At 41.0% G+C, this 72089-nt stretch overlaps 1 protein-coding gene and 1 non-coding gene across 2 annotated transcripts; both read right to left on the bottom strand.

Annotated features, from left to right (window-relative positions):
• Positions 1-337: 337 nt before the first annotated feature.
• Positions 338-36154, bottom strand: Tnfaip8l3 (TNF alpha induced protein 8 like 3). The gene is made up of 2 exons (XM_046460657.2): positions 35846-36154; positions 338-1842 (listed from the first exon to the last, which is right to left on the bottom strand). The coding sequence occupies exons 1-2, from the start codon at positions 35895-35897 to the stop codon at positions 1280-1282; spliced, it is 615 nt and encodes a 204-aa protein (XP_046316613.1). The 5' UTR covers positions 35898-36154; the 3' UTR covers positions 338-1279.
• On the bottom strand, positions 18422-18523 carry LOC124104836 (small nucleolar RNA U13). The gene has a single exon (XR_006855527.1). It is a non-coding gene; the product is annotated as a small nucleolar RNA U13 (small nucleolar RNA).
• Positions 36155-72089: the final 35935 nt, after the last annotated feature.

The raw sequence follows: 72089 nt of genomic DNA on the forward strand, positions 1-72089 counted from the left end.
GCCTCAGGAGCAGCTGGAATTACAAGTGTGTGCTACCACGTACAGCTTAGTGTGGTTTACATGATCATAAGATGTAAGCATCGTGCCCTAATGTTGATTAAGACTATGATGGCAAGATGCCCAAGGTCTCAGTGTGAAAGTGAGGCTGAGAAATTTAAGTGCCTGTGTGTTAGCTTCCACTGATCCCCTCCAAGACACACCCACATGTGCTCCCTGGGGCTACTTCCCCTTGGGGTGTGAGTGTTGACCTCTTGCTCTTCATTTTCTTCTTTCTTCCAATACTTTTACTCTAACTCCAGGGAATTTTCTTTTTGAATCACAACTCCAAGACTTGTTTGAAGGGTAAATTGAATTTATTAATGAATCAGAGAAAACAGCACAAAATGACCATGAAAAGCCAAGAAAGATGAATAGGGTTTCACTCTGCCTGACTCTCCTGTGCTTATTGGAATAAAGCCTCCCTGGGTCAAAAGGATGGAGCCCCTTCATGAGGGAAGGCTGGTCCTGCAGGGGGAGCATAGTGTTCCTCTGCTTCTGTGTTATGACTCAAAAACTCTCTCTCCATACCCTGTGGAAACTTTCTTTCCACTGGGTTATAAGTCTGCTCATCTAAGACCTAAACAACTTAGAAAGAATGTTTTTAAAGACATTTTTTTTTTATTTTTAAGCATACTTTTTCACACCTTTGGATTTAATTTTATTTTGTTTGAAGCAGCATATTTAGAGAGAGATTCAAGCCTGACCCATTTTTAATGCTGCTAAACGATCTAGACCTAGGTTTATCCCTTTCACACTCAGAGAGAAAATATTAAAATCTTACATTAGACTTTTCAACATTAGCATGACCATACATCATCTCATTTGATCCTCACAAGAGCCCTGTGAGGTAGGCAGACAGGCATCATGGCTCCAGAACACAGAGGACAGAGTTGTAACTGGGAGAGGTGATAAGTGAATTCATGTCCTCTGGCTCCTGGTCCAGGGCTCCTTCCACTCTAAGATGAACTGAGCTCATCATTATGAGCAAAGCAGCCTTTTTGCTTAGAATAAATGAACTGTCCTTTGGGCTTGCAAACACAGGCAATTTAAAGTACAGACCTCATCAGAGAGCTACGGAGTAAACACACTTGAGCTCAGTTCAGCATCAGCATTAGATGGATGAATAGGACAGAACATGGACATCTTTGACAAGGGTTTCTGCTTGTTTTCTTGATTCTCACCTGGACCATGTTGGATGTTGTAACTTTAAAGCAGCAAAGTCCAGGAGGAGAGTAGCCATTCAAAGGACTTTTTCATCTAGTAATTTATTGATTCCTTCACAAATCCTCTTGAGGTTGGGCCTACAGTCTCCATCTAAACTATAGAGGGTGGATAGGAACTCCACATCAGCAAAGTGGTTGAAGACATGGTTGATGCGCCCATGGGTCCTGGGCGTCAGGTGCCGCTGCACCAGTTCATGAACCAGTTCCTTGCACTCATGCAGGAGCTTGGAGAGCACGTTCTTATCGAAAGTGTATTCTACCTCATAGAAGCTGACCATAGTCATGGCGGTCTGGTTCAACTTCTTCCGGAACTTCTCCACAATAACAACCTCTTCCTGATTGAACTGGTTGTTCCTATAGAGAATCCCAATTTTGATTGCCACCTTGATTAAGTCTTTCATTATCTTGTGGGCTTCCTTCTTGTTGTGGGTGTGCTCTTTGGTGACTTTGTAGAGCTCATCAAAGATCTCACTGCTGGTGTCGTCAATCAACATGTTGACCACAGTTTTGCTTGCTATTTTGCTCAGAATCTTCTTCTGGGCTTGAATGGCAAGACTCTTTGAACTAAACACATCAGAACCTATAGTAAGAAAAGAAAGAAATGTTTTAGGAATATGAGACTTGTTAATTATGTTTCTAAAAACTCATGTCTTTATATACCATAACTCCCTAAGTGAACTCCACACAAGCCTGGTGGCCCCACATTCTCTTCACATGCTGTGCCTCTTTGACCTTTGGAACCTTCTTAACTGTTCTTGTGCTCTTTGCAAGGGAAGTGGTCTCCTCTTGTCCAGGCTACATCTCACTATTTTGGATCTTCAAGCATAAAATCTTTTTTTAAAAAAATTTTTTATTGTTGGTTGTTCAAAACATTACATAGTTCTTGACATATCATATTTCACACTTTGATTCAAGTGGGTTATGAACTCCCATTTTTACCCCGTATACAGATTGCAGAATCATATCAGTTACACATCCATTGATTTACATGTTGCCATACTAGTGTCTGTTGTATTCTCTACTAGCTCATGGAGAACTCCCTACAATTGCTGCCACCATGGAAACATTCAGTTTCACAAATTACACAGGAGCAAATTATTGCATTAACGACAGAGATCAGTAGAACCAAAGCAGTAGGCACCAAGGGCCTTCCATGGCCCCAGTAAGCTCTCTCTCCAAAGTCTAAGACTATAGGATCTTTAAGCAACTTGACATCCAAGTGAACTTGACATAGTCAGGATTTTCCCTTCAGCCTCAAGCAAAGAGAATAAACACATATCATATAGAACATAAAAGGAATGAATTGTGTCTCCTGACTACCCCAAGAAAGCTCTGATTTCCTGATTTATGCTTTTCCAGAGTTTGAGACAAATGTTATTCTTGCCCAGTGTGATCATCCACCGTGGTCTCCAGACTTTGTGTGAATAACTTTTGCTCAAAAAAAAAATCAAATATGTCCCCCTATGACAAATATTTAGAAGCACTAGGATTTTCAAAAGATTGTGCTGTAAGCTTTAAAGTCAGTAATGGCCCTGTCACTGAAACATGTCTATGTCTCCTCAGGTGATTATTCCAAAAGGAACAATGAAATATAGATGGATCTGTCTTGAAATATAAAAAAATGAGTCATTACTTTATAGTCACAGCTTCTAAAAACTGCCTAAGAATAAGGTCTGTTATCATTTGGATCTTTAATGTACCCTGAAAAGCCTATGTGTTAGGCAATGCCAGAATATTCAGAGGTGGGATGATGAGATTATGACAGCTGTAATTCATCAGTGGATTAATCCATTCAATAGATTGATAATTTGAAAGGACTACTGGGTGGTAAACTGTAGTCTGGTGGGAATGGCTGGAGAAAGCAGGTCACTGGAAGCATGCCTTTGGGGACTATATCTTATCCATGGATTCTTGTTCTCTCTCTGCTTCCTGGCTGCCATGACCCTCTGCCATGATGTTCTGTTTCACCTTGGTCTAATTTTTAAAGAAGACCTTGCTGTGCACCCTTTAAATGGACAATAATGGATATCATATCACAATGGTACTTGAATTACTTCATATTTCTGATCTCTAGAAATATAAAATGGTGCATTAGTGTTTTAAGCCACTAACCTTGTGATAAATTGTTACAGAAGCAATCGGAAATTAATTCAGGTGAGTAGAATTCAAACTTCCTATTTTATTTTTTGAGACAGAATCTTACTGTTGTCCATGCCATCCTTAAATTCCTGCACTCAAGCAATCCTCCTGCCTCAGCCTCCTGAGTAGCTGGAACTGTAGGTGCATGTTCATTTCCCAATATTATTTGATCAGGGAAATCTTTCTGTCTTCTTAGTAGAGCAATCACCTGTCAGGTTTGCCAGCAATCAGGAGTTTCCCAGATAGTGGACTTCACTGATAAATTTGAAAAAATCCCAGGCAAATTAGGACAAGTTGGTCACTTTACTTTTATTCTTGAAGTATTAGTGATTGTGCATCATTGAGATTAAAAAATGAAAAACAGAGATGCAAAAAAAGAAAACATTTCAGAAAGTGGAAGCAGATAATGTTTAATTAATGGGTAAGATGCTTCTAGATATCTCAGCAGGGTAAGCTGTACACTCTACATATTGCCACACTTCTCACCCCTTTCTACCTGCTTTTCAATTTTAGTGTCATGGGCTGGGGGTGTAGGTCAGTGGTTGAGGGCTTGCCTAACATATGTGAGGCCTTGAATTTGATCTCCAGCACTGCGATTAATTAATTGAACTAATTCTGGAGTCAACTCTAACCCTTTTTATCCCCTTTAGACCAAGGACTCTTTATTCCTTTCTTTTCCTATAGTTATTTAGCACTTACTATTAGCTTGATTCTGTATGAAGTATTATGGAAAAATCCCCCCAAAAGTATTCAGTTGGGTCTTATTCTGAATATGGTTCTGCAAGGAGGCAAGATATAGATAACAAAACAAAATGCAGAAACATGAAAACAGCCTAAATCAGCATGAATGGTAATTGTTGGCATGAGCTCTGAGGACTCTGAAGGTAGATTTGAATGTAGGTAGATGGAGACAGCTACAATGTTAGAAAGCAGTTTCTAAAGTCAGGATACAGGCCAGTAATTTCCACCAAGATGGTAAGTCCCTTGGTGGTTTCCCTGATGTTTCCAGTCATCTTTCTTGTAACAAAAAAAAAACCCAAAAAACAAAACAAAAACAAACAAAACTTATTTTGTACCTACACGTGAATTGGGAGTACAAACTTCTAGGGTGAGAGCTTAGAAGGATCGCAGTGTGAACAACATCTCTGAAGACTTAAAGATCAAAACTCTACAGCAGAAAAACTCAAATGTTATAGATAAACAAAATCACTGGAAAGCTTTAAGGAAAAAAATTCACCACCAACACCAATGATCCCAAGCTGTCACAAGCTCCCTAAGTGATTATGACATGTTAAATGTGCCCCACCATGTATCCTGTGAGTCCTGTTCTGTCCTCTAGGATAGAAGGATCTGTAGTCAAGTTAAATGAGTTTGTAGATGACTAAATATTAAGGCTGGCTCTTGATGGTTCACCATACAAGTAGTTTACTAAGGCTTTGAGCAGTACTGCGAGAAAGATAGCTGCATGTATAGTTTTATTTAGTCCACTTCCCAAACTTTCTGGAGACATGCACACACACACACACACACACACACCACATCTTTTACATATAGAAAATAATGGGAAGGATGAAGAGAAATAAAATAAAGACAGGCTGGTCAACAGAACACTTTTAATACCTCCCAAAGATATGTCAGGGCACAGTGGGGAGATTCCACTTCTTATGGTTTGGATATGAGGTTATGTCCCCCCTCCAAAACTCCTGTTAATGCAGGAATATTCAGAGGTAAAATGATTAGATTATTAAACTGTAACCTGATCAGTCCATCCTAGTTTGAATGAACTGACTGGGTGGTAACTGTTGGCAGGTGGGGTTTGACAGGAGTAGGTGGACCACTGAGGGCATTCCCTGGAAAGTTTGTTCTTCCTACAGCCCCTTCCTGTCCTTTTTCTGCTTCTGACCCATCTATGAGATGAGCCATTTTCCTGTGCTCTGGGCCCTTCCCATGATGTGCTGCATCACCTTGGGCCCAGAGCAATGTGGTCAGCCACCTGTGGACTGAGACATCTGAATCTGTGAGCCCCAAATAAACTTTTCCTCCTCTAAGTTGTTCTTGTTGGGTATTTTGGTCACAGTGATGAAAAGCTAACTAAAATACCACCGTTCCACCATGAATACATGATGTTACAATGATTTGAGGGAGAGGATGTGCCCTGAGGGGCAGTCCGATTCAGAAGATTTTGTATAAGCAAGGGAAATCTTGGCCTTGCTTTCATCCATCCTTTTGTCTCAGTCTTCTGCAAAGGGACCGTGTTGGTGACCTATAAGGAAGGGATACTGTAGGCAGAGAGGAAGAGCATGAGTTAGACTTTGAGAGTCAAGGTCAGGAGTATGCTTGGAATATTTGGGGGAATAGGCCTAACTAGTGGACATATGCTTCTTGGTGGAAAATACCAAGATATCCAGGATAGGCCTTGGCAAAACCCGTTTTCTCACCCCTGTATACAATCCTGAGGAAAGCTCTTTTGGCTCAGGATAAATTTCTTTTGACTATGTTTGAACAAAAGTTCCCATTCTCTAGCCACGAAAGGTAAGAGATTAAATATGATACTTCAGAGCCTCTAAACATAGAGCTATAAATATGATTATACAGCAATAATATAGCTCCCCTGACCAGCATAATGAGACAACATTGATGAAGCTGAAAAATCCATCCTTGTAGAAAGAAATGGAAACTTTCTGAACTAAGATTGATGGGAGAGCTCGAGTAAAGGAATGTGAAGTCAATGCTTTGAAAGTAAGTATCTTAGGACATTTATAAAAAAAGGAAAAGTACCAGGACTATGTTGGGAGAATGGTATGACAGGAATAGGGAACTAGTTTAGGGAGACAGAAAGCAAAAGATAATCTAAGTGGGGACTTCACTGGGACTAGTCTGAGTTACTGCTATTATAAATGATGTTCATCCAGAGAATAAGTGATGTTTCCATGATTCTAGAAAACACCAACCTTTCTCAGATGGTGAAATGCCACACTGATGGTGATAAACAGCAAGATCTTACCAAGCCAGATGAATGGGCCTAAAAGAGGCAGATGAGCCTGGTAAGATGAGCATGGTAATAACAAGGTAATAGATTTGAGGAAAGATGAAGTAAATGATGATTATAGAAGATTACAGCCTCTGAGCTGTCAGCTATAGCCTAGGAGAGTACTTTGAGCCTCACCCAGGATGTGGAGGTGGAGAGGGACCAGGGGACAGCTCTTCTGTCACTCACAGGACTCTGCAACTTCTCTACCTCTATAAGAAGGGTGTGGAAAAAACTTGAATATAAATATGTAGAGTTGTATCAAAATTAGATAGCTTGAAATTATGTGTAATAGCCAGCATACAGACAGTATCACTTGACTTCTGTAAACAGCTTAAGATGAAGGCAGGAAAGCAAATTAGCTAAAAAATGTTAAGTAGAAGTTAACAGTGGACATGGTATCCAGACAAAAATAACCTATGGTGCTTTATGAGCACCATCTGTCACAACAGAGGACCCAGGGTACAGGGAAGGTGGGAGGGAAGGCCCCAGGTCATGGGGGGCAGGGTAAGACCCTGTGCCAGAGGGAGATCTGTGGTAGTCCATGCTTCTGACTCTCAATCACTTACTTTTAAATATTGGGGGGGGGGGAACTACAAGCAAGCTTCCTTGAGATGGAGCAGGCTCACAACTACTTTGAACTTATAGGAACTATCCTGCTCAGCTGCTTATGCACCCAGAAAAGATGAGTGGTCCTGTTATGTCCCTCATGTTTTACCCATCACTACTGATGAGGGGCCAGGAGCTGGAAGCGGGGGTGAGGGCCTCCCCTCTCCCTTCTCATTTCCTTTTCTCCTCTGGGTGAATGATGAGGAAGAGATTGGCTACAGGAGTAAGGTAGTTGGCAGGAAGGGATGCCCATGACAAGAAGACATGGTTTCTGCTTTAATTCTTGGTTGTCCTTAAGTAGCGATGGGGACAAGATTATCAAGGAGCCTTGAGTAATGTTTTGAAATGTAAATGTAACACAGTTGTGGTTTCCAGAAAGACTAACTGAGTTATGGCATCTTCAGGGGAGTCAAACTAGTCAAACAATTTTCCTTCCCTAGTATAAAACTGTTTTTTGTATACTACTGGAATATCAAAGAAAGAACAGGGAGCTGGAGGAAATAGAATCAAATGAAATTGTTAAGGGATGGTGGGGCCTTTAAGTTAGGGACAAGCAAAAACCTTGATCTCCAACCTCATGGAAAAGTGATCAAAGCTTAGAAGCTCATGAGAAGTGCTTTTTGTTGATCTGATCCCTTTCATACTTGAGTGAGATGGTATTTTTGAGGCTTAAGAAAGGCATTCAGAGGGCTGAGGTTGTGGCTCAGTGGTAGAGCGCTTGCCTAGCACATGGGAGGCACTGGGTTTGATCCTCAGCACCACATAAAAATAAAAAAAGAAAGAGAGGAAGGAAGGTAGGTATTATTTCCATCTACAAACTTGAAAAAATATTAAAAAAAAGAAAGGCATTCAGAGACATTTAAAATGCATACACAGTGTAACTTAGATGAACAAGGAGGGGTTAGGGTTAGTCCTTGAGGACTTCTGTTGGTTTGGTCTCTCTCTAACTTTCCAGAAGAGCCCCACCTGCCTTAAAGACAGATCCTCTGGTGAATGATGAGAAAGGTCTTCTAAGAAGACCTGAGCTCCCCTAAATTTCCATTACCTGCAACAAGAAGAAAGTAGTTTGTGTGTTCTATGGACAGGGACACCGTGATTTAAAGGGCAGCAGCCTCCACCAACACCACTGGTGTGGTGCACAAAATGAAAACATTAGAACCTTTATTTATGTTTTATTGTAATGGAGAAAATAAACTTTACTAATATCTAATACAGAGACTGACCCTGGTCCCCACTGGTGTGTGGCATTCTGAAGGAAGAAAAAGTTACCCAGCATGGTATGTGAGTGAGTGTGTGTGTGTGTGTGTGGGGGGGGGGGTGTCTAGCGTATACCTCACTTGTCTGTGCCCTTTTAGAAGTTTTGCTTTATTTCAGCATATGTTTATGTATGCTTGGTTAAACAGGATCACTGATTATATTATTTAGTTCTAACTAAACTAACCATTGCAAAACAGACTGGTGGTTTAGAAAGATTTCTGTAAGAAACAAAACCAAGGACTGAAGACCATGCATTAATCATGTAAGTACATGCAAACCATGAGGGGATGGCAGAGCTGGTGACTGTGTTCCTTGTGGCAAGAGCTTTTCCACAGCCAAACTATAAGGGAAAAGTAATGGTCTAACCAGATCTGATAAGAGATGAGCCATAAACATTTCAAAATTTTTAATAAGATGATTTGAAATATGGATTTCAAACACTTTTATTTGCCTTGAGTTATTTCCCAAAGGCAATAGGAAGACTTAACAGTTAACAAGACAGTTTTTTGTATTTCATGTTTGAGGTAGGATCTCACTGTGTTGCTCATGCTGGCCTTGAACCTAGGATCCTGCTCCCTGAGTTGCTGGGATTACATTTGTACACCATGGAGACTAGCTTTAGCAAAACAGTTAAATGCGTTGTGTTATTGATCTTTAGCTTCTCCTTTGGGAGACAGGAAAAGCAATAAAGAGTGGCATGGATGGCTGAGGGAGAGGGATAAGCCAAGAATGATACTGAATGTTTTTTCTAACCAGAAGACTCATTTGAGTAGGGGGACTTTTAGGTGCCATCAACTGAAATAAGCATCTTGGAGAAGCCAGTATAGCAGGAAGATGAATTCAACCTGAGTTGCCAGTGCCCATGGGTGTCTGGGCAGAGATGGGTGCACTACCCTGTTCAATCAGGCACCTTAAGTCTCACTCATATGACCCCAAGCTTCCTATTTTCCCATGCAAATGCTAAGAAACAGATGATAAGAAGACAATTTTCCTGAAACAATTATCTAGCCAGGGACCCTGAGGGATAATCAGGCTCTTCCTTCAAAATGGAAATACCTGCTTATCCTATTAAAGTGGGTTCTCTATTTCCTGTAGTTAGAGCCACACTGTATCCTTCTTGGAATTCTCTTTCTCCCTTTGTGGCCCACCACAAAACCACCCTTTCTCCACCCAGTGAGAATAGGTGATTTAAAATTTAGTGTGTACTCTACAGAAAAAATAAAAACCATTAAGCATGGAGAAAAAAATAGGGTAGAGAGGCAAAGGCAGGTTTGTGTGCAGGAGGATTGGTGTGGAGGGTGGAAGAAGGAAGGACTGAAATACCTGAGACAAACCCATAACAGAGGGTGTTGCACTGGACCATCATCACTCCTGAGACATGTGGTTAGTCATTTCGCCTCCAACTTATGCTTGAGCACCCCCAAATCTTGCCTTTTCCTCAAGCCTGTGAGCAGGCAGAGTTTGGCTTTGCCCATGGTGGATGCTTAGTCCTAGCAATTGATTCATTCAGAGACAGAACGGGGGATGGATGTGTTTGTGGGGATGAGGCATGGTGGACTTTCTTAGTTATACTGGATGTTTCAGCATGCTAAGCAAGGACATATAAAAGCAGCTATAGTCAAAACAGACATTTCTTATAGGAAAGGAGATTCAGATATCTTCAGAAACCTTACAATGAGTAATCGCCCTTGAAAAGCAGCACTAGACAGTAAGAAGAAGACGAAGGGTTTTTTCATTCTTACTATCTTTCAATAACATATTGAAGAGAGACTGGCAGGGATAGTTGTGAAAACTTTTAGTTTATTATCTCATCTGGTCCTCAACCTCTCAAACACCTATCAGCACCAAGAAATATGTAACTCAACTAAGGATAAGCTAGAGATAAGGATCAAAACCACAATTTGTTTAACTGTTTTGCTAAAGCTGGTCTCAATGGTGTAAAAATGTAATCCCAGCAACTCAGGGGGCCAAGGCAGGAGGATTGGGGGCTCAAAGCCAGCATGCGTAACACAGCGAGACCCCATCTCAAACACAAAATAAAAAAAACACTATCTTGCTTCCTGTTAAGGCTTCCTACTGTCTTTGGGAAATAACTCAAGGCAAGTAAAGGTGTTTGAAATCTACATTTCAAATCATCTTATTAAAGCTTTTTAGCATGAATTTGTACCTAAGGTGGCATACACCGTGTATTTGAATCTCAACAATTCTGCAAGAGAGGAAGCTCTCTTCCATTGCATAGAGGAGGAGACTGAGGCACAGCCTGTAGAAGTAATTCACTCAAAGCTCTGGTGCTAATAAATAGTAGAGCTGCCATTGGGCCCAAGTTCACCAGACACCAAACAAAGCCGGCAATCTTAGCCTTTCTGAATCTACCTTCAGAAAATTGCTCTTGGCTTCCTAACGACTATGATTTCTCACTTATTAGAAATGTTAAGTAGGCCTCAATTTAAATCTCCAAGTAGCTAGGAGAGTTAACATCTCATCATTAAAAAAATACAAAAAGGACATCTTATGATAGCACAATATTGTGTATTCATCAAAACTTGAAGATAGATGTAGCATTTATTTTTAGAGGGGGATTATATATATTTCAACAGAATTATATATTGTTTTTCATATTGATTTTATAGCCAGCTCTGAAAAGTGAATGAGTTTTTGATAATTTTACTTACCAGAGCTAACTGAAGCAGACACTTTGTGAAGTCACTGGGGGGTGAATCATCTCCAACTCAACAGGTTAATTATGGAGATCTGAGAGATATTTTTGTCTCACTGCAGCAGAAGAGCAACCATCACTAAAACAACATCTACTTACATGATTCCTTTAAACAAAGCTTATCTACCCCCACCCTATTGCATCTAACAAATAACTAGTATCTCTCTGAATGGTAGATCATATTCAGGTTCAATAATAATAATAGAATCTACTTATGTGGTGTTGCTTATATGAAGTGCTTCATGCACAACAATTAATCATATTCTTGCAGAAACTCTATGAAGTAGGCACTAATCATCATCACCCCACTACCACCACCATCACCATCATCATCATGGTCATCACCATTATCATCATCAGCAGCAGCAGCAGCAGCTATAACATTTGAGATGAGCAAAGAGAGATGAGATAGCTTGTCTAAACCTACTACTTAGGAAGTGGCAGAGCTGGATTATGCCATCTGTCTTATAGTCTTATGCTTCAACCCACCATACTGAACTGCCATGCAGGGGGTGACAAACCAATTAGTTTAAATGCTTCTTGAATTGCTGCCACTTAAAAATGGAGTTAGAGCAGTTTTATTTCCCCTCGGAAGAATTAATTTCTTTTTAAAAACCTACAGCACATCTAAAACATCTAGAAAAAAAACAAACACTTGTGTGGTCACCACTCAAAAGCAACAAGTCTTAATATTTTGGCCTTAAAGACGGGGAAGTAAGGAGAGGGGACCTTCCTCTCTTCTGCTTCTACCTCCTCAGATCTAACTGGATGTGCCTTAGCTCATCTCTGTTTTTTTTTTTTTTTTTTTTTTTTTAAATTTTTGCCTCATTGTATGAGTGTGCCTGCATCAACATTATATTGAAAATCATTTTTAAACTTCACATTAAAATGTGTCACTACATATTACACATATCCTTCTGTAACTTTTCATTCAACATCATGCTTTCCAAATTTACCTAGTCATTTAGTTGCCTGTATGAAAATATCCCTGTATTTCCTGTTGATGGACATTTAAATTATTTCCACTTTCTGCACATTCACAACAGCCTCCCAGAGTCTACACCTAGGGCAAGCCTGCCAAGTCTGTAGCAGGAGCTGCCAAGTGCTCCCCAGTGACACTGCACTCATTTTCGCTCCCAGCAGCAGCGTCTGAGTTCCTGGGGTTCTGCTTCCTCATCAACACTTCAAGTGGTCCAACTTTTTAATTTTTGCCAATCTGATAGGTACAAAGTGGAATCTTGTGTTAATATGCATTTCCCTGACTGCTAGTGAAATTTGATGTTTTTGTGTTTACTGGGCATTTATGGTTTTCTCTTCCATGAAATGATCATTCATATAATATACTCATACTTTTTCAATTAGATTGCATATCTTTTTCCTGTTTACTGGTAACAGGCTTTAAAATTTTTTTTTTTGTTTTTAGTTGTTGATAGACCTTTATTTATTTATATGCAGTGCTTAGAATCGAACCCAGTGCCTCACACATGCCAGGCAAGTGCATTACCACCGAGCCACAATCCCAGCCCTTGATAGCAGTTTTATATACTAAGGATTCTTATCCTCCACTGATCTCACATGAGTTGCACATACCTCCTCTCAGTCTGTAGTATTCACTCTTACTTTTATTATGATGCCTATAGTCATACAGAAGATTTAAATGTTAACATTGTCACATTTTTCAATCTTTCCCTTGATGGTTGATGGGTTTTTATATCTCGTTTTAAAAATTCCTTTCCTGCCATGAGGTGATAAAAGAGTCATGTATTTTCCAGAAGTTTTAAGGTTTTGCTTTTCACATTGAGATCTTTGATCCATCTGGAATTTATTTTATGATGTCAAGAATTTTTTTCTCCTCACAATTTATTCTTTTTATTGAATAGTTTATCCTTTCTGCTACTGATCTGTTAGCCCCTCCTTTTTCTTATCAAGTTTCCATATTTCATGCATCTGTTTTTAAGCTTTTTACTCCTCCATTCCACCAGTATTTTTTGTACCAATAACATATTTTCTTAATTACCAATACTCTTAAATTATGATAGAACAAAAGGAAGTCCCTTCTCTTTATTCTGCTTAGAAATTGTCTTGATTCTCACTTTTATTCTTCCATATGAATTTTTTTTTTGTACTGGAAATTAAACCCAGGGACGTTTTACCCCTGAGCTAAGACCCCAGCCCTTTTTATTTTTTGAGACAGGGTCTCACTAAATTGCTTAGGGCCTCCATAAGTTGCTGAGGCTGGCCTTGAACTTGTGATCCTCCTGCCTCAGTCTCCCAAGTTATTGGGATTACACACGACACCACTGCACTGGGTTTCCACATGAATTTTAGAATCATTTGATCAAATGCAATAGCACCCTTTATTAATCTTAAGTAAGCTGTTATCTTTAATATAAAAACATCACATCCATTAACATGATATTATTTCCACTTAGTTAGACCTTCTTTGTTCTCCAGTAATGCTTATGGCTCTTCTCCATAAAGCTCTTGCATTTTTTTCCACCAGATTTCCTTTAAGGTAGCATAGAGTTTCAGTTGCTCCTGTTAGCATAAATTTTTTCTATTACAATCATTGAATGGTTGTTAATGATGCATAGGAATCCAAATGGTTCCTGTATATTTATCTCTAATTGAGAAATTTTGCTGAGCTCTGTTATTAGGTTTTATTTATATCTCTTGGATTTTTTTATGTATACAACATTGCTTGCATAAAATTTTTCTTCTACCTCATTTTTTCTTTCTTGCTTTATGCCATGGTGGGAACACCCCATACGATTTGGATAGTAAGAGTGCTATTTGGCATCCCTGCTTTATTCTTTAATTTTAACAGGATTACCTCTAAAATTTTCCCAATAAATATGATGAGCTTTTGACGTGTACCACTTATCAAGTTAAAAAAATCTTTCTCCTGTTCCTATTTTGCTAAGGTTTTTTGTTTTGCTTTAAAGTAGAAATGCACACATAACTATAATACTTTCTTTGCACCTATTGAGATGATCATACAGTTTATCTCTTTTAATATGTGAACTTATCAATTATAAAAAGGCTTTTTTATTTAAACCATCATTGCATACCCAGGGTAAGCCTTTCCTGGTCTTAATGTGTGTGTATTTACTATATTGGTGAATCTATTATTAATATTGTATTTAGCATTTTGAAGCTATACTGAAAAGTGAGGTTGGTCTACAATTTCTCCCTGGTGCTTTCCTTGTCCCATTTTGATGTTAGAGTAAACTAGCCTCATAAAATGAATTGAGTAGCTTTCCTTCTTTTCTTGTTCTCTGAGGTTGCTTATGTAAGATATGTAAGGTGGGATTAACAGTTTTTGATGCTTTTAGTAAAAATTGCTCACTTAAGACTAGTGTATATTTTGAAAAGGTGAGGACTCAGTTTATGTAATATTTGTTTATTCAGGTGTAGCAGGCAATCATCTCCTAAAATAGCAATACTTTTGATATTTTATTTAACAACAGTCTTTCCTTCCTTTTTCCTCCCTCCCTCTCTCCCCGTCTCTCTCCTTCCTTCCTCCCTCCCTCCGTCCTTTCTTCCTTCTTCTCTCCCTCCCACTCTCCCTTCCTTCCTTCCTTATTTTCCTCCCTTCCAGAGAGCATCCACAAAGGAGGAAGCTGCTCTGAATGGCAGATCACTCTCAGGAATAAAGTGATAAACGTGATTCACTAGTATAATTTTTAATACTATTCTCCTTGTTTTATTTTAAGAGGGGGAGACTAAGCAGTTATTTCTGCTCAAAGTTGTTTCTTTAATAATTTTCTCATCAAAAATGTTACATGAGCACTGCAAAAAAAGTCATAAAATATAGATAAGCTAACAGAAGAAAATGAGCCCCCATCATCCCAGCATGCATCACAGTTAGCAAGTGTATGTTCTTCCAAACATGCATATTCACAAATGTAGGATCTATGAACACTTGTTTTTTTTCACCTGAGTTTTCATTCAACATTTTGACAATGATTTTCCATGTCAATAAATATATATCATCTTTTTTAAATGACATTTTTGTCACCATTATTTCTATCAGTTCCCTCTTTTAAATTTTTTTTTTTTTTTTTTTTTTTTTAGTTTTAGAAGGACACAATATGTTTATTTATTTTTTATGTGGTGCTGAGGATGAAACCTAGTACCCCACACATGGGAGGCAAGCGCTCTACCACTGAGCTACAAGCCCAGCCCCTATCAGTTTCCTCTTGATAGACTTCAAACGGTTTCCAGTTTTTGCTATTGAGAATCTGGGGAAAATAGCAAATGACTCAGCTCTATATTTTGGGGAAAGTTGTCTAAAGGTATGTTTTCGCACATGATAGGAGTCCCTGCTAATGCCTCTTCCTAGACCATGAGATGGCTGGAGGCACTGAGGAGGAGTCTCAGAAACAGACCCTCTGGTTCTTCCCACCCTCTTGTTCATTCCAGTCCTCCTGGCAGAGGTCTTCTTATCCAAAGTCAGTTAGAGAACATGCTGAAATTAGAAGTCAAAGGTGGCTCATAAGGATGGCTTTGCCCTAACCCACTGGCTGAAGACAGTTCAACAAGAGCCAAATATAGCAGATATCAGGCCCCGTGTTCTAGCTGCCAACCACATCCTGACCTTCTCATGCCTACAGCCAAGTCTGATGGACCCTGCCCAGGTGGAAGAGGCACAACTGAAGCCTGTCTGTGGTGGCTGAAAGCCCCCTCCCACCATGAGCCCCTGGCCAACCCTCACTCCTTCCCCCAGGGAGGATGTCCTTTGCATTCATCTTCACCTCAATCCTTTCCGTGCTGCACTGTAATTGACTCTTCTTTCCACACCTGGGGCTGAGTTCTTGGGGACTGATGCTCAGATGATTTACGTGACATTACAAGTGCCTGCTTTGTAGAAGTAATTCAATAAATGTCTCTTAAATGAGTGATGAAATGAGTGATTTACCATGGTCTTTCTCATTCCTTGAGGCCCACATTCTATCTGTTCAGGATCCACAGTTGGAAGTAGGTGTGTATTGACAAAATGCAGATCGAATTGCATATACTCCAATGCCTTCTCACCTCAGCACAGGATTTACCCCTTGCCTTTCACTCCATGCTACCTGCCTGGCCTAGTCTTCACCCCATCAAACAGCAGCATCACTTGGGGCCAGATGCATTGCCTACCACACCCTTAGTGTTTAATTCCAGCAGGAACCCTCTCCATGACAGTAGCACCTATCCCTCCTGCCACGCCTAGAGCCTCCCCATTTGTGCCCCTTCACACTCATGAGCTATTTTAATATCGAGGAGTTGTTGGGCTTGGGAATAGCACAAGCCATGTTCTGTCTCTCTGGCGATCCTCTCTCTCTCTGCTGGCAGCTCCCAAACTGTTCACTACAGCAGGCGCTCAAAAACCCAGGCTCAGGCCACCAGACTGCTAACAAGGACGCCAGTAGGATGCCATATTCAGAGTCATGGGAGGATGCCAACAGGGTAATATGTGAAATTAGTAAGTAGACTGAAGCAATAAAAATGTCAGTCTGGAATTCAATTTTTGAATTCCACCTATAATGTTAAAAAGCAGGCAATAAAATGGATCAAAATCTAGTCTAATTTGGAAAAATAAAATGTGACCTGAGGCAGTAGGTATCTGAGTCTAAAGGACTGAGGCTCCTGAAAGATACTATAGTTAAATACAGCAACATTTAAACCCTCAGTTTAGTAAGGTTACAAAAGGTTAAAAAAAAATAAAAAAGCTGTTAGCTATATTAGGGAAGTTAGAACAAATGAGGGAGAATAAACCAGAAGGTACTTCTGGATGGGAGACATTTCATAGATAGAACTATGTCTTGTTCAATGTTCTACTTTATTTTGGAGGGAGGGGTAAAATATGAATTTTGTACAATGATATTTTGGGTTTCAGTCACATTGAATGTGTAACAGCAGGAAAGGGGATGATGTAATATATTACTTATAATATCCCTTATGTATATGTTGTAGTAAAATTGTTGGGTTTTTTTTTTTTTTTTCATGAATTTGAGATCTGAGACAAGAGTCAAATCACATTTCTAATTTCTGCTGGTGCCAAGCCTATGGAATGACAGTGTTGAGGGATGCAGTTTGTAGATGGGAGGTGGGATGGCCCCTGAAGGGGGTCCTGAGATGGCTCCCAAGTTCTCCAGGGACACCTGTTTGGATGGAGCTAAGGGTCAGACCCATTCATATTGCCCAAGAGAAAGGACCAACCAGCAGTGGCAGCCTGACTTCCTGGAAGTTACTAAGAACTGTGTCTTTCTCTGAGGCTTCCTTTCTAAACTAGATTGTCCCTGTACTTGGTTCTACAGCAGTGAATGGCTTGGAATAAAAATTTTTAGACCTTAGGGCAATGTAAAACAGTATCACCAAAAGGCTTCACCATTTCCCAGCCAAGTCACCAGGTATAGTCACTCAAAGATGCTGAGAAAGGCTGTCCTGAGGAATGGAGAAGCCAGGATGTGGCATGGGGTTGCTCCCCAAAGACAGGGAAACACAGACAGCTGATCAGGGAACCTGACTCAGGCCACTGAGCTGGGAGAGGACAGAATCAGCCGCCAGTCCCACCCCTGCACCCCCAAGTACTCATGGGGGCGCTCATCCTCACCTTCCTGATTTCTTGGCCTGTTAAATGAAGAAGCCGACTAGATGATTCTGCTGATTTGTTTTATATTCTCAGTTGTAACCCCTACAGAATCAGAAACTGAATATGTGCATTTTTTTTCCTTAAAAAACCAGCACAGGGCAACATCAGATGTGAGCATGGGCCAGGTCACCAGCTTTTCTTTTTTCATGTGCTAGCTCCCTGCCCTGCAAACTCTTGCCCTGTTCTACTCTTGCCATCTTCTTAAATGGAGTGCCCCCTGCTTTGAACAATCTGGCCTTAGAGCCTCTAGCTTTCCCTTCCTGTGGCTTTCCTCCAGCATGCCTCCTTCTCCCCCTTTTCTTTGGGGCCCTTGACTCCCCAACCAGGCCTCATCCTGTGCTGACCACAGAGCACATGGGGCATGCTGGCTCTCCCCATACCTCTTCCTGTGCTGGCCTCAGTGCCCACAGACTAAGCTGCAGACTGGTAACCCTGCCAGGCCTTCCAGCCCCAGCAAGCACTGATGCAGCTGCCTGTGGGAACTGTCTGGAAACCTCAATGCCAGCTCTTCCCACTCGGCCTGGCATCCCCGTGTCTCCAAGAGAAGTTGCTCATCCTTCCTCCAGGCTCACCCCATTTTGCTTTGTGTATCTTCTCCCTAGATCCAAGTATCACCTCCTATCCTCCAACAACACCTCCCCACAGTGGGGCTTACTCAAGGACCTCCAGCCTGGCTTCATTTGCTTCTTCCCTGGCAGTTTCAGGATGGGGCACCCTTGACTGTTGTGCCACCAACATGTGTCAGGAACTTGATACTGATTTTTTTTTCTTTTTGTCAGGTGGGTAATGTGCAGATGTTGTAACAATGTTTAGAGGAAGGCACATCTCACATGATAGCATGAACACCCAATCATCACGCTTATGAACCAAAGGATCTTGATAATGAATTTAAACCTCCAAAAGCAAATGGCAACTGGTCAGCCTGGGGAACTGTGGTTTTGTCCTTCCCTGGCTTTCACTCGGAACTTGATAGTTACTGCTGTTACCAATGCCATAAATGGTCTTTTCTCTTTTTCTTTATTTTCTTTTTTTCTTTCTTTATTTCCCTTCTTCCTTCCTTCCTTCCCTCCTTCCCTTCTTTCTTTCTTCTTCTTTTTTTTTTTTGGATTGCTGAATACTATTTTATTGTATAGCTCACTTTTTGGTTTTATTTTTGATTAACATGTATTAATTATACATAGTGAAGGAGTTCAATGTGATATTTCAATATGCATATATGCATATGGTATCCACTGATCAAATCCGGCCTCCCTTTATCCAACCCCAACCCTCTTCCCAATCTCTAGTAATCAGTATTCTACATTTGGATCCTCTTCTAAATACATTTCCATATTTGAGAAAGAGCATGTGGTATTCTCCTTTCTGTGTCTGATTTATTTCACTTAACATCATATCCTTCAGCTCCATGCATTTTGCTACACATGACAGATTTCATTCCTCTTTATGGCTGAATAGTATTCTGTGGTGTATATGTACCACATGTTGTTTGTCCATTCATCTGTTGACAGACACCTAGACTAATTCCATATCTTTGCTATTATGAATAGCAGTGTAATAAACATGGATATGCAGGTGTCTCTTTTGTATGCTGACTTCATTTCCTTTGGACATACCCAGGAGTGGGATAACTGGATCATGTGGTAGATCTAGTTTTAGTTTTACTAGGCATGCTCCCTACCACTGAACTATAGCCCCAGACCTCTAATTTTAGTTTTATAAGGAATTTCCACACAGTTCTCCATAGTGGTTGTACTAATTTACATTTTTATTAATAGTGTATGAGATTACACTTTTTTAAAAAATAGACATTTTTAATTGGAGTAAGATGGTCTCTTGTTGTTTTGATTTGCATTTCACTGATGGCTAATGATATTGAACATTTTCTCATTTATTTATTGGCCTACCAAATGGTCTTTTAATTGTCTCTGAGAAGTGTTTGAAAACATGGGAGGGCATTTTTTATTTTCACAGTGTGAGTGGGTGTTTTTCAGGCTGTTGGGAGCGGGCAGGTATGCTAACTATCCTGTAATCCAGGACAGAAAATGCCAAGGGGATTGCCCTGAGACACCTACTTCTCAGTCTTCATCTAACCTGGCCTCCAGCAGGTCTCTGTCTTCCTGATCACAGCTCTGTGTCCTTCTCAGACTCCTTCTGGGCTCCTCTTCTTCTGACAATGCCTTAAGATTGTGTGTTCTCCTGGGTTTCCTTGAGGCCTTCTCCACCACACACTCTCTGTGAGTGATAGGCGCCACTCCTCTTCCATGTGTTGATCCCTTCTCAATATGGCCTCAATCCAGACTTCTCTCCAGAGGTCCACCCCATTTCTAACTGCTTGCCTGGTTTCTCCACCTGTATTCCCAGACCCATCAACCTCCACATGTTCAAAATCTCATCATCTTCTTTCTTTACCCCCAGAAGCCCTCTCCTGGTATTAGGTGTGACTGCCCCTTGCCTCATGTCAAGACAGGAATCTGGGGGCCATCCTTGCCTTATTTCTCTCCTTTAGTTCCCACATCTAGTGGGGTACCAGGCAGTCTATTCAGCTCCCTTCATTATCTTCAAATGCATCTGTTTTCCTCACACACTGCGTAGCACAGATCCTCATTATTACCCACCTGAATGCTTATCTGCCTCCTCACTCATCTCTCTACTCCAGCTTCCAAGCCTGGGTGCAGCTTGGATCATGTTAGTCCTTTAGAAGGAAACTTCACTAGCTTCCCAAAACCTTCAGGATAAAGAAGAAGCCTCTAGAGCAGGGCACAGGCCGCTGAGCTGATGATCTATCTACTGTTCACCCACTACATGTCTGAGTTTTCAACTCTGGGCTGCACTCTGGTCTTACCTGTACCAGAGTATCTCTTGCCTGGTCCCTTTTTGTCTCTGCACATTCAGTCCCTCATGCGTGGAAACTTAACTCCTCCTAGCCCAATTCCTACTCAACCTCCAGGGCTCCATTTGAAGGACCTTGGATCTCTGGGTGATTTCTCTACCCGTAGCTGCCCTCCAAGCACACTCATTCCCTTTTATAGCAATCTATCATCCATTAATCATCCACTAGCTAGATGTGCAACTTAATCTTCCCAACAGTCTGCGAGCTCCCAGAGGGCAGGAATCGTGGTTTATTCATGTTCCCAGCAGCTGCATCCCAGGATTGAAACACAGAAAATGTTCATTATACGAATGTGTATCTCTTAGTCCTGACATTTTATTAAAGGCATTCGCACTCATGTCAGGAACAATAATGGTAAGGGGAACTGGCATATCCTTGGACACTGAAACCTATTTCCTCCAACTGGGAGCCTGAGGCCCCATCACCATGCTCCTTCCCCAGTGAGAGGGACCAAGGAAAGGGACTATATTTGCCACATTACTCCCTAGACTAACTGGCTACTTTTATTTTTTTAACTTTTTAAAATATTTATTTTCAAAGTAATACATAGTACATTATTACTTTCAAAGTCAAAAACAAAATGTGGCCTCTTCTGGCCTGCCTCTGACGTTGGCTCTTTAAAGAGAAAACATTTTGAGCTGTTTTAGCTGTTTCGATGAGTAATTACCTCTATGTATTTAAATTACATGCTTATACTGTTAGTTCTTGATTTTATTGACTTTCAATTTCCTACTATGGAAGAAGAGAATTTAGCTCTCTTCCTCATTCATTTCTCCTTCCACCTTCCAATTTGGTTCTCTTTCAACATTTGGTTAAATCACACTTCAGCAATTATATGACTGGGATTTAGATGCCACTCACAGCTTAGTCATGGCAGTCTGCATTTCCTTTCTTATTCGTCTTGTTTTCCCAGGAGTTAACACTTCTTGTTTATCTTTTGGTTAGTTTTCTATATGTCTGGAGTTTACTCACTCCCAAAGTTTCCAGCAGAATATAAAATTTTTCCTGATAAATTCAAACACATCAACTACTTGACTACTTCCATTTTTTTCCTTGGAGGTCCTCCTGGGAACCCTGTCCCGTCCCCGTACCTCATATCTGGGCATGTTTCCCTCTACATCTGATATAGGCTGTCATCCCAGCTTCTCCTTCCTTGTTCGCCTTTTCTCCCTGTGTCTGTCTCTTGGTTCTCAGATTCTATGGCTCCTCTTTCTTTATATCTTGGTTTCCAGTGCAGCACTGTGACTAGCACAGATATCAGTAAACTACCTTAAAACGCCAGAGAAGAAAGGGCTAAAGCAAAACAGAAAATATGATGTAGGTTCTTCTATATACACTTAAAGTGCAACTATTTAAAAATGTAAGCAATATCTACCATGTCTCACAATGACTTTATTCCACTTATGCACTTGACAGGTGGCTGCGCTAGATTGAGAACTCGGTCAGGAATCATTTACCTGGAGGATGCAGAGACATTGTACCACTGTTGTCCAGCGCTCTGGTTGCTCTTTAGAATACAAGTATGTTGGTAAAAGGCCTGATTGATTTTTCTGGAAGCTTTTAAGACTTTTACTTCAGGACTAGTCTCCAGGAATGGCCACACTATTTGGAGTTTCTGCTGTCCTAGTCCCTCTGATGCCCAAAGGGCTCCTGAGGGAGGGTAGGGGCCTAAGGCTAAGGAAATGGAGAGGAACTTCTAGTGTCCCAAATGCTGCAGGAGAAGGGGACAGCAGGAGGAGGCAGAGAACTGGGACCAGGGGCTTGGGGAGGATGAGGAAAAGTCAGGAGGAGAAACTGCTTGTGGCAGGAGTTGGGGGCAAGAGGGATAGGGCCCCACAGGGAAGCACACTTTTCTCTAAGTTTCAGATTTTTTAAGGTTCAGAGGGACTATTCCTCCGGGAGGAGGGGCCCACAGAAGCTAGGGCAGCAATGACTGGATGACCAGCTGCAGGCCAAATGACTTTGGAGAGAATGGGCCTGTCTTATGGCACCCCTGCCACATGCCCCTGATGTCCTGACCATCAGGCCAGTGACTCCTTGTTCCTTGCTTGGCCTTGATTCTTCTAGTTACCTTCTAGTTATCATCCAGCTTCATACGTTGCTCAGACTACGTTCCACTCTCACCGGGCTATGGAAATTTGACAGAGATATTTTTTATGTGGAGTTTTTCTTTTTCTTTTCTGAGGTATTGAGGCTTGAACTCAGGGCTCATGCATGCTGGGCAATTGCTCTATCATTGGGCTACATTCCCCCAGTTTTTTTTTTTTTTAACAAAACAAAAAAGCACCCAGGATAGTTAGAAACAGACTTCTTTACCCATCCCTGAGCCTCATCTCATTATTCACCTACTCCTGGGTGAGGGAAAAATCTGGGTGAGGGGTACTTGGGAATAGCCCATGATCTTACTGCACTCGCTGGGCCTAGCATGTGCTACGTATCATTCTTAGCACCATGCCTGTTTTTCTTGTCTTGTTCTGCCTCATCTTTTCTGATCTCTCCTTTAAAAATCGCACTGGTCATATCCACTCATTTGCAAATAATTAGGAAAGACAGTTTCTTAATAATAAGGGAACTGCTTTCCACTTGAAAACTAAGTAATTTTTTTAAATGAGAGAGAGAATAGTCTATTATAGTTTTTGTATATGAAAAGGGGTCAAAATAATAGTTTTTTAATAACATGAACCAATAAAATAAATATAGACAAAATCCTGGCTGATAGGGAATACCAATCACCAATGGTGATTGGGACTAAGTTACAACTGGGTTAAGTTGCTGATAAATATGTCTAACCAGTGAGCACTTCTTTTTCCTACAAGTTTCCTGACAGGGCTTCCTCTGTTTGGTAGGCTAGAGTGGAATGGGGAGGTAGGGAGATAAAAAAGAATTGGGGCTACCATATGGTCTCTTATTTTCAGCTCCAAAATATACAAGAAATCTTCAATTAAATTTCTGTCTAATTACATTATACATAATATCACACAATTCCTCAATGAATTTTTTTGTGGGGGAGAATGATGGAATCATGTTGATGGTGGCAACCTGAAAGCTAATAATCCTGTTAAAACAAACTTTAAATGTTCTTATTTTCCCCCTAATTTTAGAAGTAATACAAAATCCAAATATATAAATGAATATTGCTCATATTTAGGACAAGACTGAATTATAGAGAAAGGGTCACAGAGAGTGAGGGTCAGAGACACCAGGTGTTCACATGCTAGTCAGCAAACAACTGCAAGTTCACATTTCAAGAAAGCCAAAAAGGCAGAGTCCACAAGCTCACCCAGCAGGTCCTATTAGCCTGCAAGGCACAGTGCTGTTGGCCGGTCTGTGACCTCAAATATATGACTTCATTACCTAACCTGTCCACACTTCTTCATGTCCAGGTGGGGACCATAGGAGAGGATGGTGATGGGTGGAGGCACCAGAGAAAGAGGGAGTTGAAGTCAGGTCAGTGATGAGCGGGAAGAGGGCTGAGGACAAAGCCTGAATGATCCCCACTAGGTGGGTAGGGGAAGCCCATGAGAGCACCTGGAAGAAAAGACAGAGGAAGAAGAGGAACTGGGACAAGAATAAGATTGAAGGGAGAGGAAGGAGGGCACTGGGACGAGACTGCCAGAAAGTCAGAAGGACTAGCAGTAGACTAGACTGCTGGATCACTCTTGGCTGTTGCTTTTATTTTGTTTTATGGTGCTGGGGATGGAACACAGGGTCTTGTACAAGCTAAGCAGGCTCTACCATGGAGCACACTCCCAGCCCTTGGTTGTTGCTTATAAAACATTTCCTGCTGAAAGCTATGTACACTTACTGAGGAAAAAATCTGGAAGAAGAGAACCAAGAAGGAAATTAAAATTACCAATAAATTTGTCACCTGGAGTGACTTATTTTGTCTGAGCATTAAAAATAATTTAAGTGGTTATGTGTGTGAATGTGAGGGGTGTTTCTTCTCTACTCCATATACAAAAGGGTGTGTGGACAGGGGTATGTGTGTATGCATATATGTATATACATACATAAAACAAAATTGAATGGCAAAGCATCTGCCTTGCATTCGCAAAGCCCTCGGTTTGACCCCCAGTTCCAAACAAAACAAAAAACAAAACAAAACAAAAAAAAGAACCCCACCCAAAAAAATAAGATTAAAAAAAAAAAAAAAAACCCTTTTCAGGGCTGGGGTTGTGGCTCGGCAGTACAGCACTCACCTAGCATGCCGAGGCCCTGGGGTCAATCCTCAGCACCACATAAAAATAAATAAATAAAATAAAGGTACTGTGACCATCTACAACTAAAAAATAAATATTAAAAAAAAATTGATTGTTGATCCTTTTTTGTATAACATTATAATGTGAACACTTCCCTATACCATTAAATGTTCTTCAAATTAATAAAATTTGAATAACAGCTGAATAAAATAGTATACTATGTGAAAATATCAATATGTATTTAGTTATTCAGTAAATTAATATTGAATATTGAAATTGTTTATTTAGGCTGTATATTGAGTTTTGTTTTTCTCTTTAATTCCTGCCTTTTGGAGCAGTTTTATTATTTATTTATTTTCCCAGCACTGAGGATTGAACCCAGGGGCACTTTATACTCAACTTCAACCCCAGTCCTTTTTATTTTTTTAAAAATATTTTTAGTTGTAGGTGGACACAATACCTTTATTTTATTTTTATGTGGTGCTGAGGATCAAACCTAGGGCCTCATGAGTACTAGGCAAGTGCTCCACCACTGAGCCACAACCCCAGCCCATACCCAGTCCTTTTTATTTTTATTTTGAGACAGAGTCTAAGTTGCTGAGGGTCTTGTTGCTTGCTGAGGCTGGCCTTGAACTTGTGATCCTTCTACCTCAGCCTCCTGGGTTGCTGGGTTTACAGGTGTGCACCATGGTACCCATGTGGGACAGTTTTAAATAGTAAAAAGTGCCACTTGCTTTGCAACTGGGATAATTCAATGTCTCTGACTCTGTTTCTTTATTGTAAATTGGGATTAATAATACCTGCCTTATCCATGTCATGGTTTTGCTAAGAGATCATATGTGAAGGATATTTCATATATGAGTTCTTAAGAGTTTACTTTGGGTGACTTGGTGGCCTCTAGCAGAGCAGGGAAAGGTGAGGGAAAGAAAATGGTCTGGATTCACTGTGCTGAGGTCTCTCCTGAACCATGAGGAAAGGCCCAGGGTCTCTGGAAGATGAGAATCTTGATCAGGAATAGGACTGGGCTGGACTTTGGCTTCAGGGAATCTTCAGTTTCATGTCATGAAAATGAATGGTCTTTTCCAAAAGAAAATGTTTTGTCAGAAAAGAGTAAGGCCAAGACCCCGTGGTGGGGGACACAGCCATGGGGGGGTCGGGGGTAGGGGAGGAGCCAAGAGGGTAATAATTATGAGGGAGATAGCAGTAGCCATGGAAGAAAAGCACAGGGAAATCAGGATGATATACAGGCAGGGAAGTAAAATGTTTTAAAAAATGGGGAAGAGGTTGGGATTATGGAAATCCAGGTTCTGGGCTCTCTAAAAATTGTCCCTGTTTAAACTTAGCTCTGCCAGTGTCATTTAACAAGAACTAATCAACGAAATATGAAGTTAAATCCTGAAGGTAGAGAGGCCTAATGCAGATAAACAAATTTCCCAATTTCTTTACAATTAAAAATTAATCCAAAGAAAAATAAAACATAATTGGAGAATTAGAGGCCAATAAATTGTCTCTTGAAGCTAGTAGCTATTAAATATTAAAGTAAATTTACCTTTCAAGTTGTCACTGGACATTGTAAAACCTACCAACCCCATCTCAAATATTTTTAAAAAGTAATAACCTAAGGATTCCATGTAGGGCTCCTCTGACTGAGAAAGGGGAGTGGGCCTGGCCCAGGGCAGGAGGCTGCTGGGCCAAGTGCAGGTGTGGGGGGCTGTGGTGGTCTGATCTCTGAGTGGATACATACAGGTTGAAGAAACTTAAGACAGGAAAAGGAGGCAAGAGGTAGGGGTGGTAAGAACACAGTGGAAGGTGTCAGAAGGGAAAAAAAGCAGCAATCTTTTGATATTTTAAAACCTAAAATGCCTCTGATCCTATTTTTTAAAGTTGTGTGTTTGGGGGAAAGGATAGACAAGCTAGAGAATGTAGTCTCCAGTTGCAGGGCAGCCAGATGTTTTTTGGATCCCCACGTAAACATTTCAGAAGGGTGACTCTTGTTCTCTTATCAAACCCTCTTCTTTCCCAAATAAAGCTCTTTCACATCTTTTCAGGGTTCCTTTTGAACTACTCTCTTTTCTTTGGAAAAACTACATCTGCTTCTGCGGCTCAATCCAATTTTCTTCTTTGTACTGTTTTCACATAGTCCACCTTGAGTTTGCACTCTTGTGGTCAGAAAATAATGTCACTAAAAATCAAAAACTTAGAGACAACTCTGGAAACTAAATATGAGCCATCTAGCTCAGAATCTCAGCTTCTTTCCACTAATGCTGCAGCCTCAGCTTCGAGTTTTCTCTCCCATGTAGTCCCAGTGGTAACCATGCCCTGCAGAGTCTACATCTGAAATTACTCTAAATGTTGGTGTGAACAAAATTAGACCCAACTTAAGTCCTCTCTGAAAAGGGAACGTTTGTCTTTGGTATTGTTCTTCACTCTGTTTGTTGATCTTTTTTTTTTTTCCTCTCTCTCTCCTCTCACCAGACTCCCATGAGGGATGCCCATGGCTCTGAGGTCTTTCAAGGACCTTTTCTCCCTGGCAGATGCTTTGTGTTGACTCTCCCCCTCTTCTCTCCTTCGGTGGTTTGAATATGTTTTGTTCCCTCTAAAACTCTGTTGAACCTTAATTGCCAATGTAATAGTACTGACAGATGGTGGGACCTTTAAGAAGTGACCTGGTGAGGGGGACATTGCCCTCATGTATAGGTTAACATCCTCTCTGAGACTGGATTAGTGCCATGAAAGTGGGTCATTACCTAGTGAGGCTGCCCCTTGTGTTTTGTCTCTTTCATATGTGCCCTTTTGCCCCTCTATTTTCCTACTCTGTGTTGATACAACCATCAGATGCTGACCTTCCCAACCTCTAGGGCTGTGAGCCAAAATAAGCTTCTTTTCTCTATAAATAACCAAGTTTTAGGTATTCTGTTATAGCCACAGAAAGCAGACTAGGACACCTCCCCAAACACCCTTTACCAGCCCCTGTTCTGGAGCCTAAACCAGCCGATCCTTGTCTATGTGTTATTGGGTTAATGCAGGGAATGTCTGCAGCTTATAACATCGTGAGATACAAAGCCCTCAGTAAGAGAGGGAACCCCAGGGTCAGGGTTCTGGGCACTATGGAAGCTGAATGAGGATGAAAAGCAGCCTGGTGCATCCATCAATCTAACTATGTAGCCCACCCCTTACAACAGAAATGTCTTTGGATTCATTTCCATGTATGAACTGTGTAATTCTGAGCAAGTTACCTTTCTGTGCCTTCATTTCCTAATCTAGAAAATGGGACTATTTATAGTCCTTAGCCCAGAAAATGGCTTGGTATGAGGGTTAAATACCATACAAACAATTAACTGAGTCTCCAAGACATTGAAAGTTCTTAGTATATATAAGATAAATAATAAAAATGTAATATATCACTATTATTTCACCAGTATCAGCCCTCTAGGGATGGCCCTTAGCTGGCAAGACCATCTTTGTGGTTTCTCATCTTGTTTGACCACAACTCTTTAAAACTCTAGTTTCTCTTACCAGGCAACTCTTATCCCAGTCTTTCCTCCCTGATTTTATCAATCCAATCCACAGAAAATCAAGGAACCAGGCCTCAAATGTGGTAGGAAAGCTGCCGCAGACAGCCACCATTCCTCCCTCCTCTATTCTATTCCATATTTGCTTACCTTCCCCCACAGAACCCACAGACCCCAAATCAGGAGCATGGGAAGTGCATGTTCACCAGCAATAGCTCTTTACAGAATTTTCTGCCTCATGTGAAACTGAATGCCTTTACTATAAAAATCTAAACAGGAGGTCTCCACCGGCTTTGTATTGCTAACATGCTTCCTTTTGGGGGCTACAACAGTTCACAGAAAGCATATTTTACTTTTGAAACAGAACCTAGCAGCCAGTGGTTGCCCTTGTGGTTTTTCCACAGTTTAAAGCAATATTGGATACCACTAAAGTGCCTCCCCCCGCCCTGCCTGAGAACTGAATTACAAAATCCTGGTTTCTATTAGGGTGTGTCTAGCACTTTCTGTGCTGCCAAGCCCTCCATTTTTATAGCCTGCACACTGGTAGATTTTCCATGAACAGGCTCAAATTTATTCCCAGGCAATGATGTTTAGGAAACCCAAGATGAACATGAAGATTGTTCTAAAGTAGCCTCAGAATTTGTGCCATGCAGTTGCCTAAAAAGAACATTTCTGATTTATTAAAAAACATATTATACTTTAGTATATGCAGAAGGAAAAGAGTATTAACTCTTCTTATATGTTTTTTTTGGGGGGGGGTATTGAAAGAAGTTTATATTTTAAATTCTTCCTTCTTTTCTTCTTTGTTTCGGTGGTGCTGGGGATTGAACCCAGGACTTGGCGCATGCTGGGCAAGCCCTCTACCACTGAGTCACACCCCCCATCCTACCCTTTTATTTCTATACTGGTATAGAATACAGCCCAAACACCCACCTACACAGGCATTTTACATAAAGAGTTGGAAGGCAAGTGACTGAAAACAAAACAAAATTATTTATATAGTATTTTTATAGAGATTTACATGTGGATTCCAAAAGGAGTCAATGGTAACTCTGGAGGAAAATGAAACAGAAAAGTGCTAATGGAAAGTGTGACTATAATTTAGTTTGGCTGACAAATGAAAAAGCAGGTGTTATATATATATATATATATATATTTTAAAGAGAAAAATAGCATAGGAAATACAGCTTTATATGTACATATTGCACACATTCTCCATTTCCAGAAGCCTTCCCATAAAACTCCAAAACCACATTGCCCCACTTGCCAAATCCTACATTATTTATTGCTGGTGCAACCCAATCTTATAGTTCGTTTCTTTTGTGTGTGTTTTTCTCTCCCTAACACAGCTACAAACTTCTTGAAAGCAGGACCACATATAATTTCATTTCTGTATACTACCATAGCATCCAGCACCTCTCTGAACAAAAAAGATGATCTACCAATATCTGTTGGATTGTGGGGACTAAACAGTTGAGTGCAGAGCTATGAGGTCTAGGATGACTAATTTAATCCAGCAGTCTTCACTGTCTTAAAGAGGTCTAGGTAAAGTTAGCAGCTCAGCAGCCATCCACTGAATTCAGCTGGTAGACAGGGCCATTGCCACTATTGAAACTTCCCTAAAGAATCAGGTAGGTCATTGTGCTATCATGTACTATCCAGATCCCCTTCAGGAATGAAAGACTTCCTCCACAAGTTTCTAGGAGATCTGCCTGCAGAAGCCCACAACTGAAGGGAACAGTCTGACTCAAGGTCACGCATTATTAGAAGGTCTGAGTCCCTCATCCCACCTCAGGACATCTCTGAAGGACCATCTAGCTCCAGAGCCTCCTGTGGGCTCTTCTGAGACTGTCATTGGGTCTACATTGCTGCTCAGCTTCTCCCTCTGCCCAGTCTGGCTCCCTCCCCCGCTTCCCTTCTGCAAGTATTAATCCTAAGAAAAGTTCCAAATAATCCTTCTACATGATAACCTCTGCCTCAGAATCTACTTCCTGGGGAACCAACCTACAACACTATCAATCCATGCATATTCCATCCATCTATCTATCCAGCCAGCCAGCATCCTGCTACTGTATTTAGGGCACCTGGGTGGTGTGGAGGTAGGTAATACAGAAGAAAAAGATCCAATCCTTGCCCTAAGGGAGCTAACTAATAGTCCAGTACAGGAACAACTATAAAATATGTAATATTAAGTGGCTGGTGCCAAGGGAGAACACATAAACAGTAACATCGTTGAGGGTGTAACCCCAGGCAAGGGAGGTCAGGAGTCTTCACACACTGGCGGAGGTCAGGAGTCTTCACATACTGGCTTAGCTGTGACTATCGGTACCTATGTACTGCCTCCCCATCCAATTTCAAGCTTGGGAGGACAGAACAGGCTGTGTCCTTATCTCTATTCACACTCCCCATAATTTCTAACAGAGTCTAAGGCAGTGCAAGAAATCTTAAAACACCGGAAACAACACAGCACAGCACTGAAGGAAAGCTCTGGCAGTTCTAATTTATAGAACAGGTTTCTGGTTGCTAGTCTAGTTTTTAAGTGAAAAGTTTTCTAGAGGCGCCTCAAAATGCTTATTCACTACTAGCCCAGTAACATCTTGGGAACATGAAGAAGTACAAGTCATGGTCTTGACTGTCAAAACAGCTACAGCTCCTTGTGTGGATGAGTCTGAAATCTTGCAAATTTCAAAAACAGGAACAAGAAATGGGAATATGACTAACAGCCAATGGTATATCATCCCTATGCAGTCCCTGCCCTTACTTGGCCAATCTATCCATCATCAATCTGTCAACAAAGATTACTCAATGACCTCTATCAGGAACCCAACCATGGGAATAGAAAATCCCTAAACCTCACAATCCCTCCAAACGAAGGCACCTGCAGAGTCTGCTGTCTAAAGAGGAAAAGACCCTTTAACCAAAACATTACTGCCAAGTGTCTACAGGAAAAAGAGGTACCCAGTGCTGGTGAGCATGTACAGGGTGGCAGAGTCTGTCTTCTGAATATCTCTGCCTGCAGAACATCTCCACTCAGCTGTTCTGCCCTCATCCCAACTCAACATGCCACCATCTCCTTCCACTCCTTCTGTACAATCTGTCACTAACTTCTGTTGTTGATTTCTCTGAAATGCCATTTGCATCCTTCCTCTTCTGCCTTGCCTTAGTGCTACCACCCTCTCAGATATTGTGGCCACACCCTGGAAGCTTAGGCTCCAAGCCTAGGCAATCCCTGCACGTCTCTATCTCTGCCAGACACACCTTCAGAATACCCAGCTCTCATTTGGTCATGTCTGTGCTTAACAATCATAGGTTCTGTCTCCCCAGCTACCATCAGAATCAAGTTTATAATTCTTCTTATAATTTACCTACATTCATCTCATTTTATGTCTTAGGACCTCCCGATATATGCCCTCACCTCCAGTTGCCTCCCTGTTATCTGTGCCTCTGCTCAAGCTGTGTCTGCCTCCTGAAATGTCCTATTGAATCTACCCATTGAATCTATCTACTCCTTGTTACTTTTTCACCTGGACCAAGCTGAGGACTTATAGAGACAGGAAGGGCAGAGTTAGGGGTTGGCTGTTTTCTAGTTCTTTTTTCCTCTTGAAGTTCCTCTACCATACACAGACCCCCTTTTTGTGGAAATGCTTTTCTTTCTTTTCTTTTTTCCCCCCGGTCCTGGGGATTGAACCCAGGGTACTCTGCCACTGAACTACACCCCTAGCTCTTTTTAAGTTTGAGACAGGGTCTTGTTAAGTTGCCTAGGTTGGCCTTGAACTTGTGATCCTCCTGCCTCCACCTCCCAAATTGCTGGGATTACAACCATGTTTCACAGTGCCTGGCTGGAAATGCTTTTCTGCAACACCCATCCAGGCACAAGGATGCCCCATCAGCTTAACCTAGTTGTGGGTGGAAGGAGCTCATCTGCCTTCAGCAGACTATCTTGGTCTTCCAAACCAGAATGGGGAAAAAAGCTGACATGGCTAATGTTTACTCCCCTGTTGCTTCTTAGGAAAGACTCTTAATCACTCTCGAGTTAATACACCAAGCTCTAGGATTTCTGAGAGATGGATGGTGGGTTTGCCAAAGGGAAGACTGCCAAGTTGGGTCTCTGGAATGAATCCAGTGTTCCATAAACCCTGCCTCTTTCCTAATCATAGAAAGAACCATAAAATGACAGAAAGGCAGCAGAGAGCTGCAGGCAGCAGAATGACACAGAATTATCACCCTGTGCTTCCTAAAAAACAAAACAAAACAAAAAAATGCAGATCAAGACAAATCTCATCCCCAGCCCCCAACCCTCTGTTCTGCGGGGTGTGATGGATCTTCACTGCACGATGTGGGAAGATTTGGTAGAGCTTCTTCAAAGGGGTAAAGAATGAGTGGCCTGTGAAGACTGCCTTGCTAACCAGCCAGTAGGTGATGGGAAGGAGACCAGGGAGATGGTCATGATGGACAAAAATGGAAGGGAGGGAGGCAAGCACCTCCCATGCCTCCTGCCATCTGGAAGGGGTAAGATTTCTGGGGGTGGGGAAGGGAAGAAGAAGCAGAGGGAAGGGCATTGTCACTCTTTTCCCATTTGAAGCCATAGGAAAGAAGGAACCCGTCCCATCTCTAGGTTGGCAGGTGGATTGAGTAAGAGGTTCTCTGTTTTATACAACTTTCCCTAGAGCTGGAGGAGAGGGTGGTGAAAGTATCAGGGTGTGCTGTTCCCATCTTCATACCTTGAGCTGGAAGATGAATGCAGATAAGAGATGTGAACTAAAAATCTCTACACACACATACACACACACACATGCAGGATGCATCTGCTGAAAAGGAAAAAGTTTCAAAATATATCTCTTCAGGTAATTATAGTAATGTGATCATAATGACAATATTACTAACTGCTTTATATACACCTAGTGATCTGTTTATTACAAATTAGTGTAATATAGTAGACTAGAGTTCACTATTTAGATGTATCCTTACAAATAATCCAATCAAGTGATAATCAAAATAACAGCTCCATTTTATTGAATGATTACTAGGAATACCTTTCATGTGTTATTTTATGTAATCCTCATAACCTCTTTGTGGTATTATAGTTATCCCCACTTTACAAAGGGGGAAACTGAGGTTGTAGAGGTTAAGTAACTTGCCCATCAAATGGAAACTTAAACTAAGGTCTTTATGATTCCAGAGTTCTGTCTCTTAACCTTACAAGGTCCATTTTATGGCTTTTTCACAAGTTCCAAGAGGGAAGGGAATTGAGGAGGTAGCAGTCTTACATCTCAACTCCCTACAAGGCGCGTACACTCACACATTCTCACTGTTATCTTTCTCGGTTGCAGACCCATTCACCTTGAAAAGACACAGGTCCACAAATCAATTTCAAGTTTCTCTTAAGGACAAAGGTCAATCCCTATGGATAACATACCTGCCAATTAACTGGTGTCTGATTCTGCAACAAGAATTTCCATTTGATAGGATGCAGCCAAAGCAAGATGGAGAATTAGAATCTAGTTTTAAAGCTTTGTCACAAAGGAGAATACTTTAAGACTGAAAATAATGAGACTGAATGACATTTAGCAGAATGGCTCATGACATTACAAAAAAATATTCAACTTGTGAGAGTCAAGCACATGAAGAAAGAAGAAATGATGGCAGAAAACAGTAATGTGCAAACAAATGGTGTGAGCTCACGAGAACTGGCTGCCCTGTTCTTCATCAGATGCATCTGACCTTAGTGATAATGTTTGCTGTCAGCTGTGCAGAGGTGCTTTGGGCATGAGCTGACATGAACATCTACAGGCAGGGATATTCAAAACTGAGGCAGGGTGGAGGAGAAGACACCAGGGTGAATGGGAGCTCTTTCCCACCCCTTTTCCCCAAATACCAAAGACCCTGGAGTTTTCCTGTCTCCCCACTTCTTTTCCCTCCTTCAGCCTAAGCATTTTTATCCTCTTGCCTCTCTCTCTCTCAATACTTAACTTCTGCCACCAGAAGAGGTTGTAGGTTGGAGTAGAGGTACCATGAAGAATTCTAGTTACTGCGATTGAGAGAGTAAATTGTCAGTTTCAATGTTCCCCCTTCCCTTTGAGCTCTGGAAATATACTTAGATGTACATGAAACACTTACTGGAACTTTTAAAGGATGAAAGAAGATTGATAAGCAACCTGTAAAGCCAAATCTTGGTGCTTTACAGTCAAAGATACACAGGCAGGTAAAGGACTTGTGTTTATGAATTATATCCTCACATATCTACACAAAGCAGGTGGCTCTTGCACACACACATTAATCCTCACATACAGGCATCTTGGGGATGTGTCACATTTCCTTTCTGCTAGTCTTCCTTCCCACCTGCCCACCTAAAGGAGATGACTACAGCTGCTCTATGAGGGGTATGGTGCAGCAGAAGAGAGTCACTGGGCCTTGGCTACTCCTTGTGAGTCTGGCAAGTCCTTTAACCACTGAACCTCTACAAAATGTAGATAATCATAAGGCTAGGTGCTATGTGGACGAAAGGGAATAATAATATGTGGGGTGCTATGCTGCCTGGCTCCTTAACCAGCCTTTCTGTACCCACTCCAGGTCGGATGGTGCCCACCCTTGGCCCTCAGGTGTAACACTGGGGAAAGTGGGAATCAGACCCAGACCTCATTCTGTACCAGGAGGGTCCCAGCCTACAGGCACAGGGCTAACTTTCAGTGACGCATAGGTCAACGGGAGCTGGGGGCGCTGAAGGAGGGCAAGCGGTCCCAGGTGCCTGGACCTGTGGGCGGGGGGGGCGGGGCGGGCTGGTGGAGGTGGGCAGAATCTGCGGTAAGTCGACCCACGGTTGTGGGTGGCTTCCTCCTGTTGCTCAGTATCAGGGAGAGGCGGGGGAGGACATTCATTTTGTCTCCTAAGTAAGCATCCTCCCATTGCTTCGATAACTATCGATTGTGAAAAGCCGGCGGCGCTTCTAAGAGGCGACGCCCGGCTCCAGTGCGCCCCCGCGTCTGTTTTCGGGGACCCCTCCTCGGGGACTTCCTTTGCCAGCTGCACGGCAGGGACCGCAAGCTCTTCTGCACTGGGTTGCTTATCAGCCTCGGGAACCGCAGCCACCAGCTGAGGCTTGACTCCTGCCGGTCCACTCGTGGGGTCTTTTCTTTCCAGTGTCCCCTGTCACGCCCTGGGACCCGGTCATCTGCTCGGCTGCGTGGCTCTGGCATCTCGGGTTTGAGCACCCGGCCGGCGCTTGGAAAGTTATTTCAGAAGGCAGATGTGTTGCAACCCTCTCTGCAGCAAACTACAGGACTCGGATTTCCTAAACCCTTCCCCGCCCCCACCCAGCCCGGGCGACCCTAGCCCGCCGCGGGGGACCCACAGCACTGAAAGCCATCCGCAAATGCACCTCCTCTCCCTCCCGCCTGCCCAAGTGCAACGGGATGGTGGAGGAAGCCCAAAGCAAACTCAAAGCGCCGAGCAATCCCCAGCCCTGGCCTGCAAGGGATCGAGCTACAGGGATCGGCCTCCCGTCCCGCAGCTCCGAGAAACACTCCAGATTTTCTGCCCCAGTCTCTGCTCCTCTCCAGTCCCAGTCCTCCCAGCCGGGTTGTCGCGGTCCCTCAGTACCTGCGGCGGTCACGGGCTCCCCCTCGCTCTGTTCCCCGGAATCCGAATCCATGCTTCAGGCTGTTGGCCGGACGTCCACCGTCGCCTGCCCGTCTGCGGGGCGCTGGGGCCGGCGTCCCGGCTCGGGCTGCCGCGGCGCACTGGATGCGGGCAGCAGGGTGGCTGGAGTCCGGGTGGCGCGGGTTGGGCAGTGCGTGGCCCGCGGCTGCGGCCAGGGGGCGGCTCCGCTGAGGCGAGCGCCACCGGTGTCCCGCTCCCCGCGCCCGCCGGCCGGTGCCTGCGTTAGGCGAGCACGGGGCGGAGGGTGGGGCGCGCCGAGAGAGTGGGGAGGAGGCAGAGGCGGCGCGAGTGCTGAGGAGCGTCCGGCGCCCCGCGAGCTCCAGGCTGGGGTTAAATACCCCGCTTCCCTCCCCCACCATCGGTGCCCAGCGCCGAAAGCCGGGAACCCAAGGTTGTGCGGGTCAGCGATGCAGAGACCCTTTCCTTGGGTGTGGCCAAGTTTGCAGGATTCTTAAGTGAAAAAGTGCCTCTACCCGCTTTTAAGAGGATCGGTGTTTTCAGAGTTCTGGGACTGACCGGGTTCGAGTCCGAGTCCACCGTTCAGAGACCTTGGACGAGACCTGTGTGGGTCTGTTTTCTCACTCGGAAAATGGGGAAAGGGGGAGAGGGATGGCAGTTTCCTTCTCGTAGGAATGTCGTGGGGAGTGAATACAATAATTCATGTGAGGGACCAAGCACAGGGCCTGGCACCTAGCGAGGAAGTGAACAACACACGGCCAGTAATGGTAACTCCAGCTGTTCTTGGGCGGGACAGGTGAGGCAAGTCCTTGTGGAGCTGGTTCTGATGGCTGGGTGAGGCCAGGCACTGCCTAGCCTGGAAGGTCCGATCTGCTCTGCCAATCAAGCTGCCCGGCCACTTAGCATTCCCAAATTGAGAGGCAAGAATTGATTTTACACCTTTATTTTGTTGATGGGATTAAACAATGTAAAAACTTCCTCAATGTTCTCCTTCCACTTTCTAAAAAAAAAAAAAAAAAAAAAAAAAGGAAGAAAGAAAGAAAAGCATTTGTAAATTTATGTACTAATTAAGAGACTAAAGTAGGAGAGAAATGCACAGAGCAGGGAGGCCTTAGTTGTTAATTCTTGATTATCCATGCATTTTTATTGTCTCCCTAATTTACAGGCTCCAACATTTACACAGCTTCACGCTAGCTTTTATATATATATAAAGTGTTAAGAAATTGCAAACTATTGATCCGAGTAAAAAGAAATCAGTAATACAGGGTCCATTAAATGGTTCCATTTACAGTGTTTCCTGTGCTCATTGATTTCATCTGTATAAGGAACCAGTGATGAATTTAAGTAGAACCATTTGAAAATTCTTTTTGGAGGTTAAAAAAACATGGTTGAAAGTTGGCAATTTTGTAGAATTCAACCTATTTCTACAGATGTGGAAACCGAGTCTCAAATAACTTCCCTGTGATCTCATATCCAAAAAGTGGGTAAGCTGAGACTTGAAGTTGGAACTCTCTGATGTGGCCACCTGTTCCTAACTGTTGTGGTCTAGTGTCACTTAACAAGTGAGTTTTGGCTTCTGGGTTAGCTGGGGCTGCCCTCCTACTTTAATGAAGGTCTAGCTTTACCAAGTGCAAATAACACTTTGCTTTGAGTTCTAAGAAAAAGTTCTCTGGATGACCAAATTCATGGACTTAGTAATACAAGTTGGATGAAGGTTGATGAAATGGTCAAAAGAGCCCCCACACTTGATGCACGCTCTAGAACAAACGGCCCACTTCTCTCTTTCCTCATGTGTTGGCATCTCCTTCATAGAGAGATTGTAAAAGAGTAAATGAAATAATGAGTGTGGAAGCTATTACCTAATGCCTGGCACACAGTTAATATTCGATAAGTAGAAAGAACTTTCATTCTTTGATCTGATGGATCCTGTTTGGAACAAGAAAATGTATTAAAACCACTTTCTAAAATGAAAAGAAAAACACAATAGCAAAATTTGGAAGCAAGTTAATACTCAGAAAACAAACAGCTAGGATAGTTCTAAAAGTTTGCTGTAAGAGCTTTTCTGTCTTGAGGTAAAGCAACAGTGGCAGCTTCATGGAACAGCAGCATTCATTGGATTGAAAAGGCTGTGTTCAGGTTCAGGAATGTCAGACTTTCTCTTTTGCCTTAGAACTTCATTCCTTGCACTTGGCGGGAGTTGTTTTTTGTTTTGTTTTGTTGTTTTTGGCTTTTGTTTGTGTGTTTTCAGCGGACAGGTGGTACAGAGTAAGGGCTGCACAGACACATCTATGTATAAAGTATACCAGCAGTAACTTAAACAGGGCTGCTCCTGTACTGGAATGTGATAGCAGTAGACAAGAAAAGGGAATGCACATTGACAACACATATATGCCCATCAGTCATCAGGTCTTTATGGAATACCAGTACATTTTGGCCCAGAGATAAGTGCTTGTGGGTGGGGAGGAGGAAGCACTGGTCAAAGTGTCCTGAAAAGTCTATGAAATCAGACTCAAAATAACAATACCTATTCATTTAGCTGTTCCTATGTTCACTCGTAGTATATTTCTGCAAAGGAGGCAGGCATAGAATAAAAGATTGAGTGTGGAATTAAACAATGGAAAAGAGAGATCCAAACCAAATAATGTCTCCGTTCCAATTTCCTATGATATGCAATCTATTGTCATGGGACAAGAAGACAAAGGGAAATGACTGTTGGCATGCATGTGAATTTAATGAGGAGCATTAGTAGAACATACCTTATCTGTCCTCTCAGTATGGAAAAATCTGTGTTAGAGAAGGAAGTCCTTAAAATAGCATCCCCTGACCATCATCCCAACGAAAAACAGTGAAATCTCTGAAGTGGTGAATCTCCCTTTGTAAACCAATTCTGGTATTCTTCTTAAAGGGGGGAAAAAAACAACTCTTAGGAAAGTGAAAAGGGGAATGGGTTCTGCAGTTCCTCTGTATATTTTTAGAAGAGTGGCATCACTTTGCAAATTTGAAAACCTAGAGTCTGAGAGTTATAAACCACCTCCCTCAGTATTTCCACTACATCTTTTCAGCCTGGCAACTCTTCAGATGCACAAGTTTGTAATTCTCATTGGTCATTTCTTAACTTCAGCAAACAAAATCGTTGGCTTTTAAAGGAAATTGCCTGTCTTGTGGGAAAAGCATATCTATCTGTAAGGTGTCAAGAAACAGATAATAAAATAGACCCATTTCTGCTCACGCAATAATATTCCTTTAATCCGAGCCTGTGCAGTGACTCATCTGCCTGTCTCCTCTTGTGGGATGGAAAGGGAGCTGTCTGCAAACCTTCAGCAGAAGCAGGAGGGAGGGAGATTCCTCTCACGCTAGGGCTGCTGCTGTGCTTTGAAAGCCCAGGGGCTCTGCCACTGCCCTTTTCTATGGGCTGAGTGGCCCATAGCCCTAGGGTTTGGCAGGAGAGTCCCATTTTTAATAACTCATCTCAAGTTAGACACACTGATTTTAAGGACGCTTCTGCCAGGATTCAAGGTAGCTTCCATGGGACTATAGATAATCTGGAGAGCAGGCTGTAAACTGGCTTCATATCCATTCAACTTCCAGGGTGCCTTGAAAGAGGGGGTTTTCCTACTTCTATTTTGCTAGCAAAAACAAGCTTTTATTATGACCCACTCCGTATTTCAAAAGCAATGCACATTACTGTTAAAAAAATTGGAAAAAGCATATAAGCAAAAATGAGGAAAATAAAAAAATCTACTCATAATTCCACTAGTTGTAATCATTGTTAACATATTCTTAGAAAAATTATGCTCTTTGTATGTACAATATTCTGCTTTGTAACTTGCTTTTTTTCTTTTACCTTTATGTTGTTAACATCATTTCATTTACTCTTTGGCAACCTGATTTTTAATATCTGTATAGCAGTCTAGTGGATGGTTGTACCATAATGTATTTGAACAATCCTCTGTTGTCAGGCATTTATATTTTTCCAGTTTTTGTTATAATAGCATCAGTAAATACCCTCATGTCTAAATCTTTGCAAACATATTTAATCAATGTCTGCAAACCTTCCATACCCTCTTTGGTTCACCTTGGAAGAGAGAAGACAAAAATTATAGGTAACAAAATAATTGCTGTATATATATCCCAAGACGTTAAGTTTATTAAGAATTCCAGAGGGATGATCACCACTGGTAGGCAGGGGGTGGGTTGTTTGAGTTCATTCTTGCATTCATTACACAGTTGAGTTTGGAGGGGATTCCTATTAGTTTAGGAGAGGAGTAGAATGTTTCTTTCCACACCTTCTTTATGGGTGTGTTTTCTGTGCAGCCCCATCCAAGTCCAGACACCTCATGGGAGACAGAGGGTGGATGAGGCTGGTGATGCGGGCATTAGGCTGTTCTCCTGAGTTCTTAGCTTCTGTCTTCATGAGCTACCATAGGGTAGCTTCCTGAGAAGCTAATGCATTTTAGTGATTCTAAAGCACTGACTCAGAGAAAAAGGGAAGTTGACAAAGAAGGAGAAAGAACAAAACCTGAGATCAAACCTCTGTTGCACCCCAGCCCAGCTTCCCTTTTTTTTTTTTAACCTTGAAACAGCAGCACCACGATGAGAGGTTCCTCCTCATGGGATGTCTCCCTGATCATATATGGTGTCTGGTCCCATGTGTGACATTTACTTTGGGAGCTGCAGGATGTGACTATGCTGCTATGCTGTAACTATTCTTCCAAAGATCCACACAGCCCCTATGTAGGCAGCCTAAGTGACTATTTTGTTGTGCCCAGCCTTTCTTCTGGACCCCTACACAGCTCTGTGACATAGGAAGGGTCAGTATTATTCCCATGAGAGAGAAGACAGAATCAAGTCTCATAGGGCTTCAGAAAGAACTAGAATATAGGCAGTTTTCAGGAAACAGAAGGGTACCCAAAGACTGGATAGGGACAATGTTGCCCCACTTTTTAAATGAAAGAAAGGAGTGGATCTCAGAAATAATCCACTGGGGGATTTCTTTTGTCACTCTCTAATAATTTTCTTTAGCTTCAACGTAGCCAGTATTAGCTGAGCACCCTTCTGCTTTAGGTGCAAGATAAAGGGAACAGACTGTCATAGACATCATATATTGTGATTTAAGTAAAGAATATGATGGATACCCATACAATTCCCTTGCTGCTCAGTGGACCTGGAGCTGGCTGAACAATCCTACCCAGTGAGCCCTGAGTCATGGCAAAGGGTTAACTTGGAGGGAAGTCTTCAGTGGAGTGACACAGAGCTCTGCCCTTAGATCTGGTCCAACCAAACAAAAACAACAAAAGTGATTTATAGAAAAATTTGATGATTCTGTTCATCAACTGTGTAGATTCCCTAGCTAGGACAAGTCAGGGAAAGTTTGGAATCATGGAAAAAATATGTGGGTCTTCATTGTCTATAGATAAAAATGAGTCAACAGTGGGATAACTTGTAGCTATATTGCTTCCAGAAAGCTGGGAATAGTCCTACTATACCGGAGCTGGTATTATGGATACCTGGGGTCTTAGGAACATGTGGTGCCACATTTTAAGGAGGCATATCAGGGAGGTCCCTGAAGAGGGAGTCACAGGATGATGAAAGAAATTTGGAAACCATTCCTTATGAGGAAGTTTGAATGTCACCCTGGGGAAGGAAAAAAGCAAGGAATGACTGGATTGACGCCCTCAGATGCATAATGGCTTAGATTCCACATAGGTGCAGTACTAATAATGGAAGTTATGAGAATGTGAATTTGGATCTTGGACCACTCCTGGCACGTCTATCCTCAGATCCATTCCTTGTCCTTTCCCTGTTCTGTATGGAAGAAGGATTGACCCTGTAGGCTGCATTTGCCTGGTTCCTGGGCCAGCTGGTTTCTGGATCCTGCTTATGGGAGGCATTGGCAGGAGACTGGAGCACAGAGGAAGGATAGCAGGGATGTTCTTCCCAATCCTCTATCCCTGAGTCTTGGCAGCTCTGACAGTAGCTGTACCTCCTCTGTGGCTCCAGCTTCCATCAGGTGACTCTAGTCTCTGGGTTCCAATAACTGCATCTCCTTCCTCTAGTTATGCCAGCCTGGAGTGTCAGTGGCTTCCTGCAGTTATTTAGGTTGTCTCATTGTCTTCTGCTTGGTTTTTCAGCTCTTTGATGACCTGTCCAGCCAGTTCCCTGTATTAGCTCTGTCAAAAATATATAAAATGCTTCCCTAGTTAGACCCTTTTGGTACAAAGACACAAGAAGAAGAAGTTTTTAAATGATTGTGACTGGATAGTCACAGGCAGGGGTACGGTGGGATAGTGGAATCCAGAATCTTTTGGATTCCTTTGGAAGTTGAGGCATAGAAGGAAAATGATATGCCCAAGTCCTTGGAGTGGCAGAGTTGGCACTAGAACTCAAGATTCTTCATCTCTACACCAGCACTCCTTTTATTTGATGTTGGCTCTCTCCTCCTGCACATATCTTTATTTACCACTCTCCCATGGTTTATGTTATTCATCCTTCTGATCTCTATGGAAGGGAAAATTGAGTCTCCTAAATTTGTGGGGTTTTTTTCCCCTTTTAATTCTCTTGTATTATGTGACAACTCAGTTCAATAATGCTTACTTGCTAATTATTTTACAGAACAAATATTGCTCGCCAAGTGTTGAGTAGAACCTTTTATTCTTCTCTTTGAAACATTTTCTACATAGAAAAGCTAAATACATGTTCCAATATGGAAGGTTCCACTTATGTATGTCTGATTTCATAACATCTATGTTGAATAGAGGAGTGAAAGGGGGACAGAATGTTCAAGGTCACCTACTCTAATGCTATTGCTATCCCTTTAGAATGAAGAAAGAAGTCCAGAAAGATGGAGCCGCTTGACTAAAGTTAAAGGGAAACTGGGATAGAAGCCAGGTCTCTGGCTCTAGTTTAGGATGTCCCACCACATTACCATTCTCCTTTATGGTCCTTCTATTTGCCTTGCCTGCATCCTATTTTCAATTGGCTTCCACATACTCTGTCCTCAACACTGATCTTTCCCATCTTTTCACCCCATCCAGTGGCCCATCTCCACCTGGAGTGGAACTATCCAAAGCAGGACAAATATCTCTGTTCAATTTCTTTTTAAAATTTCTTTTCAATTTCTTCATCAATGACTCTCTACTCTCCCTTCCCTTTCCCTTCTTTCATGGGTTTTCAAACTTTCCATTCCTCTCTCCTGTCTAGCCAGCATTTTATTTTCCCCAGTTTTCCCTTGGCATTGTCCTTTAATTGATCCCTCCCTTCTGGTTCAAGGCCAATCTGTCTGGTGGAGCTATCCACACTCCGAAGGGAGGAATCTTTCAAGCACTGGATCTGATCCCTGCTTGCCATAAGCCTTTGCTCATTCTCTGAGGAAAGGCATAAATTAATGTCATTTCTTAGATTTAGGACCCCTGGGCCTATCTCTGTTACTCCCTGGCTCTTGACTGTGAATGTGAGTGTCTTAATACCTCAAATACTATTTGCCTCTTGTAGCCAAAATGTCAAATTTATTTTAATTCATACCATTAACACATATCATCCCATGAAATGGTTTCAACAAATTTTTCCTTTGGCTTTTAGTATCAATCTTAGCTGGTTTTTAAATCTTGCCAAATTTGTGTTATCTAGACATCCATAAGTGGTTAGATTTATTAAAGCTTTTTCAGAATAATGCCATTTAAAATTTAATATTTGAGTCACAGTGACCTCGTTCAAGTGAACTAGTCTTTTCCCAACACAGACCCATTGACCAGATGTTTCCAGTTGGCTTAATGCTGTTCTATCATTCCCAAATAGGTTTCTTTATTCCTGTGTGGATTTTGTCTCAGGCACATAATTGTTGAGAACCCAGGAATTAAGTTCATCCTCCACATTCCTATAACTCATACTTTAATTTCTCTCGATGAATTTGATAGGTCCAAAAATCAAGTACTGAGGTTGTGTCCCAGAAAACAAGTGTTCAGGACACCTGCTTTCTTCCCTAGTATAGGTGATACTGCTGTAAGAGTTAACTAGAATGGGGAGTTACTGGCAGAAACAAGGAAGGCCTCATTGGAATCTCAGGAATCTGAGCCTCACAATCCCAACATGACTTCCTCTGACAGAGCAGAGGTGGGGTCAGCGCAACTAGACTCTCAACTCCAAAAAGTCATCTTTCCAAAGTCCAAGGTGCCAATGGCCTCCCAGTTTCCCAGGATTACAGTCTTAAAAATTAATTCCCTTATTTTTATCTTCTATTTTGGCACCCAAGTTCCAATCAAATTTTAATGTTCTTTTTAAATCAGCGACTTTCTATGTTGTTCAGGTTGGTCTTGAACTCCTGGGCTCAATGAGCCCAGCCTCCTGAGTAGCTACGATCATAGGTATGTGCCACCATACCCAGCTTTTACCCATGTCTTGATTGCTGCCACATCTCCCTTTTGGTTTGTCTCCCCTTCTCCAGCCTTGCCCCAATTCAGGGACATCAAACCAAAGCTCAAGCTTCTGCAACTGTCAGTCTTTCTGGTCTGAGAGCCTACTTCTTAACAGTCTTAGTCACTCCCCACCCCCAAGATATGAATACATATCAAAACAAAGAACTATCTAGAGTCTAGGCAGTGAGAGGTTTGTCATAAGCCAGCCCTGTCCCATGTCCACTCTATTTCAGTCTCTCTCTGCTGCCTGCCCTGGCCACACTTCATTTCTCTGGCTCTGTCTGCAGCAGCCCATCCCTGGTGTGCACGCTGCCAGAGCCTCCTCCAGCTTGGGGCCTGCCTCCTCCCTGCCAGCTTTGCTGTGGTGGCTGGAGGTTTGGACTCCCGCTTGGCCTCAAGCCCTTTCCCCCTTCATTATCCTCATGGGAACTTCTGGCCAGCATGCCCTGGTGTTCTGGAATACATATCCTCTTCTTGGCTTTGCCTCTGGACAAATAAGTGTTGGGTAATTTCTGCTGTGTTGGAGTGAAGACACCTGGGTTTTTGTCCTGGCTGTTCATGAACTTGGTATAAGTCAAGGGCTGCCTGTCACAGCCCTCTTCAGATGACAGTTCTGAGTACCATGCATTCCCACTCACCCCCAACCCTTCCCTGCTAGTTCCTGTTTGGGTTTTGCCTCAGTGCTTCCATTTGCATTCAGATGCCATCTGTCTTGGAACAATAGCCCCGACCTGCACACTGACTCTTTCTGAGGTAGAGCCATTTCCCCATTACTTGAAAGAACAGGAAATAAGTCAGTGTTCATCTCCAGAGAGTTTATGTAACACAACCTGCCATTTAGTATATTTGTACTTTGATTCAAAAGCTAATTTGATTATATATATATATGTATATGAGAGAGAGAGAGAATTTTTAAAATTTATTTTTCAGTTTTCGGTGGACACAACATCTTTATTTTATTTTTATGTGGTGTTGAGGATCAAACCCAGCGCCCCGTTCATGCCAGGTGAGCGCGTTACCGCTTGAGCCACATCCCCAGCCCTTGATTGGATATATTGAATGACAAAAATTTTTTTTTTGTTGTTGTTGTTGTTTTGTTTTGTTTTAATAAACTATTAGTTCCCTTATAGCACCGTTTAAGAATATAACCAAGAACCGGGGAGAAATCATAGAGGGAGTGTTCCTGAACTATTTGAAAAAGTTATCTTTTGCTCAGTGGAGAGTCCCTTACGCTCTCATTCATTGCCTAGTTATCTTTTTTACTAAAAATCTCTGTGAGGTGTGAGAACTGGAGGGCGGCGGAGCACCAGAGTGGGGCGTAGAAGCTACCTGTCCTCGAATACCTACCTCAGAATCTGCTTCTGACAGAACCTACCCTAAGATGTGCTGCCAGAATGAAAAGCCAAGAAATTATGCAAAGAGAAAAAGGAACTCTGAAAAAGCAGAGATAGGAATGGAAGTATTTCAGGGCCCTGGGCTTCTTTACCAGGGGCCCTTGAGACATGTGGTTATGTGACAGTTTCTGTACATACTGAGGCTATGGTGGTGACCTGGGTGCACTATATTCTCTTTAAGAGGCAAAAATGTTGAATAAGTTCAACATTTTAGAAAGTTTTCTACTTGAAAGAGTCAAAAACAGGTTGTGATGCTTAAAGGAACAATCAGTTCATTGTTATCTGGAAGCCTATGTTTCCTGAGGACCTCTTGTCCTGATAGTAAAGACTTACTGAATTTTCAGTTGAACTAAAATCATTGCTTCAAGCTTCAAAGCTTCTGGGCCCAACAGTTTGGTTCTTTTTTTTTTTTTTAAGTTGTGGATGGACACAATATCTCTGTTTTATTTATTTATTTTTATGTGGTGCTAAGGATGGAACCCACTGCCTCACATGTGCTAGGCAGGTGCTCTACCACTGAGCTATAACCCAGCCCCAACAGTTCAATTCTTTTAAGATTCATATTCTTCACATTTTTCATAGCCTTTGATTTCATCCCTTCCCATCTCCTGTTTGCATAATGGAGTTCTTTTTTTAAAGTCTGTCTTCCCACGGAAGCCTCCTTTCCGCCTTGACCATTTCAATGGCCCTTCTTGTGCACCATTATCTCATGCCTGGGGTATGGGGATCAGCTCTGCATTCAGAATTCCAAGGGGGCAGTGCATCAAGATTTGTACTTCTGTTTTGTTTCCAATCCAAATTGATTATTTTTTTTTCCAGTTTTCATCCAGATGTTTAATATCATGTAAACACAGCTTGAAAGTGTTCCCGAACTGCTTACAGATGTATGCCAGTGAAACCCTTTCCAAATTATATATAATGATGCTCTGGGTCTATTTTTATCTGTGTCATAATCTCAGGCTTGAATTTTGGCTATAAGACTAAGATGGAAAGAAAGTGAAAAATTCAAATGTATGGGTGATTTGTCTACTTGATTAAAGACTCTGAATATTTGGAAATATTCATTGATTGATGTCATTTTCTACTGAAGGCTAGTATGTCTGTAACTGTGGTGTCATTGTCAAAGGTTTGTGTCCCCCACAAGTTCATATATGTGAAGCCCCAGCCTCTATGTGACAGTATTTGAAAATGAGGCCTTGGGAGGTAATTAGAGCGAGACAAGCATGGGTTCTATTATTATTATTTTGAGTTGGAATGTTGCTGTGTTGCCCAGGCTGGCCTCCAACTCCCAGGCTAAAGTGGTCCTCCTGTCTCAGCCTCCTAAGCAATTTTTTTTTTTGTAAGATCCATCTCTGTGTGTCTGTGTCTCTGTCTCTATTTCTCTGTGCTTTCACTAAGAAAAAGTCAGAGAAAAGGTGTCTAGCTGCTACCCAAAGGAGAGTCCTCAACAGAGACTGTCTCTGATTTTGAATTCCAGCCTCCAGAATGGGAGAAAACAAATTTCTGTTGTTTAAGCCACTTACTCTATGAAACTTTGTTATGGCAGCCTGAGAAGACTCATTCACATGAAGACCCATATTCTGACGATTTACTTAGCTTGTTCACTGTGACTTTCAAACATTCTGTAGGCTTATTTAGATCTCTTTACCTACTGTTTGACACCAGGAAGACACCCGTTAAGGCCCTTACATTTGCTCAATGTTCATCAAACCTTGGTTGTAAGATACAGTATTAATGGGTGATTGCGGTAAAAGGATGTGGTACCAGATTGAATTTTCCCAAGATGGCAGCAATAATTCTCCTATCCACATGCTTTTCTACAATATGAACTTGACATGTCTCACAGAAAGAAGTGGGGTCTTTGTCATCTCTCCTTGAATCTGGGTGGCCCGTGACTTGCTTTGTAACCAACCAAATGCAGTCTGGCTCTCTAGGACACCCTCCTTTGTTTGGATCCCTGAGCTGTCATGTGTGAATTTGGACCACTCTGAGCCTCCAGGCAGTGAGGTCACTGAGGCCATATGGAGAGGCCACGTGTGAGTGCTCCGGTGCCAGCCAACAGTCATGTCGACTACCAGACATGAAGATGCCTCCACAGTCCAGCTTTCACCTTGCCCTAGGTGAGTCCCAATACCATGGAGCAGAGATTAACTATTCATGTTGTACCCTATCCAAATTCCTGTTCTACAGAATTATAAGCAAAATAGAATAGTAGTTTTAAGGTACTAGGTTTTGGGGTAATTTGTTTAGTATTTAAGTAACACTAACAAACATTTAATTTCTCCTGTGAGTGAAATCCCACCCCTGATCAAGGGAAACCAGGAGAAACCCACCTTGCTTGGATCTTTACTTTAGCAGCCCTCGGGTGCATTGCCCTTGCTTGTACCACCAGGCAGGATCAAAGGCAGTTATGAGTGTAGGAAAAATAGTTTCCACGGTATCTTGGAAGCATTGTGGATTTATTATTGCTTAGCTTTCCCTCTTTGCTTTGCCTTCTAGGAAGCTTGGGACCAGCTTTGTGACCAACTTATAATTATCTTCTTCCTTTGTATCTGGCTGTATTTATTTTTTGAAGAACCTCAAAATGCTTTTGGAGCAAGGGGGGATAAATATGAATTCATAGGGGAAATGAATATCTCTTAAATTACTTTCATATCTAAAAACTATATTGTAGCATATAGCTTTATTATCACTAAAACCCTTTCATATTTTATCTTTTATATTCTTTAAAAGAAAAATGTAAGAAGCTAAAAGGTATAGCCTAAAACAGATGTTAAAAGAAATAATAATCATTACAAAGTAATCTAATATTATTTAGTAAGCAAAACAATGAGGTGCTTAGAAAAAGTAAAATTTCTTGAGCACATACTATCTTCTAGGCATAGATTTTCTAGGTCTTTTATGTATATAATTTCATTTAGTCTCATTTAATCTTGATAAAAGAACTCGATGAGCATATATATATATATATATATATATATATATATATATATATATATATCTGTTTTTGCTGAAGGCAAAGATCACATCCCATTCTCCTGAATTCTGTCCAGGTGCAACTCTTTTTGGGGATGGGATTTCATTGTAACTAGTTCACGCCCAGGAGGGATTCTGTGTAGCAGGCAGGGAAGGTGGAGCCCCAGGAAAGGGTGACACTCCAGCAAGGGACAGCCTCTTACATAGCCACCACTTTCTAAGCTTGCACTTTCATAACATAGCATTTCAGTTTTCTTCTCTTTCACTTTGTGACCCCTGTGCTCCGCCCTTCTCTGGAAAATCATTGCTTCCTCAAGGAGGCTCCCTGGAAAGCCTCCAGGCTGTGGGCCTGACTGAGGGGAGGCTTCTGTCACTCTGCAGTCTGAGCGCCTGCTTGTTCCTGGGCACTGCTGCACAGTGAGGCGTGTGCCGTTTTCCCCATGTGTGGACGGGAACTGGAGAAATGTGCTCTTGGTACTGAAATAATTCCTCTCAACGGATTCAGTCATGAGCAGATCAGCCTAGCATTGTGACCACGGGCTTTTGGGTGGGGCGTGGACATTCTTGCATTTCTGTGTCATAAGTTGCTCAGTGTAATGCTACCCTGCTTGCTGCCTCCTTGGCACGGCAGTGATCTTAAACACCAGAGAGGAGAACCCAGACCTGTGGGCAAGAACTCCAGCCAAGGTGTAACCACAGCTGTCATTCCTCGGTGGAACACTGCTAAAACTGACTTCGATTCTCAGGTTTCTCTAAGGCTAGACGGCATATATCTTAAGTGACTCAAAGAGTCTGATTTGAGTGAGCCAAACAGTTTGCCATCTCACCTTCCCTGCTGGCTACGATGCCTGTAGTTCCACCATCAGTAGGTCATACCACTGAATCCAAAGGAATATTCCAGTGTACAACTGTCCCCTAATAAAAATACCCCAGGACAGATATTTGAAGCAGGTGTCCAAGAGCTCCAAGGTGAGTTTATTCCTTAACAAAATTTAGTCCCCTTCTTTCCCTCTCCCAACCTGCTAGCAAGTAGTATATACAACCTCTACTTGCTAGCAGGTTGGTTTTGTGCTGGTGAGTTCTGGAACCAATTTAGAATGTTAATGTTCTTCATATAACAGCAGCTACGTGTGGCAGTTAATCACTCCTTCACAAATTCATTGACCCATCAAAAATTCATTTGAGCAGAAACATGCTCAAGTGCAAGGTATTTGGCTGGACTCTGGAGATACTGGAGTGAGCAGCGTCCTTGCCATCATAGAGCTTGTGTAGGAGGAAGAGAATTCGCCAGTGACGTACAATGAGTCACAGGGTGATCAGCCCTTGAAGAAAATAAGGGGACAGGAGAATGATAGGTGGAGAATAATGGGTTTGATATTCTATGTAGCTGACAGGGACAGTCTTTTGGCTAAAGTGACAATTAGGTAAGCTGTGAGTGGGCCTGTGAGCGAGCCACGGGGATGAGCCTGGTGGGAGAGGGAGCAGCTAGGGAAGGGAGGCCTGGTCGGCTGTGGGGAGGGCTGAGAAGGGTGGTCTTGAGGAAGGCAGAGGGCGGGGCAGGCAGGAGCAGTCACTCCTAATGTCTCAGTCCTAGAGCCTGGAAGGCTTGGGTTAAGCCCTGGTGGATGAGAGCTCAGCCTCTCTCCAAGAGGGCAAGGGACCTCCAGCCAGAGAGTCTGCTTCTGGCAGAGGCCCTGGAAATGCCTGTCAGTTCCCTCAGGGCTGTAAACCCAGTCCTCCTCTCTGCATCAGCAGGCCCATCCAGGATGCAGCTTCTCTTCACAGCCCTCATTGTGTGATGGCCTGCAGAAGCCTTCAGTCAACCACCCCCAACTCCCACCTCCCCTACACAAGACCAGGAGCAGGCACCTTTCAGGCAGTACCCTCAGCCCTAGCCCGTCCCTGCCCCAGCTTCTCTGCTTCCCCTCCCAACCATCCTCCCACCCCATTCTTGAGCTTGGGCCGTGATATCACCAAAGAGGCTGTTAGCAGGGTTATGGACAAACACTTTCCATCTGGCTTTTGTGGTCAGGGTCCACCCTAAGTTAAGCCTCTCCTGCCCTTCTGAAATTCCGTGAGTGCTTGGTGTGTTCCAGGCACTGTGTTTTACAGGTGTCAAGGTTTCACGGAATCTTCCCAACTTCCCAGTGAGATTTTACCCATATTTTACAGATGAAAAAATGGAAGCTCGGAAAGGCTAAGTAAGTTGCCTAAGATGACATAGCTAGTCAATGGTGAAGTTTTTGTTGAAATACAAATCTGTCTTTCCTCTGAGCTTCTTTGACTTGAATGCGTGTAGAGGGAGGTTCTGAATTGAGAAACTTTAATTTAATTGTCCCGGGCATGGACAAGTGGATCTGTGTATCTTGCCTGTGTTGATTTTCCAGCAAGAATGAAGATCCTGAAAAAGCTCCTACCATCCACCACCAGTGGCAGTTCTCTTATTACAACATACAAAAAGGCGCGGCTACTCTGTCCTGGAGATTTCCAATTCCAAGGAGAAGAAGGCCTGCATTTGTAGGATTTCCCCCTATGTTTAGATGTTCTCTTTTCCTGGCCCTGATGCCTAGCCTTTTACATCAAACATTTGTGGAGTGCCTTCTGGGTACCAAGGACTGGGGAACGCAAAGCTAATTACAACCTGGACCCTGCAGTCCTGGGTTACCCAGAACAGAAGATCAAGTAACCTCTTGAGAGGGCTGTTTTCCTGAGGAAAAGCCCACTCTGCTGTCTTCACCACAGTTCCCTCAGATCCCTAAGTTCTCAGTGAGAACACATGGTCTCCAACTTCCAAAGGACACAGTGAGAAATGAGATTCTCAGTCTGAAGGAATTAATTTGTTAGTTTGGCGGGGCAAGTGAAGGGCCCATGCTGGACAAGAACCCCAAACACTGTGCTGGCAGGCAGAACCTACCCTAGGCCACTTCTTGACAAACAAAACAGAAAATAAGCAAAGACAACACTATTTCAACAAGAGCCTGCAATGAAAATGGAAATTATATATTTTTTTTTTATATAACATTCAAATGGTAAATTATTTTGTAGTAAATTGGTGTTTCAAAAATTTTCCACATTTACTTCACATGGATTTTCAAGAGTTTTCCAGTAGATTAGGCAGCTCCTATGCAATTGTTAAGGTTAGTTTTGTTCGGTCTCCAGATGTGAAACTCATAGGGAAAATTGATGCCCATTTCCAGAAGTAATGACAAAAACAGAATTATACACAGTTTTGCTGGTCTCAGAAAGTGTAACTTGTTTTCTGTTGCTGTTTCATCTGGGTCTTTCCTCTTCTTCAGGAGAGATGATGAGACTGACAGATGGGGAGAGGGTCCATCAGGTACAGCTGGAAGATCATTCCTTCAAGGTCACCTGTGGGCACCAGGAGGGAGCAGCAGGCGGGGTGATTTGTAAGGGGCCAAAATGCCCTCCCTGCCACCAATAACCCCAACAGCCTTACATGTTTTCTAAAATTCCAACACTAGGAACTTGTTTATTTCTTTGATGATGTTTCCATACTCTTCTGGGGAATGACAGAATGCAATGGAGCTCTTTTTGCATTTAAATGTCTTGTACCAAAGACCCAGATGTATGTGAATTAGGTGTGAATTAAGGATCTCCTTCTCTCTTTTTTCTAGGTGACATCCTTTAGACATCTTCCTCTCCCAATCTGAACTATTTCCCAAGTTCAGTGAAGCTCTGGGGTGTGGCAGTCTTGTGGTCCCTCAGTTTTTGGCTTCCACATCCCATCTCTCATCCCTCCTGATGCAGAGATCAGCCACATCCTGGTTTTCATAGGGGTGACCATCATGGTAAATGCTTTGTGAATTTTTCAGAGACCCCTGAAGATTTTCAGGAGGGCTCACTGGCCCATTAGGCTCAACTCTTTGTCCTCTGACTTCTCACAACCTGATTCTTCCAGGGCTTCCAATTCTTCTCCCTGCACTTGGACTACTCTCAGGTGCCTCGTGCTCTGCTTGGTCTCAGTAATCTGTCTTCATCCTCAGGAAACACACCCGTCCATCTTCTACCTGCTACTGAAGCCAGGGGCCAGTCATCCTTGCTTCCTCCTCCCTCTCTGTGTCCCACATCCAAATACCAAGTCCTGTCTACATTAAATGGTCCTATTTCTCCAGGCTGGATACGGGATTTCGACTTGGGCAGCCCAGGGAGTAATCCTCTGGTGGAAGGTGATCGGGGCTTATTTTCTAACTGCAGATGCATAGCCAATGCATTATTTTAAATTTGATTGTTAATTTGGGGTGACTTTTGGGAGGTGACTTGATGGAGACAGGGAAAATGGTGAACATTTCCCAACCCCTCCACATTACTGTCTCAGTCCCCATGGTCACCATGGCAACCCCTTTCTCACCTCCCAGGGGTTGGTACAACTGTGTTGCATTCCATCCTGGGCCTCTTACATTTTTGCTCATTTCTGAAAATTGAATCCAATCATACTGTTTCTGAGTTATATGGGTCTTCACCTTTCTGCTGAAGACTCACATCCTTGACATGACCTACAGAGCTCACCAGTCTGGGCCTGCCTCTTTTGCACTGCTCCTGCTCTTGCCCCTCTTTGAAAATAGCCACCCAAACCTGTTTTCAGTGCCCCAAGTTTATCTGTGGTATCCTCATAGGTTATTCTCTCTGCTTGTAGCACTCCACACGCCATCACCTGGTGAAGCCCTCTGCATCTCAGCTTAGGTGCACTTCTTCTGCAATGTGTCCCTGATGTCCAGGCTACCTCATTAGCGTTCTGGTGTGGGACTTTTTTTTTTTTCTGCTATAGATAATACTAATAGCCTCTCACTGAGGGCTTCTCACCCCTGCTGGTCTGAAAGGCCATTTTGCCCACAGTTGCATCCCCAGTATCTGGCATAAGTCTAGTATATTGTTGGTGGCCACTGAATACATGCTGAATGAATGAATGAATGAATGAATGAATGAACAGGATGTAAAAGGAATGTATGCATGTGAAAACAGATCTCTTGATGTTTCATCTGCAAAACAGACAACTGGGGGTGGGGGGCGGGGAGCCTATGCATGGTTGTTACCTTGTTTTGCTTCCAGAGATTGCTGAAAGATTAGAAATAAGGCACATAGAAATAAGGCACAGAGCCCAGCTGCTGGGACTCAGCAAGCTTCACAGGAGAACACTGTCTGTCTCCCCTTGTCCTCTGTGTACCCATCTTCAAGTCCCCTCCCCCTAACATCTGGATTGAATTAGAAGCAGCAGAGAGTTCAGAGAGCAGGTTTCTGTTCTTGGGAGGGAGAACTTTCTGACAGAGCACTCTGGATATGGATTGGATCTGTGATGGTGACATCCCTGTATCATATGATTGTTGAAATGGGGGGCACTGTATACCAGAATGGATGAGCAGAGGTGGACCAGATGTCCTTTAAGTTTCTTTCCCTCCCCCAAGAAGCTCTGATTCTGTCTCCTTTTTTTTTTTTTTTTTTTTAAAAAAATTCTTTTGTTGCCTTGATTTAAAATAGGTGTAGAAATGCTGCAAATTCAAAGATGAGAGGAATCTCAGGAAAATTACGTTACTAGGAAACCAAAAAGGTTTGGCATTCTTTCAAGAGGAATTTCTATTCTGCCACCATACATTGTTCCTGAGGTTCTGCCAAACCTAATTCTTTATCCGTGGCCAGTCTTCTTTGAGCTGGATTCTCTCCAGAATTGGTTGGGGCTCAACATCTCTGAGCACCAAAAGCTACTTGTTAGCCTTGGCTTTTCCTGCTCTTTTAGGTATCAAAGTATAAAGCAGAGTTTTAAAGCATGCTTCTTCTTCTAAGTAATAGTGTAGATTTAATGTGAACATTGTGCTCTGTTAATTAAACATATAAAATGTCTAATTTAAGGTTTCTCAACCTTGGCACTATGGCATTGTGAGAAGATGGTTCTTTGTTGTGTAGGCTGTACTGTGAGCTCTAGGATGTTTTAGAAGCATCTTTTACCTCTACCCACTGAGCCCCAGTAATACCTCCCAGTGGTAGCAACCAAATTGCCTGCCAAATAGCTCATGGGGGAGCTAAATTGACCCTGGTTGAGAACTCCTGGTCTAAATAAAAAGACTAGAAATGAATAAATCACCCATATATTCTGTTAGTATAATAACTAACCAAATTACACCTGAACTCCAGCAGTTCTGAGGTCATCACCTGGATTCAGTAGGCAGTACCTTGATATGATTAAGAATAAGAATTAAGATGACAAATGACTAGCATTCAAGTCTCTTAAGTTATTTGCCTCTGTAAATTTTACTTCCCTAGGGGAGCTGGGGTTGTGGCTCAGCAGTAGAGCACTCACCTAGCACATCCGAGGCCCTGGGTTCGATCCTCAGCACCACATAAAAATAAATAAACAAAATTAAGGTATTGTGTACAACTAAAAAATAAAATATTTAAAAATTTTTTACTTTCCCCATCTATGAAATGGGTCAATAGTATCCTACTGGATGGTCATAGGATTAAATGAGATAATGTTTGCAAAGTGTTTATCGTAGTGTCCCAACATTTAATAAGGGTGAAATTCATGTGACTTATTATTGCTTGTGACAAAACTCCCCAGGCTGAAAAGGATGATCTGTTCACTGGCAAATAACTTAAAAATCTGCATCCGTTATATATTGGCCAGCATAGGCTAACTGCTATCACCAATAACCCAGAAGCTTAAGTGGTTGAACACAACAGAGTGTCTCACACACCCAATGATCCAGCACAGGTATTTTTCGTAGGGCTGCTCTGCTGGCATTTCAGCTCCCAGTGGTGACTTAGGGGCCTGGGTTCTTTCTGCCTTATGACCCCACCCACTCCAGAACCTTTCCCAAAGTTTGAATGCTCCATGAAAATTTAAAGAATTCTGAGGTCAAACAAATTTGAGAAACAATATACTTATAAGCTCCATCTTGGAAAATTAAAGTGTCCATTAGCCTGATGAGTGTCATCAGTAGAGATGCCGATTGGACTTAGTTAAACCCAATGTTTACCAATAAGTCAAACTTCTGTGAGCTTTTTAAAAATGTTGGCCTGTCAGCTATTAATATCCCACGGAACAGGCATCCTGTGGGAAATCTGAATGTTGACCCTGAGTGGAGGAATGCCATGGACAGGCTGATGTTTTCAGGAAAGGAACTCCAGTGACAGCTTGAGGGGTAGTGTGTCAAGCTGAGGAGGAGGCATCTGCCACAATCAACAAGCAAAGGCCTGAACCAGGCAGGGGCAGCTGAGTGGGAGAAAAGGGCACCACTGTAATGTGAACATTTTTTTTTTTTTAAAAAATCAATTTTACCTCAATAAAGCTGAACCAAAAAAGGGGGCACATTTCAAGTCTGGGGTTGTTGCTCAGTGGTAGAGCACTTGTCTAGCACTGGAGGGAAAAAACAAAGAGAGAGTTCAGGGTGGAATTACCTGGACTCAGTAGGCAGATAGCTGAGGAAGTGAAAATGCCAGCATTGTATGTCTGTTATGACAGAAAAGACCAGATGCTAAGCTGAAAGAGGAACCTTGGAGACTTGGAGGAAAGCTGATGAGCTTCTGAAAGGTAAGATCGTCAAGGGAAAGAAAGGATGTGAAAGAGGAGAGCAGAAGGCCCAGGACAGAGTTTGGGAGAACAACTCATTTGGGATGGTAGGATTTGGAGATGAGCAATGAGAAGGGAGAAGAAACCTGGGATTGCAGCTTAACCTAGAAGCCAGGGAGAGAGTGTTTCAAAAAGGTCATTGCAGATGTCAGATGCTGAAGGACCCTTCCAGGAAAGGCCATTATTAGATTTGACATGCATTTAAGAGCATAATATGATAGGGTGGGGAGTGGAAGGATCTCAAGACTCAGGGCAGTGAAGGCAGATACCTCTCTGCGAAGGTTGACTGGAGAGGAAGGGAGGGAAGGGGATGGAGTCCTGAACCTCTTTGCAAGGGAGGAATTCAGAAGGAGAGAGGTAGAGACACCAGAGCAAAGGGGCCAGGGAAAGGGGGAAGTAATTCTGTCCATTGCAGCTGGCAAATGTTGAAAGTAATGCTGAGAAATGATGAGGTATGTGTAGGGAAATGGGGAGGGGGGGATTCCCTTTCTTTCTAGTGTGTAAGAGGGGATCTTCTTAAAGAGATGCCAAAATTGCCAAAACTTGTTTTACAAGCAGTTTTCTTGGAAAATTCCTTGTTGCTTTTGTTGATCATGAGTGATAATACTTATACAATTTCCAATTATTCAGAAATATAGACAGGTAATGGTGAAATTTGCCTATATACCAATCCCTGAAATAAGTACTCTTAGGTATGTATCTTTCTAGATCTCTCTCTCTCTCTCTCTCTCTCTCTCTCTCATTTCTATTTCTATTCTCTCTTATGATTTTGTTACAAAAATGGGACTGTGATTATAACTTTGTACCCTGTCCCCCCACTCACCAGGAGGAAAAGTTTACTCAGTGCTCACAGTTTCAAAGTCTCAGTCCATAGCGGGCAACTTTGTTACTCTGGGCCCATGGTGAGACAGAGTATCAAGGTGAAAAGGTGTGGCAGAGGAAAATGGCTCAGTATGTAACAACAAGGAGAGAAAAAGAAGAAAAAAGATAGAAGATAGATAGATAGATATAGAGAGATTGACTCTCTGCTCACCAGGGACAAAATATATACCTCAAAAGTATGCCCCCAGGAGCCTACCTCCTCCAGCCACACTCTACCTGCCTACCACACCCTAACCTCTCAGTTTATCCTTATAAGTAGATTAATGTACTGATTAAATTAAAGTTGTCACAACCCAATAATTTCACCTCTAGACTTTGTTACATTGTCTCACACATGAGATTTTGGGGGATACCACATATCTGAATCATAACATTCTGCCCCTGACCCCCCAAAACTCAAGCCCATTTCACAATACAGAATACATTTAGTCCATTTTCAAGAGTCCCCACAGTATTAACAGATCAAGCATTGCCCTTAACAAGACCAAAGTCTCCTCTCAGGCTCGAGGCAAACTCTCAGCATGAGTCCCTATAAAATCAAAATCAAAAGTTCCATATATCCAATATATAAAGGCACAGAGTAAAGATTTCCATGTGGGAAAATAGGGGCATAGAAAGAAGGGATGGGATCAAACAAAGACTGAAATTCAGCTGGGCAAACAAGTCGTGTAGCTCTACATCCAGCATATGGGATACATGACATCATGATGTTCTCTCCAAAGGGCTTGTATAGCTTTGTCCCTATGCCCTTTTGGTTGTAGCCCACATGGCCTCTCTCTTGGCTTGTTTCTCCTTGATGATTGCAGCTTTCCTTGGAAGCCGTCACATATTACCAGCATATCTTAATCTTGGGGGGTCTCCACTGCAGCTTTACTTTCTTTCTGACATCTCCATGCATTGCCCTGTCACAGGCTGCCCACAGGGACTCAAATTCTGCTGTACTTTGCCTGGTCTTCTAGGCCTTCCTTTGTAATCTTAGTGGAAGCCTCCAGGGCTCCCCAACTCCAGCATCCTGTATTCATGCAGAAATAGTACCATGTGGTTGATGTCAAGGTCTTCCACCATCTTAAGCAGTAGCCAAGCCTCCTGGGACCATGGCTGCCACAGTCTTTGCCTGGGTGGCTGAGCATGGTGAAACGATTTCCTAGGCCCTCCTGGTCTTTTCTCAAAGAAAGTTTTACTTTTACATTCTTGACTCTGAGATGGGTGTGATCTTACCCTCAAGCCATTTCTTTAGTAGCTATCATCTTTTTAACAACCAAACCTTCTATAACCCCAATTGTATTCAGAGTTTTCTGGCCATACTCCAAATTTTTCAAATTTTTCTGCTCCTGATTATCACAGTAAACTTGACTAAAAGCTACCAGCAATATCCATTCCATCCACTGAATGCTGCCTTAAATTTTTTTTTCTGCCAGATTAATTATTCCATTATCTTTAGATTCAGCATCAGCAAAAACCTCAGGACATGGACAAAATGTCGACAACTTCTTTGCAAAAATGTGACATTAATGGCTTTGAGGCCAATTTCCAATGGAGTCCTCCTCCTTCTCTGAAACCCCATCAGCCCCGTCTTTAATGTCCATAGTCCTTTCAGCATTCTGATCTTCTGAGCTCCCACCAGAATTGCCCATTAAGCTCCACTTACAACATTCTAAAACTTGTCCAGCTTGCATATCTAAACTTTTCAAAATTCCCCCCATAAATTCCAAAAAGCTCTAAAAGCACTTGAACCACTTGTTCAGATTAGTCACAGCAATGACCCCATTTCTGGATATCAATTTCTATTTTAGTCAGCTTTTTCATTGCTTTGACCAAGATAACTGACAAGAACAACATACAGGAGAAGAAGTTTATTTGGTGATTAGTGTCTTAGTTCATAGACAGCCAACTCCATTTCTCTGGGCCCAAGGTGAGGCAGAACATCAAGGTGAAATGGCATGGCAGAGGGAAACAGTTCAGGACATGACAACAAGGAAGCAGAGAGAGCTGTACCCTGCTTTTAAAACTTTATTCTGAACATCTTTTCATTTCTATTCATATGATTAGACATTATCATTTTAATGGCTGCATAGCATCCAATTTTATGGATGTATCATAAAGGTATTAATACAGAATAATATTCCTTATAATACATGATTTTTAAAGTTTTTAAAAGTTAAATGGGGTTACATGCACTTAGGGCTGGACACATAGAAACATTATGAAAATGGAAGAATAAAAAGAGGAGGAGGAGCAGAAAGAGAGGTAGGGAGAGAAAGCCTAGCCCCCAGATCTGGTGCCATCTTGGAAAACAACTCCATTATTCATTTGTCCCTCCATTCAGGAACTGTTGTTCTATTTTTTTTATATATCTAAACACAATTTCTACAGAATCATCCTCAAAAGAAACAGTCCACATAATATATTTTATTTTCAAATGAAAATATGGTACTCTGTTATGAGACATAGAGAAGGAACATGGCATCATATGTGTGGCATTGCTGTCAAAGGCACGATAAAACAGCAAACAAACCAACATTTGGAATTCTACAAAACAACTAGCTACTCTTGCAACTTTTCTAAAGTCTGAAATTACGTTTAAAATTTAAAAAATAAAATAAATTTTAATGATAATATAAACTTAAACTCTTTCATTTTTATTCCTGTCAGAAGATTGAGACATGAAGCTTAAAATGTTTGGAAATTGTTGACATGGAAATGGTTGATTCATGACTCATTAACCTTGAAGAAAAAAAAAAAACACCACAAAATTTAGCTTTCTTTGTCAGTGTTGCCGATCACTCACCAGCTTTCCTGCCAGCCCTGATGACACACAATCCATCAACTCACCAATGTCTCCCACGCTTGCCCTTCCTTCATTGAACTTGCCCATCCACCCACTGGCTTCCCAACATCAAAACACTGTGTCATATCCAATTTACCTGACCATGGTTTTGTGTGTATCTGGGTAAGTTTCTCTCTGTGTGGATCATAACAGACAGAATATTTGGGAATACTGAACATCACTAGTTCAGATCAATAATTGTAGACAATTTTCCTAAGATCCCAAATTTCCTCAGTACCCTATCTCACAGTGATGCAATATACCCATCTCTCGTTTTGATTCAGAAAATGTTGTCTTTACACCTCAACTTTTGCTTCCCACACACCAGCCTCTCCCATTTCCATGATAGGGGAGTAGGGGAGTTTCCATTTGTCTAAAGGGTTACGAGAATTTTGCAATAAATATTGGAACAGAAAGGTTGAAGTGGGAGGGGAAAGACCAGAACTAGAAAACTGAAGTTGATTGTTACAGTAAAATGTAGAGAGAGAGAGAGATGAAGAGAAAGAAGGGAGTAGGGCAACAGAGCTCATAGCATAGCAAAAAAGAGGTTATGAAGTAGTATGTTTGGAGGGGACAACAAAGGGTTAAAGAATTGCTGGAGGTTATTTGAGAACATGAAAATAAAAAACTGGAATTTTTTAATTTTTTCTTTACTTTTGTTCATTTTGACTGGACTTCTTTTTTATTGTAACTTTATACAGAGACTGGACGCAAGGATCTGGATTTATAATGATTATGTTATTCATAATCTTTCAGTATTTCCCTAGTACCTATAAGTTAACTTGCAAACTTTTTAATCTTGTCATTTGAGCCCTCTACTCCATCCTTGGTTTGGCCCTTTTCAACCTTCTCTCTCTTGTAGGAAACCTTCCCAGGCCAATTCACTGTCCCCCAACTGTGCGATGCAGTGCAGTGCTCACATGGTGCCTTTGCTCACATGGCTCCCATCTGGAGTCTGGCTTCACTTTCAAAACCTGCTTTGCTGGAATCCCTAAACCTAGAGGGCTTACATTTTCTGATGTGTTACTAGCTCTCTTTGGCTTGAAAAGCTCCTGAGGGCAGACATACCTCTCTCAGTGCCAAGCTCAGTGCCTAACACTAGTAGGCTGTAACCCTCCTGTGACCTCAGTGGCTGCCCATTTGATTAAACCACTTTTCACACCCTGACTTTGGCATCCAGAGGCTTTCTGAGAATTTCTCACAGTCCAGAGAGCCAGGCCCTAACTACATTGCAGCCCCTTCCAATCCTTTTATTTACTTTAAAATATTTTAACAGATACTTACAAGCAGATTCCATGCTCCTCCCACAAAGCTATTCCCTTGGCTAGGAGTTTGTTCTTTGTAGATTTAACTTTTAAGACAGTTGCTGAAGATGCAGCTAAGATGCTCTGGTAATCATCTCCTCACAGATATAGTAGGTTGAACAGCCATTTATACACCAAATTACCTTCACAAGAGCAAGGAAATCAGGTAAAAAGCCATAGAGCTTGCTTTTAGTATAATAAGATGAAAATACCTATTGAAAAAGGCAGGAGGGGAAGAGTTACTTGCAACATTCTTCCTTCAATCTCAAGCTGCCCAGCATGGACAGAGATGCCTCCTGCTTGGGTGAGGGAGAGAGAATTAAGTCCAGCTCTTAGACTTGAAACCTAGTACCAGGCTTCTATAGTGAAATCCAGTGCTGGGCAGAGCCTCACAACCACTAACCCAGACCACTACCCACAACTGAGTCACTAGAAATGAGCCAGGATGCAGAGACTTCCTCTACTACCTCTTCTCTAAACATAGGTGGCAGAGTGAGGAGCACTACTGGGGAGCAGAACACAAGCTAGGGATTTGTCTTGGAGCCTAGTACCAAGCCTGTCATGGTAGACCCAGCAACTCATAGAAACTGAAGGTGCCATACATGGGCTGGCACTCAGAGCCTCTATGACCCTGGCATCAGAAAGAGACCTGTGTACCAAAGGACAGACTTGAGTTTTAGGCTGCATCCTTGCCAGCCTTGAAATGGGCCTGGGGAGCACCTACCCTTCTCCTAAGACTGTGCTAGGCCCCGTGGCTATGAGACTCAGATACAACCTAGATTGGCATCAGCCTCAATGGTTGAGGGACTATTTCTACCACAGCAGTGCTAAAGATGGCTCTGGAACTGCTCTGTCTAGAGGCAGGGATCTGTGCCTCAGTGGGATGGACTTGGGCTTCAGCCTGCATCATCTCCAGCTGTGGCACGGGCCTCAGTGCCCCCCTGAGACTGCGCAGGTACCTAAAGCTATGTGATTCAGGCATGACTAAGTTTAGGGTCAGCCTCAGTGGCCAAGGGACTACTCTTACTGATACTATGGCACAGTTTGATAGTTCTGTTGGCCACAAGTATGACATAGGAGCCTGGGGCTGGTCTATCCATGGTGATTTTGCCTAGAGCCAGGCAGAATTCTACAGTGCCTGACAACAGCCTGCTTAGAATTTCTGGAAAGACAGGCACAGACAAGGCCAGATTATATATTATACAATTATATAATTATTAACTGGAATAAATACCTAATTCTTCAATGCCCAGATGATGTCACATGCCAACAAGCATCAAGAAGTTTCAGGAGACCATGATATCATCTTATGATCAAAATAAGGTACCCCAAACTGACCATATAGTAATCATATGGGAAAACTCTCAGACAATTTAAAATAACTGTTGTAAGGAAATTCAATCAGCTTGAAGAAAATACAGAAAAATGTTAATATTCTAACAAAGAAATTTAACAAAGAGATGGAAGCTATTAAAAAATCAAATAGATTTTTTTTTCACATCAAGTCTTACTATGTTGTCCAAACTGTTTTAGAACTCCTGTACTCAAGGGATTCTCCTACTCCAGTGTTCTGAGTAACTGGGACAACAGGTGCTTGCCACTGTGCCCATCTACAAACAGAAATTCTTGAGCTGAAAAATATGATCAGTGCAATTATAATTGAGATAGAAGGCATCTATAGTAGCATATATCAAACAGAAGAAAGAATTGGTGAGTTTAAAGGTAGAGGCCACTCAAAACACATGTTGAAGGAGAAAAAATAAAAAATAGAAATAAAGAAAGCATACAGGAACTCTTGAATAGTACTAAAAGAGCAAATATTTGGATTACTGGGGTTCAAAAAGTACTGGAGAAGGCCAAAGGAGTATAAAGATTATTCAAATAAATAATAGTATCAAACTTCCCAAACCTACAGCAGGATACAAATATATAGGTATAGGAAGGTTAAAGGTCACCAGTCAGATTTAATTAATCCAAGTCTACCCTAAGACATCTTATTATCAATCTCTTAAAAGTGAAAGATAAAGAGAACATTCTTAAGGTTGCAAGAGAAAAGAAACAACACATAAGTATGTTACACTTTGCCTGACATCAGATTTTTCAGTAGAAACCTTACAGACCAAAAGAGAGTAGCATGAGATTTTCTCAGTATTGAAGGGAGAAGATTGCCAACCAAGAATATTACACTCAACAAAGCAATCCTTTAGAAAGAAGAAGAGATAAAAACTTTCCCAGACAAATTGAAGCTGACAGAACATATCTCCACCGGACCTGTTCTTCAAGAAATGCTAAGGGAAACTACAGATGGTAGCACACGCCTGTAATTCCAGTTACTCAGTGTGCCAAGGCAGGAGAATTGAAAGTTCAAGGGCAACACAGACTGAACTTAAAAAAAAAAAGATTAAGAAAGAAAGAAATGCTAAAGGGAGTTATTCAAACTTAAAGAAAGATGTTAAGGAGTAAAAAAAAAAAACATATATGAAGGTATAAAATTGCTTGGTAAGAGTAATTATGTGATTATCAAATGAATTTGCAATGTTCTAATATTGTAAGCAAGATGCATCAACTTTAATATTCTTAGTATGAAAATCAAAAATGAAATTAAAATAATAACTATATTAACATGTTAAGATGTAGATAGTATAAAATGTAAAATGGGAGCTCAAAAATTCAAAAATTTGGAGAGGTATGAGTGTAAATGTATTTTTCATATTAGCATATTTTCTGTTGTTCTTTAGTTTGTTTTTTGTTCTTACCTTTATAGTCCTTAAGTTACTATCATTTCAAAATAGATTATTATAATAAAAATTTCTTTTTGTAAGCCATATAGTAACAACAAAGCAAAAATCTGTAATAGGCAAACCAAAAATAATAAACAAGAAATCAAAACACACTTCTAGAATAAATCTCTTAACCACAAAGGAAGATGGTAAGAGAGAGGAAGAAAGAAAGGAGCTATAATAATAATAGAAAGAAAATTACAGGATGGCTATCATAAGGCTTTAACTATTGGTAATTATCTTGAATATAAGTGGATTAATGTCTTCAGGTAAAAGACACAGAGTGAGTGAATGGATAAAAAAAATTCCCAAAAATATGCTTCTTACAAGAAACTCATTTCACCTCTTAGAATACACAAAGACTGAATGTGAAGGGACAGAAAAGATTCCATGTAAATGAAATCCAAAAGAAAACAGGAGTAGCTATGATTATATCACATAAAACAGACTTTAAAAAGAAGCAAAGAATGTTACATAATGACAAAGGGGTTGATTCAGCAAGAGGAAATAACAATTCAAAAATATTTAAGTCCCTAATATCAGAACACAAATATTTAAAGAAAATATTAATAGACTTAAAGACATGGAGAGAAACCAATACAACAATCACTGGGGACTTTAATACATCATTTCCAGCAATGGACAGATCATCTAGACAGAAAATTAACAAAGAAATGGCAGGCTTAAATTGTACTCTAGATCAAATGAATTTAACAGGCATATAAAGAAATTCCATCTAACATCTGATAAATGCATATTTTTCTCATCAGCACATGGAACATTCTACAGAATAGATTGTGTGATAGACCACAAAGGAAGTCTCAACAAATTTTTAAAAATCTAAATCATATCATCTATCTTTTTCTGGCCACAATACAATAAAACTAGAAATCAACAAAAGAAAAACTTTGAAAATTATACAAATACATGAAATCGAACAACTTACTTTTGAACAACCAATGGATCTAGAAAGAATCAAGAAAGAAATTTAAAAATTTCAAAACCTATGGAATACACTAAAGTCAGTATCAAAAAAAAGTATGTAGCAATCAACGCCTTCATAAAAGTAAAACTCAAATAAACAATCTATTGGTGCATTTCAAGGAATCAGAAACATGAGAACAAATCAAACTCTAAATTAGTAGAAGGGAAGAAATAACAATTGGAGCAGAAATAAATGAAATGGAGACTAAAAAATTAATACAAAAGATCAATGAGACACATAAAAATACACAATAAGTGTAACTCCACATCATGTACAAGAATGGAAAGTTATACTCCACATATGTAAAATATGTCAAAATACATTCTACTGTCATGTATATCTATAAAGAACAAGTTTAAAAAGGTTAAAAAAATCAGTGAAACAAAGAGTTGGTTCTTGGAAAAGATATACAATAGTGACAAACCTTTAGCTTGACAAGAAAATGAGAAAACACAAAATAGAGAAGTCATTACAATTGATATCACATAAATACAAAAGATCATTGGAGATTATTATGAGTAACTATATACCAACAAATTTTATAAGTTAGAAGAGATGAAAAAATTCCTAGACACATACAACTTACCAAGAAGCATGAAGACATAAAAAATCCAAACAGACCAAAAACAAGTAATGAGATTGAATTAGTAATAAAAATCCTCCCAGCAAAGAAAACCCAAGACCAGATGGTTTCACTGCTGAACATTTAAAGAACTAATATCAATTATCCTAAGTTATTTCAAAAAGGAGAAGAAAGGAGTTCTCCAATCTCATTCTATGAGGCCCACATTACCCTGATACTAAAATCAGATAAGGAAGGACACAACAACAACCAAAAAGAAAACTATAAGCTGAAATACTTGATGAACAAGATGCAAAAATGCTCAACAAAATATTAGCAAATAGAATAAAATGGCATTAAAACCATTATTTACCATGATCAAGTGTAAATGGCTCAACATATGCAAATAAATAAATGTGATACACCATATCAACAGAATGAAGGACAAACTCTACATTGTAATCTTAATAGATGCAGAAAAGGCATTTGATAAAATTGAACATCCCTCATAATAAAAGCACCAAACAAATTAAGTCTAGAAGGAATATATCTCAACATAATAAATGCCAGTTATAATAAACCAACAGCCAGCATTATACTGAATAGGGAAAAGCTAAAGTCCTTTCTCCAAGGTCTGTAACAACACAAGGATACCCTCTTGCACTACTTTCATTCCATGTAGTCCTTGAAGTCCTAGTCAAAGAAATTAGCAAAATAAAGAGATAAAGGGCACCCACATTGGAAAAGAAGTCAACTTGTTACCATAGAAAATCCCAAAAATTTCACCAAAAATTATTACAACTAATAAATGAACATAGCAAAATTGTAGTCTACAAAACCAACATATACAAATCAGCAGTGTTGTTATGAATTATCTGAAAGAGAAATCAAAAAAGCAATCCCATTTACAATAGCTACAAAAATACCTAAGAACAAATTTAACTAAAAGTTAAAAGATCTCTACAATGATTATTATAAAATATTGATGCAATAAATTGAAGAAGGTACAAAAAAGTGGAGACATCCCATGTTTATGGTTTAGAAGAACCAAATATTATTAAATAGTCCATACTACCCAAAGTGATTTATAGATTCAATTCAATTCCTAACAAAATACCGATGACATTCTTCACAGAACTAGAGAAAGTAATACTAAAATTAATATAAAATCACAGAAAACCCCAAATAGTCAAAGGCATCTTAAGCCAAAAGAACAAATAGGAGGCATTATACTACCTGACTTCAAATCATAGTACAAAACTTTAGCAATCAAAACAGCATGGTAATTGATATAAAAATGGGTGTACAGACCAATGAAACCACATAGAGAGCCCCGAGATAAACCCATGCATCTATAGACAACTGATTTTCAACAAATATGCTAAGAACACACATCAGAGAAAGAACAGTCTCTTCAATAAATAGTGTGGGAAAAATTGGGGTATCCACATGCAGAAGAATGAAGCTACCCAATATGAAGAGAGAGAAGTGTGTTTCCTTTGCTCTGCAGCAGCTTTTAATGATGATGTAATTCCATTTGTTTGTTTTTGCTTTTGTTTTTTCTGCTTTGCAGGTAATGTCCCCTGAATCGGGGCCTCAAACACCGATCTGCTTCCAGTCAAGACATCTTTTAGTCCTCGTTGATGAACATTCTTCTTTATTTAGCTATCCCAAAATAACCTCAATACTTAAATATCTTATTTTACAGCAACTTTTAAAGAAATCAGCATGCCTATATTTTGCTTTATTACACATTCCCCCTTCACCTGCAGGAGTCAAAAGCCAATCTTGCATGTTTCATTCTCCATATTTAGGCTATTTAACTTTAAGATTTTTCTAGCTACTTATTTCTCTGCATCAGAAAATTCTAGGCATTAAGTGTCTTCTGATGGCTTCCAAGTAAATCAAAGGGAAGATTATACCCCTATCTATTAATCCCCACCTGCCCTTCTCTTTATAAAAGAAACAGAAATTTGATGGGGAGTGTGCCTGTGGTGAAGGTGTAACAGGGCCATGCTGTTAAGATCTTTCCAATCCTGGGACACCTTCTCAGTGAATTTAATTTCCTTTCTAACTTTTAGAGAAGAAGCCCTTCGATGCAGATGGCCCATCACTTACCAGTTCTATGACCGAAACTCTCAAGAGTTTTTCCTTTTCTCATCTATATGACAGATGCCACCTTCTGAACTAGGTAACTCTAAAGATTAAATGAGATATAATATAATAATTATATATATTATATCTCATTTAATATATAATATATATTAAATATATAGAATATAATAATATAATAATCATACATATTATATCTCATTTAATATAATCAAAGAGCCTATCATGGTGCTTGCTATATAAGAAGAGTTGGAGATGTGAGGTCTTTACTCCTCCCTCCACCTAGACAACACCTCAGGACAAACTGCCTTTTTAATCAGAATGTGATTCTAATACAAGTAGTTGACAGATCACATTCTGAGAGATCCTGCTTTAGAATTATAAAAGTATCTGAAGTCAGAGCTGGAAGAGACTGCAAATTATCTCATTCAACACCTACTTCCCATTTTGTTGATAGGGAGACCAAGTTTAGGTGACTCACCTAAGGTCACACTAGGGAGGCAGTAACTGGGCTAAAATGGGAACTCAGCTCCCTGACTCATAGTTAGGGTGACTGGCTACACCACACCTCCTCTGTATCAGGAAACAGTGCCTTTCCTGGCTCTGGCTGAGGTTGCCTCCAGCAGCTCCTTGGCTTAAGTTCTCAGTTCTTTTAGTCAAGTCTTCTAGAAATTGTTTCTGTAAGGATTACTCCTTTATAGCACACACACACACACACACACACACACACACACACACAGCCTTGTCGAGAGTATTTTCAAGTTACAAAAAATTTTCTTCATTTATTTCTTTGATTTCAGTGGGTACTTTGCTATTCTTTAACATTTTCCATCTAGAATCTTTCTTAATTGAGGTGACATCTTGTTGTAATGGTCCCTTTTTCATCATCTTTTTTTTTTTGAGTCTTTTCCTTCACTAAGTGTTTGTCAACTTTATCTTTTCAAAGAACCAAATCTTTGTTAAATTGATCCTTCTTACTGTTCTTTTAGTTTGTATTTCATTTATTTCTGCCATGATCATTATTATTTATTTCCTTCTATGGTGTTTTTTTTATTTTGTAGCAGATTTATTGAGGAATAAATGACACACAATTTCATAAAAATCTAATTTGCAAAGTTGTGTCAGTCATACATCTATGAAACCATCATTACAATCAAGCTAAGGAACATATCTAATACTCTCAAATATTTATTTTGTCCTTTGTGATCTCTTTCCATATAATCTTTGGATTAAGTATATATTAAGCCTTATTAAAAAGGAGCTATTTTCTTTTCATTTAGTTTTTATAGTCCTTCTACTGATTTTGGAGTTAGTTTGCTCTTGTTTTACTAAGATGTTGAGATGCAGAATTAGGTTATTTATTTGAGATCTCTTTGTTTTTAGATGCAGACACTCAGAGCTATAAACTTACCTCTTGGTACTGCTTCATATCCCACAGGTTCTGGTGTGCTGTGTTTCCATTTTTCATTTTATTTTAGAAATTTAAATTCCTTTCCACTTCCCAATTTCTTAAGTGATCCACTCTTTATTCAGAAGTGTATCATTCTACCTCCATGTGTCTGTATAATTTGTGTAGTTTCTCTGGCTATTGACTTCTGGTTTCATTCTGTTATGATGTAATAAGATGTAGGTAATTATTTCAATATTTAAAAATTTGTCGATCTCACTTTAGGATCTAATTTAGGATCAATTTTAGATCAAGTTTTCTATGTTGATGAATAGAACGTATATTCTGCAGCTATTGGATGAAATATACTATAGATGTCTATTAAGTCCATTTGTAGTGGACATAACTCTGATGTTTCCTTGTTGACTTTTTATTTCAATGATATATTAGTGAGAGGGGGTTATTAAAACAACCCACTATTCTGTTACTGGGAACTATTTCTTTAGTAGCATTAGTATTTTAAAATTGGGTGCTCTGAAGTTAAGTGCATATACATTTAGAATCATTATATCTTCTTGATGCATTATTTCCTTTATCTATATATAATGATTGTCTAACAGATTTTGGCTTAAAGTCTGTCTTGTCAATGGTATAGCTACTTCTGCCTGCTTTTGGATTCCATTAGAATGTCACTTTCCAGTTATTCCATTTTCAGTCTGTTTATGTCTGCACTGGTGAGGGGAGTTTCTTGTGGGCAGCATATTATTGAAGTTCTTATTTTTTAATCTGATCAGCCAGTCTGCATCTTTGAATTGAAGAATTGAGACCATTTACATTCAGGGTTATTATTGAAAAGCATGTATTTATTCTTGTAATTTTTTGTTTTTGTTTTTCTTCTTTTTTTGAGAATTCTATATACATTACTTATTTTCTTACTCACATTAGAAATTTTATGGTTTTCTATGACAATAATATTTGATTCTTTCCTGGTCCTCATTTGCTTATCTAATCTCCTACTGAGATTTATTTTTTCCCGTGCTCTTATGATTGTATTTATCCTTCTTATTCTTCTGGGTGTAAGAGTATCTTTTTTTTTTAAGGAGAGAGTGAGAGACGGAGAGAGAGAGAGAGAGAGAGAGAGAGAGAGAGAGAATTTTTAATGTTTATTTTTTTAGTTATCGGCAGACACAACATCTTTGTTTTGTATATGGTGCTGAGGATCGCACCCGGGCCACACGCATGCCAGGCGAGCGCGCTACCGCTTGAGCCACATCCCCAGCCCAAGAGTATCTTAAGTATCTTTTATAATGACGGTTTAGGGTTCATGAATTCCTTTAGTTTATGCTTATCATGGAAGTTATTTATTTCTTCTTTCACTCTGAAAGATATCTTGCTGAGTATAGTACTCTAGTTTGGCAGTTATTTACTTTCAGGACTTGAAATTCATAATTGTGTACTTTCTTGTCCTTTAGAGTTTTTTTTCCTCAGAAATATTATTTTATTATGATGAGTTTACCTTTAAATGTAGTGGTGCTTCTTTCTTGCAACATTTAATATTTTTTCTTTGTTCTGTACTTTGACAATTTAAGTATAATGTTATGGAGAGGTTCTTTTCTAGTTATGTCTATTTGGGGTTCAATGCTTCCTGTACCTGGATGTCCATGTATTTACCAAGAGTTGGGAAAATTTCTGCTATTATTCCATGAAATAATAGCTGTATAATAGCCTGTAGCTCTTCTGGCTCATCTATTCCACTGATGGATATGTTTGCTCTTTTAATGGTGTCCTAGAGATCTTGTGTGTTCTATTCATTCTTTGTTCTTTTTTCTTCATTACTATCCAAATGCAACAATTCCTTGACTTTGTTTTCAAGCCATGATATTCTTTCTTCTGCTTGATCTAGTCTATTGGTGAGGCTTTCAACTGATTTTTAAATCTGACTTATTGAACTTATTGAATTTTCCATTTGGTTCATTTTCAAATTCTCTATATTTTATTGAATTGCTCATTTATCTCCTTCATTGTCTTCCTTAATTAACAAGCTGTTTATTTGAATCCTCCTGGAATCACCACATCTGGCTCATTGAGCTTTATAAAAGTGATACTTTTGAGTTCTTTGTCCAGCATTTCATCCACTTTGGAATCAGTTACTAAAGAGTTACAAACTTTGGGCGGAGGTTGTAGCTTAGTGGTAGAGTGCTTGCCTATCACATGTGAGGCACTGGGTTTAATCCTCAGCACCACATATAAATAAATAAAATAAAGATGTTGTGTCCGTCTATAACTAAAAATACTTTTTAAAAAAAGAGTTACAAACTTTAGGAGGTGTCATGTTGCCTTTTTTCCACATTTCTTGTGTTTCTATTTTAATATTTGTGCATATGTTGGGATGAATATCTCTTACACTTTTATAGGAGGGTCTTCGTAGTAAATAGCCTTCTCTTGACAAAGTGCCCTGGGATATCAATTTGTGTAATGTTGAGTTAAATTCCAATTTGACTTGTAGTTTCCCTGTGGATTCTTTGGCTGTGATTAGTAGGTTTTGACAAACCGTGCACTATGTTGGAGCCTGAAGGATGCACTTTCTTTGCAGGTTTCATGAGAGTTGGGTCCCTCTGGTAGTTCAGGTATATGGATTACTCTTTCGGTATTGTCAGCAATGCTGTCTTACAAGGTGTGGGAGTAACCTGTGCTGAGGTTTGCACAGATGCAGTTTCCACACTATTGTGTATTATTCTCTGTTATTGCTATGGTGGTGAATATCTAGGAGTAGTATTTCAGACTCTCCCCCAGATATGTATACTTGGGATTGGGTCAATGGCTGGGGACTATTATCTTTCCTATTCTTAAGTATCTGTCAAGGTTCAAGCAGGGCTAGGTTGTTGTTACTGGAGTATAGTGCAATTTTTGTGAATTGTGTTGGGAGTGTAGCTCAGCATCAGAAGACTCACCAAACATGCTCAAAGTGTCAGGACTTGATCCTCAGCACTGCAGAGAAAGAAGAAAACATCAAAAAATTAATAA

This window comes from Marmota monax, unplaced genomic scaffold (genome assembly GCF_021218885.2).
Source record: "Marmota monax isolate L192 unplaced genomic scaffold, Marmota_monax_Labrador192_F-V1.1 WCK01_AAM20220418_F8-fsc00001, whole genome shotgun sequence".
NCBI classification, from domain to species: domain Eukaryota; kingdom Metazoa; phylum Chordata; class Mammalia; order Rodentia; family Sciuridae; genus Marmota; species Marmota monax.

What these genes read in the sequence shown, in the direction of transcription:
- Tnfaip8l3 (XM_046460657.2), bottom strand. Translation starts at nt 35,897, where the DNA reads ATGGATTCGGATTCCGGGGAACAGAGCGAGGGGGAGCCCGTGACCGCC. An exon ending in GGAGCCCGTGACCGCCGCAG is followed by an intron (nt 1,843 to 35,845) that starts GTACTGAGGGAC and finishes TTCTTACTATAG; the next exon opens with GTTCTGATGTGTTTAGTTCA.